This window comes from Pistacia vera, unplaced genomic scaffold, assembly GCF_008641045.1.
Source record: "Pistacia vera cultivar Batoury unplaced genomic scaffold, PisVer_v2 Contig115, whole genome shotgun sequence".
NCBI classification, from domain to species: Eukaryota; Viridiplantae; Streptophyta; class Magnoliopsida; order Sapindales; family Anacardiaceae; genus Pistacia; species Pistacia vera.
In genome coordinates, this window is record NW_022195193.1 from 170,972 (window position 1) to 243,060 (window position 72,089).

The window sequence follows — 72,089 nt, forward strand, 5'->3', positions numbered from 1 at the left end:
GTAATTATACAAATCTCATAATACATGTATCATTTAAGTTTATATAAAAATTACGTATGAATGAATAATCGTAATCCACGTTAAAATATAATTAAGTTTTTTAACCGGTCAACTAATGCCACAGCAAGAATAAAATAACATTTTATAAAACTGAAACTTTGTGGTTATAAATAAAATTTTAGAATTAAGTGATCGAAAATTTTAATTGAAATAGGACGAGAGATAAACTCAAAATAAATTTACAAATCTAATAACATAAATATCATTTATGTTTATACATAAAAAATCAAATCTACATCAAAAAAATATATATATCTATAAGTCTTAACCATTAAGTTAACACATGAGATATTTTTACAAAATTGAAAAGTCATGGTTATATCATTAATAAAGATTTTGTTTGTACATATATTATTGAGGTAATACCATATTTATAACTTAATCTTACAACCTCGACATGACAGTTTACAATTGGTTTCTAATGAATTTTTTCGTTTTATCAATTGCAAGTGATATCACTTCGTGATTCTGAGAAAAAGTTTATGAGATTGATTGTGAGTCAATTTTTATAATATATTATCGATTTCTTTATAGTATTATACGATGATCAATCAATCAATCAACCCCACCATTTTGATGGGTACAAAGATGGATTCATAGAAAAATGATAGTGACTTTGGCACATTGAATAACTCCTTAGTACATAAATTATTATTATTTTCTTTGTATTTTTGATAAACTTTCACTTTACCCAAAATGGTAGGTAAACAACTAATTGCCCCGACCAGTTAACTTTTCATCTCAATTCAGACCCTCCCCCGCAATTTATTAAACTATTCTCACAAACCAACAAACAACTAGCGCACGTGTCCAAAAACCATGACCGTTACTGAACTCACGGTCACCAAGCTGTACATGTCACAGTTTCCCTTGGATGAAACGGAACGAGAAGGGATCTGCCTGTTGTTAATGGACCAGGACAAGGACAACGAGTCATTTAACATAGCGCAAACAGGTCTGTTTGGTGGAGGGGCCTGCAGTGAGGTGAAATCTGATCCTTAGGGATAGATGTCACGTGTACTTCCACGTGCATAATGATGCAAGCTGTTTTTGGTAAAGATGTTCTGGAAAGTGACAGATTAATCTTTGCCTGAGACGTAACCCTCAATCTCAAGTAATCCCTTTCTGGCCCCATAAATATATATTTTTTTTAACAAAATTCAATAATTGTTATATTTTTATTTAATATTAAATATTGTCAACAATAATTTTCTTGGATAGCAGGATAGGTTTAATCTTAAAAAAAAAAAAAAAAATAAAAAAAAAAAAAAAAATAAAAAAAAAAAAAAAATTTAAGTATTACATATAATTTAGTCAAAAAATCAAATTCCTTTTTTAAAAAAAAAAAAATCAAAAAAAATTAAAAAAAATATAAATAAATTATAAAAAAAAATAAAAAAAAAAAAAAATAAATAATTCAAAAAAAAAAAAAAAAAAAAAAAAAAAAAAAAAAAAATTAAAACCAAAAAATAAAAAAAAAAAAAAAAATTTAAAAAACAAATAAACAAACCCTTAAAGTTAAAAGTCAAACTATTAAACACCACGTCAAGTAATTTTAGCTTTTCTAAAGATTTTTTATCCATTATAATTACTTTGCTTTTTGAGGGTTTTTTATCCATTATTTCAATTTGAGAAATGACATAAAAGTTAGAAACATTTATTTTTAATTATGGAATTGCATTAAATAGAAAAATAAAAGTTTAATCCATTAATTTTTTATCACAATAATTGAATAATATCTTAAATTCGTCATTTCAATGTATACACAGTCAAGATCCATCGTTAATTATTTTAATCAAACAAACAAATAAATAAAATATAATAAATATTTAATATTTTAAAGAAGTACGATGTGGTTGATACGTTTCTAGCGAACTCTCTCTTGGGAATACAAAAAAAAAAAATTGATTGATGACATATTAAGCCTCATCCACTTGGTTCCACCTAAACATAGTTGATTAATATTAAAATAAAAAATTATTATTGTTCTTATTTATTTATAATGAAAATGAAAACAATGTTTAAGATATGGTTTCAAACATGGTCTACTATGGGGCTTATTAAATTAATTCATTTTTAATTCAACGTTATCGACAAGGATGCCACGATGGCATTTTAATTAAGATGCCAAATGTGGTCGAGGGAGGGCACTATCAAAAGCAAAAAATGTTTTCCACGTTTACTTGTTTTCAAAAACACATAGTAATACTAAAGAACAGACATATGTTTCACAACACAAAATTTTATAACATGAAGCTTTTTTTTTTTTTTCGATAATTAGGGTGTTTGAATCAGTTTATACTGATCTCTAAGGTCCATTGAACACCTTACAAACTGAAAGGATCAAGTAATTCACAATGTTATTGTAGTAGATAACCCCAAAGTTTAAACCTATAAACTCAAGAAAGAGAGTAAATCTCCTTAACGGCCAAACCAATCAGTTTTTGTGAACGGATTATTTAGGCTAGTTTGTGTTTATCTCAACTAATTCTTTAGGACCCTGAAATGAATAATCGGATAAATCCCCTTAATAACGACCCCTATTAATGTCTGGGAAGACTCGAAGAAACTTATATTAGACCTTTTTATTTTTTATCATCAAACCACCTAGTGGTGATTAATATAAAGTTGTGTTCATAACTAAGAAAATGTTAAAATGTGGATGTTAGAGTGTAGAATTTACCTTTCTTAACACATGAAATTACTAAATTCAAGTTTTTACTTTTACTTTCTATTTTTTTAATATAATTTTGGCATCTAATAAAGAGAAATATTATAGTACATTAATGGAAGATAATGTCATCCTTCGACAAGAATAATAATATCAAATAAAAGATCATAAAATTCTTTAGTATAGATGAAGTTAAAGATCAATTTTCGACCAATATTTAGCATAAAAAAGTTAGACAAATTTGACTCCCAAAAGAATATCTCAGATAAATATCAAATTAAAGTTTTGCGGCAAAAGAACTGAAGATGTGCATGAAAGAATTGAAGGGTGTAGGTTACATTGAATATAATCACAACACTAAACTTTAAAAAAAATCAAAGGGAAAATAATTAGACATAGAAAATTTGGTAAAAATCCTGAATTATAAATAAAATCAGTTCATCTAAATAATTGACTAACCCACCAACTTTCCATTAAAAAAAAAAACCCAGAGGCTGAACATTCAATTCAACCAACAAAGCAAGAAGTTCAATCTCACATGGAACCTATTCCATTTGTTTTGGTTTCCTAAACCAACAGCGACTTGTCTCAACTTTGCAGCTAGGGATGGGCGCAGGCCGAGTCGGGCCAAGGACCACATTCCCCGTCCCCGTCCCGTGAGGATAGAATCACTCTCATCCCCGTCCTGTCCCAACTTGGCTCGATGAACCGGGATTTTCCCCCGAACATAATTAGATATATCTATATTTAATCTTAACATAATTTATTAGATAAATTGATTAATTATTCAATTGCATAGAGGCTTAGGCTAAATTAGCCTTGTTAATTCATTAACTTTTCATAAAATTAATATAACTAAATTAAATCTTAACATAATTTACTAGGTAAGTTGATTATTTATTTAATTGTATGAACTATAAAGGTTTAGTCGATTAGGCTTAATCAACCCTGTTAATTAATTAATTTTTCATAAAATAAATATATCTATATCTAATCTTAACATAATTTATTAGGTAAATTGATTAATTATTCAATTGTATGGAGGCTTAGGCTTAGTTGACCCTGTTAATTAATTAATTTTTCATAAAATTAATATAATTAAATTCAACCTTAACATAATTTACTAGATAAATTGATGAATTAATTCATAAAACATTATCTCTACTACAATTAATAAAATTAGTCCATTTGTGAAAGAGACAAATGCTATTGTCCCAAGTTCCCTGATTAAGTTTAACATCGTATTTAATTGAAACATTAATTAATTACAAGGATAATTGAATTTGTGTAATTTGTAAGTCGTTAAACAATTGTATGTATTCTTATATTGGTTTGGTAAATTGTAATATTCTAATCAAATTTATTTTTGGGTCATGTGTTATTATTTTGTGAAATGTAAAAAGTAATAATACATATATTTAATTATTAAACTGTCTCGTTTAAATTATTTTGTCTATAAATTTAATACAAATATTAGAAAGTATTATAAAAATAAATATCATAAATTTAAATACATTACTTAAAACTATGATTTAAACCCAAACTTTATATATAATCTCGTAAAGAAAAAAAAAATCTCAATAAAAGAAGGCGGGGCTCCATGGGGGTGGGGTTGATAGGTCGGGGATTGCACAATCCCCTCCCTCGACCAGTCCCCGGGGGCAGGGATTTTTTTTAGGACCGTCCCCGACCCTATCCCCAATATTTTAGAGGATTCCCCGCCCCATTCGGGCCGATCCCGTGGGGCTGGGGCAAACGCCCATCCCTATTTGCAGCCACAAACACTTTGGATAATCATAAAATAATTAATTAAGATAATGATGATATATGGAATAATTAAAGAAACAAAGTACATTCTTTGGTGAATATTTTGGGGGCTAAATTGTAAAGCAAGTAGCAGACAGCAAACAACGTAAACATCAAAATCCAACTATGCCTAAAAATTCCTAAATCCTTCTTTGTTTTTTCCTCAAAAGTTTTATATTATTTTTAATGATTAATTTAATTTCTTTTTTCTTTACAACAAATAACAACAATAAACCAAAATTACATGCAAATTATATTAAAAAAAAAAATTGTTGAACATTTTTGCTTTTGAAATTTAAAAAAAAATATATATATGATCAGGTTATTCAAATATTATCCACCTGAAGAAGGAGGATAGTGACTTGAATGCGTCCATGGCGGCACTTGAAAATTCGACCCGCTACTCTGATTTTGATTAGTATTACTCTGGGGTGGCCTTAGAAAACTCTGCTCACCGAAAAGCAGAGGAAATGTTGAGGAGGAAGACGATCCGGAAGATGAAGGTGGCCCGACTAAATAAGACGGAGAAGAAGAAGAAGACAACAATGGCGATTGAACGGAGGAACCCATTTGTGTATTGGACTGAAGGAGTTGTTGCAACAAACTCGGGGGTTGGTTTTGAAAGATTTGAGGGGGTTGGTTTTGCAAGAGTTGAGAGTAGTCATAATAGTCTTGATAATTTTGCGACATGAAAAACGGCGGCATTGGAGGCGGTGTAACGGCGGTTGCTATCGTCGTCATTGCGGCTTGTTGGTGAGGTTGATATGATGTTAAAGAAGTTAAAGACGATCCAGGAGGTGTTTGGCTGGAGGGAAAATTTTGTTGTTGTTGTTGTTGTTGGGGTTGTGGGGGAGTTACGAGTCGAACATTTTCCGGGAAATTGAGTTTGGCGCGGTTGCCTCTGAACCTCAAGGCTGCTTCGTCGTACGCTCTGGCGGCGGCTTCGGCGGTGTCGAAGGTGCCGAGCCAGACTCTTGCGGCTTTGTGCGGGTCTCGAATCTCCGCAGCCCATTTGCCCCATGGTCTCTGCCTCACTCCCCTGTATCTCCTACTTCGTTCCCCGGTCTCTTCGTAGGATACACTACTCTCTGTCGCGGCCGTGCTGGCCGTGGCTGTAGTGGCGGATGGGGGTGGTGCTGCAATGGCGGTTGGTTCTTCTGTTACTGTAAACGAAAACAAAAGTATAGAACATTACTTATGAACAAAGAAATCATAAAAAACAAAAAAAAATTCTTGAAGTTTATTGCTTTAAAGCAAAGTAATGGGGAATTTATTTTTTTATTTTAATGATCATAACAGTGAAGAATTTAAGTTGCATAAATAATGTAATGAATAGGAAAAAGAAAACGAAAGAAGAAACACACATGCAATAATCCATAATTTTAATTTTATATTGACATTATTATTAGTGTAGTTAATGATAATATAAGAAAGCAATACCAAATTAAATCATTGAATTTTTTTTTTCTTTAAAATAATTTTAGAATTAAATGATAAAACAAACCAGATGCACCGGATGAAGATGAATCTCCACGGCCAAACCCTCGATAAACCCTTTGAACGGACTCAGCTAAACTCTCTTCTTCTCTTCCTCTCTTTTGTCCAATCCAAAACCCTGAACCAGAACCCGAACCAGCTGAAGAAGAAGAAGTTAAAGAAGAAGCAGCGGTGACGCTGTGGCCGAAACCACTTGACGTTGTAATTTGACCGCCAGCTCGCTGCCCGGAACCCGAACCCGAACCCGAAACAACTCGAGTAAGCGCCGAAACCATTGCAGACAACTCACCAGCGCGACTGTAACTCAACAAAGATTCACTTTCACTTCCGAACGTTTGCGGATTATTACTCGGTCCACGAAAATGAGATAATTGCGACTCTATTTCTTGACTCTCATCTTGATGATCATCATCATCCCCTCCTCCTCCGCCGCCGCCATGATCGCCAGCCGGATTATTAAACCTGCTATCCTCGTTTGAGCCTCTTCGATTCGCCACCTTGAGACGGCACATGTAAATTGAAATATCTCTTTGTAGGTCAATAATATTAATAAAAAGTGTTGTCAAAACTCAAAATGATGAAAACACTTTTGAGGTGATGCAGAGTTTATATATGTTGATAGAGAATTCTAATTTGAAAAGCCAGCCGTCACGGCAACAGTTTCTCTTTCACTGCTCTGATAAATTATAAATCGTTTTTGATTTCGGTATGTGAATTGTGAAATTGCAAACTCCGTTTTCTGTTTTATAAGAAGTTTTATAAATATTGCGTTTTAAGCCGACTCTGTCTTTCGGCCTGTTCACACCCACGCCAGAAATTCAGATATTAAAGATTGAAATGACTAGAGTTTATCTTTGAATTGAGTTCTCGTGACCGACATGTCATACTTTAGGTTATCTGTAATTGGGCTTCTAATTTTAGATTAATGGGTAATTAAAAAACAATGATAATTACCCATTTAGCCAGTGATTAAATTAATTAATTGAGTGTCCCAAGTGGGATGAATTATGAAAATGTTTTCGAAAAATGATTTTTGGTAAACAGTTCTATCTAGTTGTACAAGTTGTCCAGGCGAAGGAACTAAGAAGTAGTGGGGAAAACTAGAAGAGTTGGGTCACAGTTGTGAAAACGCTTTTACTTTTTTTGAGTTTCAATTTGGAAAACAGACATTTTTGTTTATGTTTTCAGAAAATTAACGAAAACAGAATGTGAAAGATCGAGACGGGGAAAATCCAGTTTTGAAGTATTCTATTTAAGTTTAACTTTAGTTGGAAGTTTCTTCTTCGTCCAAACAGGAACATATATATTTTATTAAAAAGAATTTAATTAAACAGGCATATGGGAACCACCACAACACAAGCCTTAAATTTCTCATACTTTGACTCTGCCTTTCATTGGTCAAACATCACTTACACATGCTTTTATATATATAAGACTGTAGTGTTCAGACCGGTTTACGCATACCTCAACTAATATTTTAGAACCTTGATACTATCGGTCGTGTAAGAATTTTAATGATTACTCATATTTGCAACTGAGAAATAGCTCAAACTTAGGACATCTTTCCCATTGAACTACTCAATTACTTAGAGATTGTTAATTCACATCCATATCAAGTCGGTAAAATTTTATATCTCTAATGTTAATTACCATGTTGATAATTAATTTTTACATGATATGAAGATGTTTTAAAAAACACATAATAATACTAAAGAACCAACATAAATTTTATAAAACAAAATTTTATAACATAAAGCTCTGTTATTTATTATTATTACTATTTTTATGATTGGAGGTATCCAAGGTTAGTTTACACACACCTCAATTAATCTATTGGGATCCTGAAATTATTAGCTAAGTAATAGCTCCTATGACTACCCTTATTAGCAGCTGATGAGGAACTTAAACTTATGACTTCTTAAATAATATATTCAAAAGTCTTTATCGAACCGCTCGATCACCCGATTGTGAAATAATATAATCTATAATCATTGATGACGGGTATTAATTGAAAGGAGAATCAAAATTGGACTACAACTATAGACTATAGTCATACTATTTTCTATTATAATTGAATCAGAATCCAAAATTGTTGTTTCTTCATTTCGGTAAAATATTGATTTAACACTTGCTTACCTTCGTGCATACACAATCACTTTTATCCAATATAAGAAATATGGTCAAAACACGTTTCTGTATAGGAATTGCACTATCAAATTACTAAAAATGAAGTAGAATCATTCAATTCCAATGGACTCGTGCCTAAATAAGTCAATTTATATTGCCTCTTCTAGATGCAAAAATAAAATTATAGAATCATTCAATTCAATTCCGGGGACTGAACTCAGAACCAGAATAGGCATATTCTTTCTTGTTGCTGTGTTATTGTAGCACAATCAAATCTATAATGAACTTGTATAATGTGATTTTAATTATTTTTTTTTTTTTTTGAAAAATAAGATATACAAGAATTTGATGAAATCGCATTTGGGTTAAATAAATTGAGATATTTACAAAAAGAATTTTAAAAATTAGTATATTTATATAATTTTAAGGGGTTCGACTTCGACCTTGACCCCCATTAGATTTAATTAAATAATAATATTCTTCTTATAATTTCAGAGATAACACTATAACAGAAATCCTCTCCCATTAGAATTTTTAATATGATAAGTTAATAATAATTATCTTTTTATCGTCTTTTTAATACCAAAAACTTAAGAGTAGGAAGAATTTTTGTTATTACTATAACATAAAGAGATTTTTTAAGGAAACAGATGAAACCGACTGGGTTTGGGTGAGCGAACTGAAAAGCTTCTAGAAAAGGAGAAAGCTAGGTAATGAGGTTTAAATTCGGTGGAGAGTGGCAGCACTACGTGTCATAAAGATAATGACAAAGAAGAGAGTAAATGTTAAGATGGACTCTGGTCAACTCTCTCTTTATCACACGTGTAACCCAGTATACTGTCCAATTCAACTACGAAGATGAAGATGATGATTAGGGTTAGGGTTAGGTGACTTCGAATTTTGGTGGTCTGAAAATCAATTCCGTAACGCACCTTCCTATTCTAATCTTATGATTTTTGTCGTTTAATTATATCATCATCTTAATTATTGTGATATAATTGTGCCTTAATATATGTTTTATACTACAGTTAAGTAGTATCATCACCCATTAATTAGAAGTTTTAAAAATTTGAAAAAATATATGATTGTTTTATTGTTATTATTATTATCAATTTTTATATCATACGTTTATCTAATAAAATAATGTCACTTATTTTCAAATCATCGTGATATAATTTTAGAGAAATGTTAGTCTTACTCACACAATGATTTGACAAGCACGTGACGCATGTGGAATGGAAAGATAAGTGAGTAAGAGAAGTAAGTAAAAAAAGTGAGTAAGGCTAACATTTTTCATAATTTTATTGTGTGGATAATTTGAAGTTTTTAACGTGTATATCAAGTGTGAGTAATTAGTTGCTATCTACAAGAAACGTGAAATCAAAGTTAATAATCGATCGCCCGATCTTTAGTCTATACATTAGAAATTTTAGAATGCCCTCACCTAAGAATTTTCATATATTTATATTCATCGGACAATCTCACTACACCATAAAGTAAACTGGTATGTTGGATGGTTTTAGTAATTAACATGTGATATTGTTTCATAGACAATCTCACTACATCATAAAGTAAACTGGTAAGATTGAACCATATTGGATATTTTTCATTTAAGAAATAACAATCAAATAATTCTTTTGATTTGTAATGGGTCATAGTACCTTGTTTTTATATACAAATATCATAAACATATGTAATCTATGAATTTATTTGTTTATTCAATTTTTTAAGGAAAACAAAAAAGGCTCTCTTTAAGCTTTGAATAAAAAACTCTGAGAATTTTTGTATAGCTTTAAAAAAACATGTTTGATAATTAAAAAAGAAAAAAAAAAAAAAAAAAAGTCTTTCAGAGACCAAAATATTGTCCCACAGATGAATAATTTGTTGTCTAGTTTTGAACAGAAACCAGCATTTCAATGCATCTCGAAGGTAGGGTTTCTTTAAGCATCTTTAATTTTTTTCTCTCTAAAAGGTATTTAGTGTTCATACGCACATTAAAGTTGTTCAAAGTATTGGAAGATTCACACAACCAAAAGGCAATTAAGACTAATCCCAATTGTTTAAATTGCAACCCTGATTGATTAATAAAAAGGAAAAAAAAAAAAAAGTGAATATATCTTTTATATAAAGAACCAGAATCCGATACAACACAAATAGAACTGGATTAATTATGATTGTATTTCTTTGACTACCCATAGAGTTTAAATAAATTTATATAATTAATTCGATTTTTATTCTTAATTAGTTAAAATACGTGGCACTCTATTTCCAATCATCCATTAATTAAAAATTATTCATACAAAATTAAAATTAAACTACTGATCCTAATACAGATTTCATAGTTTAGATGATCTTATTATGAACATGATTTATTTATTAAATTTTTGTATGATCATATTTAATGAAAAAATCGCAAGAATTATTAAATTAAGCATGTTTTTCATGAGGGATTCCGGATTCATAATTAAATCTTAAGTATTTGTTTATCAAGTTTCTTTCGTCATGCATATATAACAACAACAATAAGTCAACAATAATAATAATAAACCCTTTCTTTTTTTGTTTTTAAAGAAAATAATGAACATGATTTACTTATTTATTTATATTAAACAAATCTTTTGAAATGGTCCCCTTAGCTACTTTATAATTTTATATTATTTTTGGCACGTGAGTCCGTGACTTTTATGTTAGTGAACTAAACAGTACTGTCAAGTGAGAACAGTATTATTTATATTTTCTATATCCTTTGAATAAGATTATGTTTTTGAAAAGTAATCGAAGAATTTTTGAAAAGAGTTGTAGTTGGTGAAGACTTGAACCTCTGCAGTAATGCACAGGTTTAGAATTTAACAATTACACAATTTATTCCCTAATTTTTTTTTTTTTTTTTTATAAAATCATCATATACATTCTTTTCTCTTGTTTTCACCTCTCCCTTCTCCTTTTTATATCTTTTTTCTAAATTATTGAATTAAGAAAGAAAAAATATGTTTCTCTACTTTCTTAATTTATTAATGTTATTTTCCCATATAAATAAAATCAATAATAGTTATATTAAAAACCCAAAACGTAATTTTTTTGTTATAAACTGAAACATTATGAAGTTACAAAGATAATTATTAAATAACAAAAACGTGCAAAACCTCTATTTGTCTATGTGATTCTCTTTGATTATAGTTAATTAATTAGTTTTTAATGGTGATTTGTATAATGCAAATATTAATTTATTGTCTAATGACAATGGTAAACCTTATGGAATAGAATGATGTGATTTGATTATTTTATTAATGATAATACTTTGATCCACATGTAATTAATTATACAATTCTTGAATTGATATAATTTTTTATAAAGAGACATAAAATTGGCACCAACCCAACATGATCTAAGTAGAAAACTTTAAAAAAGTGTGACCATAATGCAATTAATTATTATTATTATATCAATTTAACACTTGATCATCACAATTAAATAGGAAAAAAAATGTAAATCATGTGTGGACTAAGTCAATCGTACCAATATCGTACTATACAAAATAAATGCAGATCGCCTAACAATTTTGACTACTGAAATTGAAATTAAAAAATAGAATTTCTCGATGAAACTAATTAATTAATTAATTTTTTTTTTTTTAAATGATCCATATTTGCTTTTCACGTATGCTAAAAGAATATTAATTAAATTAACGTTGGTTTTTGTGGAAAAGTTTCAGTTTCAGTCACACTCGTTAATAAATATAACTTTGCGTCACCAAAACCATCATATAATATATAGTTTTCATTTATTATAAACCTTTTTGTCGGCTGACAATTTTAGTGAAATTAAGAGAATTTTCTTATTGGTCTGGACAAAGAAGAACATGTCTGCCCATTTTTACGTTTGATTCTCATTAGTTATATAGTTCTTTAGACGCCACTTAAATTAAATCTTTCAAGAAAAGACACTCCAAACTATATTCTATATTAAAAATATTGAATATGAATATTGAATCTAATTCTTATATATTATATAGTAATTTGCGTGGTTTGATATCATATTAATTATATTAATAATGTAACTCCACCAAACCCAATTAATTTGAATGGATTATTATTAATTCTCAATAAAAGCTATATATATAAAAGAAGATAAAAGATAAAAAGAAAGAAGCAAGTGTGGAAATTTGCATGTCGGCAAGAAGAAGTGAAGAACAATACGACCTAATTTAGTACCTGTACTAAACACATTTTTAATTAAAAAGAAAAAACAAAGTAAAAATGATAGTCAAAGAAAGGATTATTAGGTAAGTAATTAATTAAAATAAAATGGGAAATGGGAAAAGGAAAAATGAAAAAGGAATTTGGGTTGGTATAAAATAATTGTCAGAAATTGGCTAGATTCAATGTTCATTTGTTTAAATAAAGAGAAAAACTGTACAATCGCGACTTTTTAGAATTTAGATAGGTCCAATACGTGGCCACCTGCCGATCCCACCACCTATTTTTTCTTTTTTTATTCTTTATTTTCTGAAAAAAAAAGTAGAATATTTTTATAAAGAGACCTCTTAATTGTTTTTTATATTAAATTGGAAAAAAGTTATTAAAATATAGCAAACCTCTCTTTTATATAAAAATAACATCTATTTAATTATAAAAAAATTATAGTCTCAACTTAAACAAAAGAATTTATTTTCACGTAATAATATTTATATGTATATTATAAAAGATATATGTTATGTTACATTAAAAATTTAAAATAAAATAAAATATTTATTTAAAGTTGCTTGAGACAATGATTTTTGTTTCAGAATTGTTACTACATCTTTGAACTTGTGAGTAAGTAATAACTCGTTGGTATAAACAACTTCGTCTTGAAGTCAAAATATTTATAGGTTTTCAAGCAAGTTTAGAACTTCTTAATACGAAACTTTTTTTATTTTCATACCATCATTTTTTAGATCATTTATTTTCTCTTTTATTTAATTACAGTAATAATTTTTTATTTAGTTAAATATTTTGTTAAAATATTATAACTATAGAGAGATTTTACTGTATTAAGATATTTTGTTTAAATTTAGACAAAATTTTACTAATTTTTAAATTTGTTTGTAGAATTTTTTTATTAAATTTCTTATATTTATTCACATTTATGGGTGAATTTATCTATTTTGTCATTAAAAGTTTATAAAGCCACGCGAGCAGAAGATGACTAGTGGGATAACAGATTTTATTTTCATCTTTTGAATCAAACAGTTAAAAATTATTTAAACAGTACAATGATTTTGGAATTCCTAGCATTTATGTTGGAATTTGTTAATCTCTCTTGGATTTGTTCATAAATAAATAAAAACTTTATGAACAAATAAACCCTATTTAAGATTCCTAAACATTGTTTAATTATTTTTTTTTATACAATCTATTGTAAACTTTGAAATTAACATTTTTCTGACTAATATAATAAGTGGGAAATTTACAAAATTAAATTTATAATTATATAATTATTGTCCTTCTAATAATAGTATTGGATGACAATCAAGTATTTTCTTATATTAGATATTTTTTTAATTATTAAAAATATCCAAACTAATTTACATACACGATTAACTAATTTTTAAGTCCTAAAAATACTGAGGGTAAAACATATTTATATGTTTAGAAAATGAAAAAGAGAAATTGAAATAACCAATGAGGTGACATTTGCCCAGGTGGTCTATGGTCCACCTTCTTTGCTGCCCGCCTGGGTTAGATCCGGCTTGGGGGTAGGCCTACTGGCCCTATTCTTTTAAAAAATGAGGTGACGTTTTATAAAGTAATTATCAATTTTTTTTTTTTTCTCAATTTTAGCATATGATAAACAACCTTCTAGATGTACGTACACATTAAAGCTTTATTAATAAAAGCGAAAATTAAAAAAAAAAAAAAAAAAAAAAGGGTTTGTGAAAGTTGAGGTATATTAGACCGTTATATTCTCTTTGGTTGGCTTTTGAACGTTCTTTTAGAAAAATGTGAATATACGGGAAGTACAAATTATAATTCCTTACTACTCACGTTTAAAGATTCTCTATTTTTGATGCATGAATTTTCCAAATTCTATCTACCCATTTTCTTCTATTTTACTAATTAAAAAGTACACAAAAATCAAAGTTTGATACACGTTATTCTATTTCTTTAAAAAAAGACAAAGTAAAGGAAAAATACTCACACACATTAATCCATTCTCAATGAAAGAAAGATTTGTCTACAAAATACATCAAAAATTGATTCAATGAGAAGGTTGAACGGTATAACAATATATGAATAGGTGTAGCATAATTTTTATAAAAAATTGACGGATGTTCGTAGGAGAATTGTATCATAATGGAAAAAACAAAAACAAAATAAAACAATTCAAAGTGAGATTTTTTTAAAGCTAAGCGTGCATTGCGTGCCTTTTATATGATATGATTATCTTTTCTTTATGTAGAAACCGAAGAAAAGTGAAAGAAGAAACTTAACAAGACATAAAATCAATAAGGAGCCTCTCTGCCTCATGTCATGCATGCTTAAGATAATTATAATTATGCATAATTAAGCTCCCACTAAATATTCTTTTGTGCTCTAAGTTCATTGCACATTTCCCCTTTCGGTGTCAATGCCAATCTATTCATATTTTTCATAATCAAAACTCATTTCCATTATAAAGTTTTAAAGATCTATCACAAATGGTTAGACCAATAGTCATAACATGTCAAATATTGTATTGTTGATAAAGACAAGTTTGAGTCAATTTATAATTTTTAACGATCGAAAATAGAAATATAAGTATCATCAGAGATGTTCGAACCAATTTACGTGTACCTCAACTAATCTTTAAAATTTTAAAACTATCGGCTTGATAAAAAAATTTTCTTTTTCAACTTTGGATAAGTTAATAATTACTTATTGAGATAAATTATATCAATTATCTTAAACACTAAACTTCAACCTCATAAGTTTGTTTTATAATGATGAAATAACTTGGACAGTCATGAGTACTTGTCAAATTTCAAATATTGTATTGTTGATGAAGAGAATTTTGAGTGAGTTTATGAGTTTTGAAGATCGAAAAAAAGGAAAGTAAGAGGAACTTTTTTTTCTTTTTTCGCCTTTTAGGGTAAGTTAATAATATCTTTAATCCTATAATGTAAGGACAAAGCACACACCTTAATTAAGAGGTTATTGCAATAAATATCCTCAACACTTAACTTCAACATCATGGATTCATCGTTTTTATACAATGAATTTGGACCAATAATTGTTTTTATCGTTTTTAAAGAAAAATAGTGAAGGAGATTTTCTCGTGCCAAGAGAACAGAAACCGACCAATTGATAAAAATGTACATTGAAAAGTTGGAAATTTGATTTGAAATCTCAGTTTGGATTCATCCCACAAAACAAAAGTAATATTAGATGATAAATACAAGTGCATTTGTCTTCATCCAAGAATGATATGATATTGAAAAATGACAATACTGGTTCTTGTAGATGATTCAAACATGTTCTCAACGATAAGTATTCTAGAAGGGTGTTTTCTTTATTCATATTTTCGGGATATAGTTTACTTGTCCAGTGAGAGTGCTCAAATTCCAATCATAAAAATGAAGTTTTAAACTACTTCTAAATGGTCGAATAGTTTAATAGAGACTTTTAAATATATTGTTTAAGAGATTTTAAATTTAAATTTATTTTCGAGTATTAATAAGTTTAGTCATTGGAGTTCTTATTTGACCAAAAGTTTAAAGATTCTGAAAAATTAGTTAAAATACATGTAAACTGGTTCAGACATCCTCGATTATAAAATAAAAGTAAAAATGAAGTTCATGAAGAAATGAAACAAGCTGTTAATTAGAGAGAAAAGAGCAAGATGAACGGAAATTTGAGAGGGGGTTTTAGAGATTTTGAATGCACACTATTTTGGGTGCAAAAAAGTAAAAAGTGTGACTTGAAAAATTAATGAACAATTGACTATAACCATAGAAAATGAACTTGTAGAATATTGCAATGTTTCAAATCAGAATTTATCACCAGTGAAGTTGAATAACTAAGATTAATGCTATAATTTATGTCAAAGATGCCTATCTGATCATTTGGCCACCACAATAAACCAAAAAGATTTTAGATAATGTTATCTTGCATATAAGTCTATATTTACGAGGTAATACACTAACATATATTTGATAATATAATTAAATTGATCCTTTGATCGTGACAATTTTGAAAATAAAATAAAAAGACAAAAAGAAAATTGTACCCTTTAATAGTATCCATTCTATAAAAAAATCCTCAATTTATACCGGTAATTTGTTGAAATAAATATAGCACGTCCTGTTAGAAAATTTTTCAAATTGTGGGTTAACATTAATTATAATTTTGTTTTAATCAAAACCGAATAAGCAAGTAGTCTAAATGAGATATGGTCATGATGGGTTCTATATGATGTTCCAGAATTGTCCGGTACACATAATTATAATAATTTGGGTTGCTGACTAGTGTGAGTTTGAGCTTATAACGAGCTTTAAGATTTATTGTTCCTTTAATGGGAATGCCCACTAAACCATCATTAAAATTGGTTAAATCTTTTTCTCAAACATAGTATTGAACAACTTAACATATTCGTAAGTAGTCATACAAAATGCGTTATTGAAAAGGAAGACCTGTCTCTCTCTGTTGCTTTTATCATAATTTCAAGTAACAACAATCATGAACAAAATTTTAATTCAGTATTTTATAACTTGTACGTTGATTTTGGGATTCCGAAATTAATTGATTGATTATCGTTTATAATTGATTATGATTTCAATTTCGGAAATTTTTTAACACGTCCTACCAGTTGTTAGATTCCAAAGGGAGTTTGATAATCTGACTGAGTTTTTAACAATTTCAAGAGTACTCAATAGTTTTCGAACATTGTAAAGATATATCGACTGCTTGGAGGTGGATGAAATTAACTCTATTATGTGCTAATCAAAACAAGCTTATACTGAAGTCAAAAGATGTGAACGTGAAAGAGCTTGCTATACTTGACTTCTTCTTCATACAAACAAATAAGAAACTAACAAAAATGCAAGACTTAACAGATCCATATCTCACTCCCAATCCCAATTCAGAATATTAATTTGTCCTGTCTAAACTAACTTTTAAGTATCCTAAAAGACCTTAAAAACATTCCTTTTCATCTACCTGTAAAGCAAAAAACAATTGATTCTGGTACCATCTTTATCATTTTTGACTTTGCTGGCACGACTTCTCCTCACCATATAATTTTTTTCCAAGGCTGATCTTCAACAGGAACCTCAAAATATTCCATGGTCGGCTCTAAATTGCGGCGCAATGCCATCACCATCGCCATCTCAATCAAATCATTCCATCAATAAGTATCAAAATACCAAATCATTGGAGATCAAGAAGCACGTTTTCCCAGATGCAAAAATGAGTAACATTACCAAAAGCTGAAGCTGAATGCACTAATGCAACTTGCTTGGATCCCAAATGAATTGAGCTAAACTTACAAGCATATCCATCATCAATGGATGTTGACTGGACTTTGCAGACAAATTAAACAGACACAGAGAATGTATTTAATTGACCTTTTTTAGGTGGAGGAAAATCTCTCATTTGTCACTCCCCCCAGTTCAAATTAAAGATAAAAAAGGATCTTGTCAAAGTCATAGCACAACAAAATCTTAAAGTCAGCATATTTTGCTATCCTTTGAATCTTGAGAACAACTTATATAAGACAAATTTGACGGTATCGAATGAAGAACAACTTATATGAGACAGTCTCAGCCCGTCATTTAACTGATGTGATGAAATTACCCAATAAAATAAAGATATATATTGTTAATTTTCAAAACCATTTCTTATGGTGGTGGTTATTGATGAATTATAATAGGTAGTTTATTCATGAATCATAGTGATGAATGGACAAAGAAAAAATTTAACAAATATGTAACAACACATTTCATTATGTAATTAGACAATTTCACTTTGTCAACAAAGTGAGGGCTGAGGAGGTGAGATTGTTTCATATAAATATTTCTCTTGATTATGACTCTAGCTAGTGAGCATGCAAAATCATTTAATGGTAATGAATGTGTTAGACCTCCCATACATAAGGTCTATAAATACAAGGGTAGGGGAAGGAATAAGGATAAAGGGACACGTTGAGGTGTGTTTGTTACAAAATGGTGAGGTGTGCAATAAGGGTTGTTAGGATTGATGAGTTTGTTAGGAGGTTGTACACCTGACTGTCATAAGGGTTACAGAATGGAAGAATTAGCTTATAAAAAGGAGAGAATGTGGGAGAGTAGGATATCAAGTAATATTGTTTTCTGGAATTGTTTGGGAGGTCCCCAGCTCCTCGAATTGCTGGGAACTATCAGTCATTTCATTTGTTCTGTTTTATGTTTACTCAATATCTATAAATACAATCTGCTTTTGTCTTTTATCTGTGCCATTGTTTGTCTGTGTATGTGTTGTTGGCTGTGAAACTTTGGATTGCAGGAGGTTTCCAACAGTTTGGTATCAGAGCTAGAACGAAAGACAACACACAAACGGTCTCACACGGGGAATGGTCAAATCGAAGATGGAGGGCAGGATGGAAAATATGGAAAAGGAGATGAAGTCTATGCAAGAAGATATGAGTTCAGTAAAAACAGATATGGGAAGCCTCAAAGAATATTTGACAGAGATGAGGGAACTGATGAGGTTAAGAGAGGAGAGAGATGAGAAACGATACCACGAAAAATCTCACACAAATTCCGAAAATATAGAATCTGGGAATGATAGAGAGCAGGGATAGGAAACAAATAGGGAAAGTGGGAAAAAAGAGAAGAAGGGCCGAAAGCTGGAACTCCCGATTTTCAGTGGAGAAGACCCCTTTGGATGGACTTTTCGTGCTGACCGCTATTTCACTATCAACAAATTTGGGTCGTCGGAGATGGTTGAGGCCGGGACAGTCTGCATGGAGGGTAGGGCATTGAACTGGTACCAGTGGAGGGAAGGGAGAGATCCTTTCAAATCGTGGGATGAGTTCAAGGTTGCTCTAATCGCCAGATTCCGGCCATCCTTCCAACGCTCTGCGCATGAGGCACTGGTGGCACTAAAACAACACTCCACCGTGACTGAATATAGAGAGGATTCTAAATCACACACAGCACCATTGAAGGACTTAGGTGAAGAGATATTGATGGGAGTCTTTATTAATGGGCTCAGAGAGGAAATACGGGCTGAGTTGAGAGTGTTAAGGCCCAGCTCTTTGCAAGAAGTAATTGAATAGGCCCATTGTGTTGAAGAAAAAAACTGGGTCATGAATAAGTGTAGGCCCAAAACATTCAAAGCCCAGGGTGCCAAAGAAAGCTACTCCAGGGTTTCTAGTAGCCCAGAATCAAGTCGGCCCATATGATGGTCCAACCCAGCCAAGGCAATCACCCGACCCGACCCGACCCGACCCGACCCGACCCGACCCGACCCGACCCGACCCGACCCGACCCGACCCGACCCGACCAGTGGCCCAACTCATCAAAACCTCCAGATCGTGTCGTCGCGCACACCCGAAAGGAAAGAGAGCACGCCGGAAAACACAAACGCAAGTTTTCGAGGGGGATCCGGAGGAAACTTTCGACATTTATCTGAAGCCGACATCCAATACAAGAGAGAACGAGGCCTTTGCTTCCGATGTGACGAAAAGTTTGGGCCAAACCACCGATGTTGAAGCAAATCCTTGCAGATTCTGTTGGTGTTGGATGAAGATGAAACCGAGAAGAGTGAAATCCCACCAGAAGTTGACGAAAATCACAGCCAAGAGGGAAACGACTTGGCTCTGTCCATGAACTCTATCGTGGGCATAACTTCCGACAAAACGTTAAAGGTAAAGGGTCAGATTATGGGTTTAGACGTCGTGGTGTTGGTAGACAGTGGCGCGTCACATAATTTCATCTCTCTGGAGTTGGTCGAGAGGCTTGGAATTACAGTGGAAAAAGGGAAAATGTTTGGGGTGATGGTGGGAAACGGAGTCACTGTGAAAGGGCAAGGGGTGTGTAGACAGGTCATGCTGGAGGTACAAGGGATTGAAATCAGACAAGACTTCTTTCCCTTTGAGCTCGGTAGAGCTAATATTGTTCTGGGTATAACTTGGTTGAGTTCCTTAGGGGATGTCTGCGCTAACTGGAAAAAGTTGACGATGAGCTTTGAGCTGAACGGGGGCAGAGTTAATTTACAGGGGGATCCTTCTCTGGTAAAGTCGGGTATCTCATTAAAGTCAATGTTACGGACCATCAACAACAACGGGGGAGGGTTTCTAGTGGAATGTTGCTCGCTGGAAGAAAAATCCATGAACGAAATGCCATCCTTCAAGACCTCAAGCACAACCTGGAAGCTGCACAAGTTCACATGAAAACACAAACAGATCGTCATCGACGAGAAGTTCAGTTTTCACCAGGAGAGTATGTGTATCTTCGCCTACAACCTTACAAATTTAAATCCTTGGCCACATGGCTGAATGAGAAACTGAGTCCTCGATTTTATGGGCCTTTTCGGGTCTTGGAGAAAATCGGCCAAGCAGCATACAAGTTAGAACTGCCCCCTGCAGCCCGTATTCACCCTGTTTTTCACGTGTCCCAGTTGAAGCACAGCTTGCATAGCTCAGTTTCTGTACAACCTCTGCCTTCCTGTCTCACCGATGACCTGGAACTGCAGGTTCAGCCTGCTGAGGTAATGGATGTCAGGCCTCTTATTGATGGCTCCACTGAGGTCCTCATTCGCTGGCACGATTTGCCTATTTTCGATACTACGTGGGAGTCTTTTGAGGTCATCAATAGCCAATTTCCCCAATTTCACCTTGAGGACAAGGTGGCACTTCGAGGGGCGAGTATTGTTAGACCTCCCATACATAAGGTCTATAAATACAAGGGTAGGGGAAGGAATAAGGATAAAGGGACACGTTGAGGTGTGTTTGTTACAAAATGGCGAGGTGTGCAATAAGGGTTGTTAGGATTGATGAGTTTGTTAGGAGGTTGTACACCTGGCTGTCATAAGGGTTACAGAATGAAAAAATTAGCTTATAAAAAGGAGAGAATGTGGGAGAGTAGGATATCAAGTAATATTGTTTTCTGGAATTGTTTGGGAGGTCCCCAGCTCCTCGAATTGCTGGGAACTATCAGTCATTTCATTTGTTCTGTTTCATGTTTACTCAATATCTATAAATACAATCTGCTTTTGTCTTTTATCTGTGCCATTGTTTGTCTGTGTATGTGTTATTGGCTGTGAAACTTTGGATTGCAGGAGGTTTCCAACAGAATGAAGGGAAAATACAACACTTATCGATTTTGCAGACTGACTCCCCATCCTGACCGATGTAGAGTGCAATGCAAGGAGTCCCCATACCAACCACATCGCACTCCACATCAGTCGAGATAGAGAGTCGGTATGCAGAATCGGTAAGTATAATCTCACTCTAAATGAAGACCCTGAAATGGCTTATATTGAGGCCCAATGATTGGAATAAGCTTGAAGTAATCCGGCCCAGGAATTTTATACAGTGAACATATTGATGCACAAAGTCTAAGCATGCAGCAGAAAATAATACAAAAATCATCCAGAAACAACTCATTTCCCTTGTTAAAATATGAAAGCAGGACTAACTTCCACAGGCCAAGAACTCTTCTCAATTCTCCAATGAACGTATCAGTATTTCTCCCATATTGACTTCAACATCATCATCCACCTGGTTGGTTTTTTCCTGTTTCAAAACAAAACAACCAGCATTTCATGCCACTATTATGCAGGTTTTAACTGTTAAGAGCATTATTGGGTATTCTCAGGGCAAAAGGAAAATATTATTTCATGATTTTTGATATGACTTCTCTCATCTGGATCTATTCTCAAGTAGGATTTATTAGTTCGAAACCATGGATGACTAGATGAAACAAAAGCTTATGGAACATTCAAACATGCTTTAATGCAATAATGAGAAGAGTATTATGTACATTGAAAATTGATTTTTTTGGAAATTTTATCGGTCCTGACTCGTAAATTCTATGTTTTGTGGAAATAAAAACAGAAAATTCATATCCGAATGCTTATTGCACATTTTACTAGGAAAAAAACAGGAAACGATTTCATTCATAGACGAAACTGGTACAGTGCAATCATACTTGGGGCGGTGGGGTTCCCTCATTGCAAACAATGGGAGTAGCATGAGTGAAGCAATGCTGAGACATAAAATGGTATGTTTTGAGAGCAGAATCAATGTCGTTTTTGTGGATTTCTATAGCAGTCCTCATCAACATTTGCTGTGGTCTTTCTACAACCTTACCATCAACCTTTAAAAGGAAGAATCTCTCGAGTGTTTTGAAGCCAAAATAATCATAGCTAAAATCTCTGTGATAGATGATCTCACTGTCCAGCCGTGCAGCACTCTGCAGAACCAAACAAAGAGAAGAATTTCTGAACCTCCTTATCGACATAAATCAACTAAGGCTAAAAGAAACTATTTCAGCCACAGATTATAAGCAAGTAGCTCTGCAGACAGATGCTCATTTATACTTTAAATAAGCTCAATGAATCTAAAAATTGACTTGAGTAAACAGTGATAGACACATAATATTCATTGGAAAATTAATGCTATATGTTCTAGAATCAGGTTCTGCTGACTTACCACAAGACAATAATTTCGTATGTTTTCAATGATTTAGAAAGTGAATGAAGCTAGTAAATTATATAATACTTTTCGAGTTTAAAACTAAATAGTTGGATCGAATTAGATGAGCTTTTTGAAGTTTCTATCTCATTTTAATTTGCAAGATCTCAATCCTATTATAAAATTTACTAAAAATAAATGTGTCAAACACCTTGATGATTGTATCATAAACATCATCTGCAACGAGAGGCGCCTTCTGCCCAGACCTCTTATCACAATAGTTATGCATGACTTTGATCCTGCAATTGCCATCCAGGGAAAAACCATAATCAAAACAAACCAAATTAAAGCAAAAATATTCTTAAAAACAATTACATTAAACACACACGTCTCGGAAAAAGACTTCTTCGTATTCTTATGCAGACTGGAAACAGCAATCCTCCCAGCCAACTGTATCACATCATCAAAAATGAAACAAATCAAAACCCAGAAACCAAACTCAATACCAAAAAAATAACCAAATTTGAAAATTCGGACCCAAATAACCAAATTTAACATTGATCTCACTGTTATAAACTCAAAAGATCATGCGTATTTCTTAGTATATGCTTTAAAACATTACTAGATCTCAAGTGGTCAAATACTTAATTGGGTTTTCTGAGTCAAATTTCAAGAATAATGAACAAGCAAAGAAATCATAAACTTCACAAAACAAGAAGCCAAAACTAACAAAAATCACGAACCAAAGCATAATCAGAGTGGTTGGCAGTCATTGCAGCAGCAGTCTCACCAGCTAACTGGTCAAGTTCGGTAGTGGTGACACCATTGCGGAGACCGGCACAGACTTTCTGGGCCACAAGCACTGTGTCACAGTGCTCTTCACGCAGCCCGTAGCTCAGTTTCTTTAACCGAGCCGCGATCTTGGCGAAATGCACCGGTTCTTCGCGCCCATTTCTCTTTATAACATACATATTTTGCATGTAAGTATTGACAAAGAACTAAACAAGAACTGCAGTGAAGCTCGGTGTAAGTTCTCTCTGTTGGGATTTTCATGGAGGGATTCATTTATATAGATGAACAATTAATGATTGGAGAAGAGTGTTGAAGAAGAAAGAGCCAACGGTTTGAATTTGAATGAGAAGCTTATAACATTGATGTATTGTTATTATTTTTGTTTTACTTGGAAGATTCCCGCCAACGCGTAAAAAGAATAAACCGTGGGCCTCCTTGGGGTGGGATGGGCAGAAACGGGCCGGGCTTTTGAGCTTTGGGCCCTAAGTCTTGACCAGGAAGAATAAATTTCGTAATTTAAAATTTTCGTATAATTTATAGTTTTTCATTTATTACATCTTAAGTGACGTAATAAATAGCCACATTTAACCTAGCTTACAATAAATCGAAAATACCATAAGTTTAAAGTTTGTTTAAATGTATGCACTTAATATATTGATTTCATGTTTGGAGTTGTGAACCTATAGATCGAGATCTTATTCAACGAAAAATACACAAAAAATATATAAAGGAATTTAATATATACATTAATTTTTTTCATATTTATTAATTTAACTTTATAAAGTTAATACAGTTTAATTGAATCTAATAACTTAAAATTATTTTGTGATATAAGAAAATACAAATTTGACGTCATTAATTGAAAAATATTCGTGATTTACACTTTATATGATATCAGATTAAATTAAAATATGTAAAATTAGCCATTTTAAAGAAAATTGGGATAATATATCTAGTGCGGGATATCCTATCAGGCGAATAGAATATAGATAAGTAAGCAGCCAAACAAGCAGCGTAATTACAGAAGAAAAAGTATACCAAGAGAAGACGACTTGGAGATTTTATGTGACCTGAAATCTCTGGATTTCTCCCTAAATCTCTGCAAATTTCGGACTAAAAATGACAGAAGATAAGGAATCGACGTCGAGTTCACTGAGTCAAGGCCTAACTCCTCACGACCCGGACGATGCTCCCAAGTCTCCTCCACACTCCCCCAATTCCTCTACTCGCAAGGTAACTAATTTCTTTAATTTAAATTTGAATTTTAAATTTAATTTAAATCTCATTTCAATTTCGCGCCCTCTCACTTTAGTAAAGGCTGTCGTCTTTCTTTTGGCTTAAAATTGGCTAAGCGTTGATTGATAGTCGAGATCGACTTAAGATTAATTAATTGATAAGTTAATTATGCTCTAGTGTTGAAAATTGATGTAATTATTGTGGTTTTATGTTTAATTCGTTAGGTTATTTGATCACATAGTAATATGGAGGTATTGACATTGACGTTGACGATGATTCTAAGCTTAGGAAATAATGTGGGTTAAGTTTTGGCACGGTTCGATCCAGTTTAAACATTGCTACGACAAATTTAATTTGAAGGAATGTTTATAGCTTATGAGAGACCTGTAGTTTTAATCAATGGATGTTTGGCAATTGAATCAACGTCTTGAGAGTTAAAGTATTTTGAATATTAAAAAAAAAAAAAGTGAAAAAAACTGTCCAATTTGGAACTTTGAGCTCAGTGAGTCAGCACAATGTTATAGACTCACGAAGTTTTATAAATTGGACAAAACTGTGAAATTCAAGATGAAGCATTGGAAGACCAAGGGAGTTGGGTGAACTTTGAGTAGTTTAGGAAGCCAACTTGTAAGGGTGTGTTTCTGTATCGCTTTTGAAAGATAGATGTAGATCTGGTTGCTTTGTAAGAGTCTTGCAACTTGGTTGACTAGTGTCCCTTTGTTTCGCAATGCCACAATTGTTGTTTTTTCTGTCTGTATGGACCCTATCACGCTTGAATTTATACTTGTGAATTGGTGCATTCAGAGATATGGGTTAGTTGTTTGTCGGTGCAAGCAATATAGTTCTTGCAAATGTAAATAGGATGCTCTTCCTGCTAGTAAAAGAAAAAGAAAAAATAAACAGGGTCTAGTTCAGTAACTTGTCAAAATTATTATTTGTTTAGGTAGTACGCAAAAGAACTGTTTTCATGTCTCGCCTAATTGACATTTCCATTTCTTCAGGCTTGCTATGCTGTTCTACAAAGTTGGGTCTCAAAGAAGTTCATGACTGGATGGTAATAAGCTTAGAAAGAGACCTTTAGATTTTTTTTTGGTTTTTTGTTTAGTTATATATATATACTCTGTGGTGTTTCACTGTTACATAGTTTTAATGGTGAAATTGCAGTGTGGTTCTCTTTCCAGTTGCCGTCACATTTTTACTCACATGGTGGTTCATTGAGTTTGTTGATGGTTTCTTCAATCCAATATATGCAAGGCTTGGCATAGACATATTTGGTAAGACTTAAAAGCATCAACTGGATGTTCTTCGTATTCTAATGTTTGGGTCTAGATTTTACCTCTCAACATTAAGTTGTGGGTGAGGAAATCATGATATTGACATGGTTTTCCCTCTTCAAAACTGAGAACTCAAGATGTAACAACCGATTGCTTTGTTGATGTTAGGAAAAAATCAGTGATGAACTTTCTGTGTATGTGACATAGCAGACAGAAGCTAAATTTACTAACTGAGTGCCCTTTTTGCTTATATATTAGCAGGTAAGAGCTGCTTGAGCTTTCCAGTGCTATGAAAAATGAGTGATAAAACTATACAAGGAAAATATAGATCTAAATTCTGATGGATTCTAGCTATTTGGGCCAATTTGTGATTGATATAATATTATAAAGAGCATCTTTGAATCACAACTCGTAATTTTGGTCGCTTACCCTTAAGTGTTTGTATATGCTTTGCTGATTTTTCAGCTTATAATCTGTATTGTGGTATGCAGGCCTTGGGTTTCTTACATCTATACTTTTCTTATTCTTCATTGGTGTATTTGCTTCATCTTGGTTGGGTTCCACTGTGTTCGTGATTGGGGAATGGTTTATAAAGCGGATGCCATTTATGAAGCACATATATTCAGCCTCTAAACAAATTAGCTCTGCCATTTCTCCAGGTAATAGTTGCTAGTACTGTTTTCATACGAAGTTTACATTAATTAAATTGTTAAGTACCATCAATGAGGTGGGTTTTATGATGCCCTTTCCATTACAAATCATTTGAAATGAGTAGATTCTACTTTTGATTGATGTTTCAAATAGGGATGAATAAGTTATTTGGTTTGTTTTCTTTCTTTCTTTGTTTTTTGGGCTTTTTATTCCTTGCTATATTTTTATGTTAGAAGAAGTTTCCTAAAGGATTCCGAGGAAGGCATACTTTGCAACTGGCCAGCCAGAAAGCATATGACTTTACCTAGTTTACATTCAGCATTGCTTCAAAATGTTTCCTGAACTCTAAGCATAAAAAATTATAAATGCAGTAATTATAATTTAGGGCAAATCACATGCCAAAACATTTCTTTCTCCTCTTCCCCACCCCTCATGGTGTCTGAGAACAGATAAGGTGGTGACAGTGGACAGATAAGGTTAAGCTGAGATGATAGGAAGAGTTGACACTATGGATCTGGTTCACTGAAGCTGTAGCTGAATGGAAGCAATATCCTTCTTGTCTCCTTTGACATCCATATAAACATATAGGATGCGTTTGGTTCATTATTCTGATACTATAGAATAATATTTTGAAAAAAGTAAATTGGGTGGTTATTACGTGGTAGCATTTGAAAATTAACAAAAATACCCCCCTAGGTTTGTTAATTTACTAAACACCCCTATAATAAAACATTGAAAATTAACAAAAACACACCCACTCACCCATTAAATACCGGCAGCCGTATTGACGCACGACCGGCTGGATCAGGCTGATTGTGCACCGATATGGCATTTTTCGGCCAGATCCACGCTAGATCTGGCTGGAAAAGGCCAGATCTACGGCTAGATCTGGCCATTGACGGCCAGATCTGGTTGTGTTTGGTCGTGACGGTCAGATCTTTGGCCGTAGATCTGGCATTTTTCGGCCAGATTCACAATGGATTTGGCCGGAAAAGGCTATATCGGCGCACTATCGGTTAGATCCAGTCAGTAATACGCCATTATATGAGATTCCGACCAGCTTCTGGCGGTGGTGACCGGAATCTGGCAAATGTGAGTTGGTGGGGTGTTTTTGTCAATTTCTAAATTTTTTTTTAGGGTGGTTAGTTAAATTAATAAACCTAGGGGGTTTAAAAATAATTGAATAAAATAGAATAATATTTTCAAAATAAGGAAACAAATGTGTATTTTGGATAGGATATGGGGAAAATTGTGAAACAAATGCAGCCATACATTTTATATTTTTCTAGTCCTTTTGAAAACATGCAATGATTTTGTTGACTGGGCCTATTAACGGATCATGATTTCAAATATCTTGCTGAATTACATTACTGTTTTAAATTCACATGTGAAGGTACAGGGGGTGTGTTTGTTTGATTTCTCCCTTGTGAGGAAAGCTCAGTTATGATATGATTTATGTGAGAATGTATAATTTTTTTTTTATTTTTTTTGTGTGTGTCTGTGCTTGGCTTTTGATTTGTGTGATATATGTGTGACATTGAAGGATATCAGCAATTTAATAATTTTACAAGTCAATAATGAATCTCTCTTTTTTTTTTCTTACAGACCAGAATACCACTGCCTTTAAAGAGGTTGCAATTATTCGTCATCCTCGCATTGGCGAGTATGCATTTGGTTTTATAACATCATCTCTTGTTCTTCAGGTAACTATTATATCTAAAGAAGCTGATTATTTCCATGGTAATTTACTTCCAGAACCAGCCTAAGTGGATCCAAAAACTTTCTTGTTAATGTTAATTGTTGGTATGCTTAGAATTTGATTCAAAGTTCTTTCCTGCTGCTTCTTTATTTAAATAATATATATCAGAAGGGAACTAATGTAATTTCTTTCAGCTAATTACCTGTTGAAAAATTCATTGGTTTCACCATGGTATATCAGGAAGATCACTAAATTCTCTTGAAATTTGGAAAAAAAAAAAAAAAATTTGAAATTGAAGTAAATATGAGTAGTACTTTCTGCTCAGCAGTGCTTTTGTAGATTAAATTGTTAAAGATATTGTGCATTTTCTGGTTTCACCATAGAAGATGATGTTTTTATTAGTGCCAATGGTCATTACTTGATTCTATTAAAGATTCTCACGGATGATGTTATTTGTCTGTTTATTCCAGAGGGATGATGGAGATGAAGAGTTATGCAGTGTTTATGTCCCAACAAACCATTTATACATTGGTGACATATTTCTGGTCAACTCTGAGGAGATCATAAGACCAAATTTATCTGTTCGAGAAGGAATAGGTCTGTTTCTTCCTTAGACTTAAAACATGAATATTTGTTTTTTGATTCTTTAGAATTGAAGTTTTGCATCTTGTTTCAAGGCAAACTTTTAGGTTTCTTTAACTTTGTGAATTGCTTCAATCATTATAATCTGGATTTTCTTTTGTTAGTGAGAGTATAACATGAAAAATACAGTTAGAAATGTTTGTGATTTGAAGTTGCAAACCATGTTATATATTCTTATCGTCTCATTGACCTCTTTTGTATGCAGAGATCATCGTCTCTGTGGGCATGACAATGCCACAGGTAATTTCTCCTCTAGAAAGGATTCCTCATCCTCAAAGCAATAGAATTCCTCTGAACCGGATAATATGAAGGTAGAGTAGACAGGTGATTGTGCTACTTCTTCAAAAATTCTAAGTTTTCGAATCAAAAGATTTCCGCTGTCATATGGATGGTTACCTATCAACACATCAAATAATATTGATGTTTTGCCTTTGGACCAGGTTTACATGATATACAAATTCTATTTCTCACAGAAGACATTTTTATATGTGGAAAAACAAAGCCATCTCTCTTCATGTAACATCATCACAATTTTACTCTTTTATTATTTTTCACATTTAGACCCAACATGTGCATATATTGTTCAAGTTGTATAATTACAATTTCCAAGCTGTGTAAAGATATAAATTGTCAGATACACATATTTACTTGAAATGTAGTACCATTCTGTATCCTGTTTTCTGTATCTGAAGGCAGTATCTCTCTCTGTATTTTGCCCATAGTGTTAGCTTGAAGTTTTGGCTGCTGCCCCCAGGGACTTTGACAATAATAATCATTCTGTGATCCCATTATCAACTTGTAAATTTCATGTCATTTACCTGCATCTTTAGCTCATTAACGTAAAATTTCCCGGTTTGGAATTAAATGTCTTTTTTGGCACTCAATTGTGAATGAATTACATCTGATATATGTTATTCTCAAAGTATATTCATTATTCAGGTCGGTGAATTTCATTATAAATCAATAAAAACAACTTTTCAAACAGGCACCGAACTACATTCTGTTGAATGATTTGTATGCTAATGCCCCATGTAATACATTAAATTCATTACTTATACCTAATTAAACAGGATTTTTCCATTACTTTGGTTTTAACTCCTTGTTTATAGTCTAAAGCTGAAACCCATCAGCAATGAAGCACAGTTGCTGTAAACAAACAAGAATTAGTTCAAAAATGCAAATCAGAGAAACAATAAATAAATTATCATCCGAACAATTAAAATAGCCTATACATGATACATCACATATGTAATGGCAAATGCTGTATTTGGTTATATTTTTTATTCATTTCTCGTTTTTTTCTGTAGAAAATTAGAAATACATTAAGTTACCGCCTCTTCCTTTGAGCTGTAGGGGGTAATTTCTCTGATGGACTAGAAGGAAGTTTCTGACCTGTCTCTCGTTCAATTCGGCTCTTAAGCTCCCTCAGTATCCGAATTTGTCCCAATTTTTCAGGGGATAATTTGTCCCAGTAGATACCTACAAGTGAAAATGGTTCATTTTATGTCATATTTGTTGTGATCTGATCTCTTCACCACATAACAAGCTAGCTTTTGTTTATGACCCAAAAGATGAACTCATTTCTGTCAAATTATGATAATAATAATAATAATAAAAGACCAAATCCCCTAATAATTCTTCCAAAACCATAAATGGCTCAAGATTATCCAAAAATCTCTCTAGTAAATCTAAGAGAACATTAACGAAATTGGAAGGTTAAAGGAAAAGGAAATAAATAGATTTTTTCTAATTTCCTTATAGTATAATGTATGAACAAGATGGCTTGTCCACTAGAACTAGGGACCTTTCAGAAGATTGATTCATATTTAAGGGCAATTATATGAAAAAACTAATTTTGTATTTGTATTCAATTGTTAACAGCATCAAGGTAATACACACGAAACTGTCTTACTCTTGAAAAGAAATTATGACAATGCTGTAACGCACAAAAAAAAACAATAATAATAAAAAATAAAATAAAATAAAAGGCTTTACAAACCTTGAGGCTTTGGGATGGTTGTGTTTGTGAAAATGACTTGAGTGGGAGTGCATATGATGTCCACAGGAACATCATGGATCAATAATTTCTCGACCGGAATATCATCTACCAATTGACAGTCATGCACTACAAGAGCAGTTTTCAGATTTCATTTAGTGCAGATTGACAAAATGGAAAACTAAATTTCATTATAAAAACATGCAATTGAACATTTTAAATCGCTCTAACATGCATATAAAGTACCACAATATTGTTCATTGGTCATGAAATGGAGAGGAAAGAAAACATAGGCATTCAAAGCATGAACACAAACTGCAACTACCAGAGGTGACAACAGGTGTTGAATCATCGATGGCTCCCATATACCGCAGCATCCCATATTCAAGTTCTGCAAATCCCTGAAACGCAGATCCTTTTCTAAGAAAGAAAAACGGGAAATCCAATTTACTTGTCAGAATCTACAATTTTATGACACAGTTTTACCTCAATGAAACTCTACATCTAATCAGTTCAATTTTCATAGTGACAGAAGCTTGGGGTTATATAATTTAAAATCTTCTCTAAGCAGTCAAAAACTTCAACTGTTCAACATACATATGCCATACACATTTAGACCGAATTCCACTACATTTTAAACAACTAAAGTAAATCAAAGACATCCAATGTATAAGTCTGAAAATATAATTTGTGAAAGGTCTTGGAAACCATCATTTATGGTTGACAAAGATGATTAGTCATAGCAAATAACAAATCATGAGACAATAAGGTAGAGATCAATTTTGACACCCCCATCTTAATCACATTGCTTATTTAGCAGTTAGCATCTAACCTAAAAAGGCATAAAGTTCCATTTTATTTGGTATACACTGCTCTCTCCTTTTTGCAGTATCACTGCTGAAGACCCTTACACTATAAAGAAAAGAATTCATATCATATTTTACATCATTTAGTACTTGCCTTCTCTATCAAGATTGTAACCTAACGAAACTTGTAATTCAATAAGATATAACATGTGTTGTTACCTCTCCCTTTCCAAGTCGAGCCCCTGTCTTCGGGTCAACAGCAACAGAACCAATGACAATAAGATCAACCTTAATCTTTTCATCCAATCCAATCGGTCTTCCATACTTGGCAACCCCTACAGAGGTGCACGCCTCATTGATTGTACTAGGACTTAACATGCTTGACTCAAGTACAGAGAAAAATCCAGTCCTCAAACGCGGCTGTGGAGTCAACAACTTTTTCCCACCTGTTCATGGATGATCTCTCAATGATATTAAGCAAACACCAATTTAAACGTAAACAATCTTATATATCTTAAGAGTTCATTCAGTATCATTTTACAATGCTGTTTTTAATAATGGTATTTTAGAATCCAATAACGCATTAGATAGTGCACTACTACAAAATATAAAGCCCTTTTCGTTTGTGAACTCATTTCCTATTTTTCATTTTTTTTGGTCATAAACATATATATAAACTTGAAAATTAAACATTTCTATATATCCAAGAGATTTAGCTCACCTTATCAAAACATTCTCATGCTAACCTAGAGGATTACAAATACTCCAGGCATTACTGTAGAAAGTTATTAAAAAAATTCTCATATAAATTGAATGATCATATTTTTAGAAATTAATAGAAAACAAAAATCATATAATTGAATACCATATTTGCTCAATAAAAATCAATCTTTTATTACACATTTATTATTAAATTTTGGATTCAATCAAGGAGATATTACTTTGATAACTAACCAGAAAGTGTAAGAAACCTGACTTGCTTCTGAGGCGAATCCGGGTTAACCTTCACACAACCGGCGACCTGAAACTCCTCCAACCCACCCAACTGCCAGAACCCGAATCAGAAACCTCCCAAAAATTAAACTTAAAGATTAAATAAAATAAAAGCTTAAAATAATAGGTTCTATTTTTTATACATTTTTGGCGGCAACGGCAGCGCCAACGAAATTGGGGATCCGATGGTGAACGGGGCGGGGGTTCTGGGAGAAATTTCGGGTCTCCATTAAATCCCAAACCCTCTTTCGGATTACCCATTTCCATGCTTTCGGGTCATCCTCTGTACCCATTTCCACCTCTCGTTTGGAGGTCTCAGCCATGGATTGTCGCGCCTTGGCGTCAAGGCTCAGCCGCTCGGCTTCATAAGCAGACTCGTCGAAGACGACACCGTTTTGGCCTTTGGTTTGATTTTCCAGTTTGAAATTGAATGACTTGGTTCGGGGAATTGAGGAGAGAAAATTGGATTTAAAATTTTTGGTGGTTAAATAACAATAATTGGATTCCAGCGTAAATGGAGCTGAAAATCGGATCACGATTGAATCCATTAAGAAGAATTCGGGTTATTTTCGGTTCCTGAGGTGTATTTGATGATCATATAATATGTGCTTGGACTTTGAGAAACGAAGAAAGATGATAAGGATTCAACGGCTCTGATTTGTGGTGTAATTTTAGTAGTATGTTATGACGTATTGATTAATTATGAGTTAATTGAATCCTTTGATTTTCTGAAAAAGCAAAAATCTCTTTTAATTAAATATCACTCCCTCCGTTTCAATACGCAATAAAACCTTTTTGTAATAATAATGGTAAAACAAATTAATTTTATTATTATAAAAAAATTATTATTTAATAAAAATATAATTATAAAAATTATTATTTTAACTTAATTATACTCAATAAACTTAGTTATACTCAATGTAAATAATATAGAGGTACGGTATGTACTATATTAATAATTAATTAATAGAGCATGTCAAATCCAATGTATCGACATTACTAATAGAGATAGACAGTTGCAAAAAACTATTACATGTATCTATATAGTGTTAGGAATATGCAAAGTCATCTTAAAGTCGGAAATTTTGCATTCTTTTTATCATTTTTCTCTCGATATAAATTCTATAAATACATTATACCATAACACAATACGTGCAATCTTCAACCAATTCAAGTGATACATTTCCTTCTTCCTCTAGCAAATCAATCATGCCACCACCCAAAGTTAATACATGAACTCAATTGACCGAAAATACTCATGTTGAGTTGTGCAAAATGAAAGAATCAAACCCCAACTGAAAGCAAAAAGATCTTGTGAAATAGTTAGAAGATACTCATGGTCTTAAGGTATCACAATCCTGAGGATGATATTACGGAAATACAAAAATTTTTGTGTGAAAAAACTCTAAACATGCTTGAGAGCCTAGAAATATTTTGACTTCAACAGAAGGTGTTCATGCTAGCAAGTTATTACGTACCCGTAAGTTCAAAGATGTGGAACAAACTCTAAGGCATAAATCATTGTCTCAAACAACTTTAAATAAATATTTTATTTCATCTTAAACATTTAATGTAATATAGCATTTATTTTTTGCAATATACAAATAATTATTACTATATAGAGACAAATTCCTTATGATGAGACCTAGAAAAATTATAACTTATTATAATACAAATTTTATTTTTATTTATAACTAGCTCAAGTATAGACCAAATTTTTTTATGATTATATAAAGTTTATTCTTATATAGAGTATCACTATAAAGATGTTCTACTATATATGTCGTTTTAGACTTATTACTTTTTTTTAAAATCAATGTCATTTGACAAAAAAGTTGAGCGATCCTCTCTCTCTTTCTTGTTTTATGGCCCATGTCTCCTCTCTTTTTCTTTTTCTCTAGCCCTCGTCTCCTCTCTCTCTCTCTTTCTGTTTCTTGGTGTGCTCTTTATTTTTAACAAATTCAAAATCTCTCTTGTCTCAATTTTGAATTTGTCTCCACGGCTTAAACTAACATCGCTCTTAGCTCGTTTTAGAGAACAAAAAACACAGCCCATGTTAGCCTCATCTACATCTCTCTGTTTATATATTGTGTTTTTGTTCATTCTTTCAAACGTCATTACCTCTTCACATTTCTCTCTAGTTTCAGATAATCGGCATCAAAATGTTCAGCTTTAGCTCGCAAAGCTTTCATAGGACAAATATGGTGACCTTATTTAACTTTTATGAAATTAATTAGCTCGCAGAGTTCTTTAAGGTTCAAACTTTAAATTAATATGGCATAATGCGAGAAGGAGTTATACGGCGTAATGAGACATTGAGAGGAGTAAAACCAAAAATGTTCCCACTAGACTTTGAGAGGGAAGAGTAACTTTAAATTGGGTAGCGTTTGGTTCAGAGTGATATAAGATTAATCCTGTAATCTTTGTTTAATTTTTAAGATTCCCTCATTTGGTTGTCAAGTAATAAAATGTTACGTAATCTTTTATTGCAAATAGTATTTACTGTTGGTAATATTGAGGGTAATCAGATTACCTTCCCAAGGAGTGTTATTATAAGATTACCGAGGTAATCTTAATTTTAACCCTATTTTGCCCTTAATAATTTATCATTTCAGACATATTTGCCCTCATATGTCTATCAAATAACAATTACCCAGACCCCCTACATTTGAGAATTTAGCTAAAACACCCCCGCTAAAAAAAAGTTTAAAAGTTAACAAAATACCTCTAACCATCAAAGACTACCGCCGACCGCTAGCCACCACCGCTGGCCGCCGGCAAAATTTGTCATATTGGCACAAGACCGGCAGGATCTTGCCGATCGTGTACTGATAAAGACGTTTTCGGCCATGGATTTGTGATCCATGGCCGGAAACGACCAGATCTGGCCGGAAACGACCAAAGATGTGGTCGTGAAATGGTCGCCGTTTCACGGCCACATCTTTGGCCATGAAATGGCCATATTAACGGCCAGATCTAGTGGTGAAACGACCATATTCACGGCCAGATCTGGCCTGATTAGGCCTTATCGGCGTACGACCAGCCAGATTCGGTTGGTCGTGTGCCATTATGGCGGCTTCCGGTGGTGGTGGTGGTGGCTGTGGCGGTGGCTTGGGGTGAGTGGGGGTGATTTTATTATAAATTAAAGTTGTATATGGTTGGGGTATTTTAGTAAAATTTCAAATATAGGGGGCTTAAAAGAAATAATTTAAAAAATAATAATAAAAATAATATTATATTATTATTTAAAAATGAAGGCAATTTAGTAATCTACATAACATACCCACTCATTTATCCTATCAATCAAACATATTATTATAACATACCTATCAATTTATTCTAACCCACCAAACACATTTCTTTAAAGATTCCTTAGTAATATATCTTTCCAGTAATACAATATTTCTCAATAATATAACATTTCCTAAACCAAACGCACCCTTGATAATTTGTCAATTCTTCAATCATTGAAGAGTAAATAAGAGCCAGCAAAGTAGGAGAAAGAAAATTTGAGCCAACTTTTGTTAATGTAAAAGAGTGCTAACAAATTATTGATGAGGATTTGTTTACATTAAAAAATTACTTTCTTATAAGAGAGAAGAATGTCATGGTTAGTTCACTACAAATTATGTAATTTGCTAAAATGATCAATATTTTGAAACGAAGGGAGTAATTTGTAAGTAATTGTTTACTAACCAATCATCAATAAGAGGAGGATTTTTGTAATTTTATCAAACTTATGGGGTGTTTGTTTGAGCTTATGAAAATTAGCAAGTGCTTATAAGCTAAAATTAGCTTATAAGCATTTGAAATTTTAAGCAATTACGTGTTTGGTTAAAGTACTTATAAGTGACTGATAAGTAGTTGACGTGTTTGGTAAAATGTAACTTATAAGTATATTTTATTATAAAATGACTAAAAATGGTACTACATTAAACAAGGGTATACTATGAAATTTTAAAATTAAACAAGGAAAGGATAATGTGGTAATATACTTGATCAAATTAGCTTATAAGTAGAGTGCTTATAAAGAAAAGAGAAAAAAAGTACCTCCCCCCAACTAATTTTTTTTTCTTTTTTTTTTGCTTTAAGCTCAACTTATAAGCTCAAAAAAGTTATAAACAAACAAGTCAGTTTAATTTTAGAGTTTATAAACTAGTTTGACCAGCTTATAAGCTTAAATAAATACCCTAAACTAGCTTATAAGCTCAAACAAACACTCTCATAGAGGGGTTAAATAACTCTTATTTAATATCAAACCTTAGTAAATTGAAGAAGAAGTGAAGCTACTACTACAGTGAACCATTTGTCCTATATGGACTAGCTAGATTAGAATTAGAAGACGACCTTGCTGATTATAAAGCTAAATGTGTAGTCACAACTCACAACTCACAAAACCACGATCTTACTTGAACAGATCTGTTTTATAGGCACGTACCTCTGTGTCCGTGATCAGAGCGTGATTAACATTAACAGTACCCTTCACCTTCCGGTGATCGGTGCAGTAGAAGACAGTAACTGGCTGGAATGGTCACACGGTTGTCTGACAGACTTCTCCAATTCTTTTAAATTTTTTTTTTTTTTTTTTTTTTTTTAACTTCTAATCTTTACAAGCCCAAATCACATTAAATCAGAAAATTTTCTTGAGTCCTCAAACTTTAGATTATCCTAAGGTTTAAAAATTAACCAATTCCAGAAACTGGCTAATGCCCTTTGGAATTTTTAGTCCAGAAGAGTCGATTCTACGAGTCATGAATCACCTGTGGGTGAAGCAAATGAATTAATCATAATTTCACATCAACTTTAGAGGCTATTTATCAAAAGAAAAATCTCATCTCTTTGTAAAACCAAATGCAAACCCATATTTCTTAGAATTACCAGCAATGGTCCTTCATCCATTGACACAGAATTAAAGAAGAAACTCAGACCCCTGATGAACATAGAGAGAGAGAGAGAGAGAGAGAGAGAGAGAGAGAGAGAGAGAGAGAGAGAGATCGGAGGTGCGAGGAGAGGAAGAGAGGGAGGTAAGGAGGAGAGGAAGAATGCAAACAGGAAACGTTTAATTCTTTAAGATCATGAATCAGTTGGGGAAATGAAATTTGCGTAACAAAATCGACTCGATCAGCTTGATTTACAAGATATATACAACAAGAATAATACATAAAGAGATCCCTAACCCAGAAAAGGTAATACATTTCTCTCTCTTCCTACTCTTCAAACTGACCATATATCTGCAAAAAATCTACCCCCAATTAAACAAACCTACCATAAATTAAGTGGTACATGCACTAAATATGAAATCAAAGTTGATAAGAAAAGGAAAATAGGAAACTGGGTTCACCACTGTAAAATAAGTTAATCCACCGTTACTACAGGAAATGAGACAACTAAGAAGACAGTCACCTACATAAAAATGTCCTTGTTTTTATATGAATCCTTAATCCTTGTAGTGTTCAGAGATCTTAACCCTGTTACTGTGAGTTTTCTCTTATCGACTGTAACTGGGAGAAGGAGATTCGGATAATAGACCCACCAAGTGAGCTGGCATGCTTGCACACAAGGGCTTCAGTGGCCTGCTCCTCAGTTTCAAACATGACGAGTGCCTGCTTCTTCCCATTCATCTCAAAGAGCTTGGTATTCACAATGGTTCCATGTTCCTCTAGGTGGCTCACAATCTCCTCTTCAGTGACATCTTGTGGTAGAGTGGAAAGGTGGATCATCTTTGTCGGCGAGCAGCAATAACGGTAGTTCTTTGCAGCATTACGGTTAAAGCGGTTGAGATTCGAGTTTATGTACTCATGTGTGTCAGCACCTTGTGTTATGTTTGGATGCTTAGAGAAGTTGACCTCCAATCGCTTTCCAAACAGTATGGCTCCCTGTATCATATTAAAATAGTTCACATATGGTAAAAAGGCAAAGTTTAGCAGGAGCAATAAAGACAATCAAAGTTCAAAATTAACTCCCTTTAGAAAATAGATAAATTTATCAACATCAGCTGTCTTAAAAATTCGGCAGGTTAGAGAAACTCTTTTAACTAAATATCCAAAAGTAGAGTGTACGCCCTCAGTTGAGAGAGGAACACCAACCTTCTCATCCGAATAACCGAGTCCATATCATTGCAATATCATGAGACATGGCTCAGGTTGATTTTGGACAAGGCTCAAGTTTCCAACCGAAAACACTAATCTATAAGAAGAAGCGACACATCCTCCTTATAAAGCTCAAGATCTCCTCTCAATCATCTGATCTGGGAATTCTAGGACTTTATAATCGCCCTTGAACAACAACTTCAACGTAATGAGAACACCGACTTTCTTGTCGAGATAATTAACTCCATCACAATGAGATGTTTTTGAAACTAGGGTTTTATAAGGACGATGAGTCACTCTACCTAATAAATAAATCTTTTGGGTTGGATATCCATGTCTTTTACACATGTTTTATAACATCAATTGATATGAACAAAAGAACCTCTCATCCTTGCTAACTTTCAGGTCTAGATTTTTCAGAAGCAAATGGCTGATGTAAATAGAACGTACTCTGTTTTGGACAATTTTCTTTCCATCTTTTATAATTTAATTTTATATTTCTATATATAGGTCAAAAGGAGTACCGCTTGCCCATTTTCAACTCAAAGTCACACATACTGAGCAAGCAACTAACTATAACCCCTCGTTGAAAGAATAATTAAGACAAGGCACAAAAATTTCGTTTATAAGGCAACAGATTGATGGATCAAGCGGCAGCAACCTCTAAAAGTCAACCAGAGCCACAAAAGAAAGGACTTTAAAGCCTAGATAGCTCACTGAAACTTAAATACGGACCATGATTTTTAACCCAACAGCCCCTGTAGTCTGTAAGTTTTCACCCACGGCCAAATAGTTAATAATATTATTGCAAGTCAAAGAATCATTCCAAGAGTTGATTTAAGGGAAAGTCTTGAGTGCAACAGATGCACATGCATCCCACCAATCAGGGAGTCTCACACCAGCCCATGTCATGCACATGCTCCCTCACTGGTTGGATACATGCTCCTTCATTGGTTGGATACATGCACATCCATTTCACCAAAGATTTTCTCCAGTAAAAGATTCTTATTTCCAAAATAAGCATTGTCATCTCTATTACCCAAAGGTCTCAGATTTGAAGTTTAAATTTTAAAAGTCGATCAAAGGTCTTAAATAATTTAGTTTTAACAAGAGCCACTGGTATTTATATACAAGTGCAATGTTTTTTAGGAGTCAATTAAGTTGGATTAGAGCTCCACCTATAGGTTCGTATGATGTTCATTTGGTGCATGAATGAATCAACAAAATTTTCCAAAAACAAAAAACAAGAAAAAAGCATTGTCTTTTGGTTGGTTTAACCCAAACTGACCAGGTATGATGCCTTAGGTTCCTAATTTTTCTTTTGTATACTTAATTGTTAACAGTTGTAAAAACAGCTCACAAAAACTTTGTTACTAGATCATATTTTGGCCAAAACAATACCCAAATCCTCAATTCTACCACGTGGTTCCCAGCTCCCACCCCCTTATCCTTGAGCCTCAAATGGAACAAAACGAGCCAAAAAGAACGAAAAGTGTATTTTTATTTTTTTTTTAAATTTCCAATGAGAAACTTCAAATATCAAAGAAACATAATCAAATGAGATTATTGCACGAACAAACCTTCAGAAAGTGCACCGCCAATTCAGCCTGGAAGCCATCGCCCATCTGAACAAGTGCATGATCTGGTTTATTACGGAGAAGTTTAATTCTTATGATGTTTCCGTAGAGGGAGAACAGGTTGAAAAGCTTATCCTCATCTATCCTCTGAAATGGAGAATAATATTCAAGAATGAATGCTAGGAATCTTAAAACTTCATATATTCTAAGGAAAAGAAAAAGGCAAAGAATAAGATCAGAGATAACGCACATCGGGATTTAGGTTGGACACTAAAACTGTACACCTCTCATTTGTCCCAGTTACTCCAGGAGGTAAACCTCCGCCAAAGGCAGCTGCAATTGCAGCCGCATTGGCCATCTAGATTTCAGGAAAAGAACAACAAAATCATTAAATCATGGCTGGGAAATCTAAAGAAACATAAATCAACATAATAGCTTTTCAAGATAACTACAATACACACATATGACAATTTAGTGCGATTGAAGAGCAGGAAATGTCATCTTGATGAGAGCCAACCCATCAGTAACATACCATACCATGGAGATTCAAATAACATAACCAGTTTAACAAAAAAGACATTTAATCATTGTCTATACAATCAATACCATACCCATCAACAACTTTTAGGTTAAATAAAATAAATTAACAATGTTGCAATGAGGAAATATGGATGCGTTTGGCATCCACAGCCCTCCATCAGTGTCACAAAGTTTAGCCCTGGTCAAAATTTCTTCAAAACCATTATTAAACTGACGCTCATTTCGATTTCAGTTTCAACTCACACACTGTAGGATTTAAAAGCTGGCAACGCAGAAAAATGCTAAAAGTTGGCAGTAATTAACACAATAAAACAAAATCATATAATCATATTAAAAAAATTCTAGGGAAAAAAAGCTAATAGGGTCAGCCCATAGACATCCAAAATAATCCCACACAGTATATATAGATGCTAATATCCACCAGCTCAGAAAGAGATGCCTCATATAGTACTTATACCATGAACTGAGTAGTACCAACCTGTGGAAATGGAACTGGAAAACAGAAAAACCAAAAATATCAATCAGTTCATGAATAAAACATACATACAATCGGTAAGCAAAAAGTAGAATTTCCATATGCAACCACCAAATTAAGCAACTGCCCTGGCTCCCGGGGCATACATACCTGCTGCATCGCCATACCCAGACTGTTACACCAAAAACAGATATAAGTTAGCATACAAAGGTAAACAATAGCAACAAGAATATCTTAACTATCATGCTTAAGTACAGAATAATAACAAGAGATCAAGAAATATACTTGTGAGGATCTGCCTTTCTGTTCTGAAGGAAGATTTGGATTTGTGAAGTCCCTAATCAACGGGAAAAAAAAAAATATAATACTCAGAGAACTGAAAAGATAATTTCGAACAGATAAAAGAGAATAAATTAAGAACCCAAGAGTACTATCCAACCTTGACCGATCATTATTGTAGTTCACTTGTAACTCATCAAGGCTGTATCACAAAAAGGAAATGACAAATTGATCACAAATGTCAAAAATATATATATATGTAAAATAGAACTATATGCTTGTGCAGAAGTTATGCCAATCACAAACACAGACAATGACATAATCACAGCAAAATTTCCAGAATGTTATAAACCTACTTTGAGAACTGAATGTCTAGCTGACAGCAACCATCATAAATATTGCGACCCTATAGAGAAGTCAAATGTTAACTCTTTTCAGAAAGCAAGCCACCAAAGAGCCCATAAACAAACTTGTATTTCAGAGTTGCTTAAGAAGCAAGAGACAGAATAGCACCTGAAGAGAAGTTCTAGCTAAAACAGCACTTTGGCGTAACTGATACTGGATTAGAGCTTGAAAACCTACACACAGTTTGAAAATAGGATGAAAAGAAGGAAAAAAAAAAAAAGTCAAAACACCAGACACAAAGCTCTAATGGAGCAACCATTGCTCTTTCTTAATTACAAGACATAAGAAATGTCCACGGAAACACTCCAACTATAATAAAAAACAATAGAGTTTACAACTTCAAAGCTATTGTTAGAATACTGATCATCAAAACAGTGAAAAAGAAATATTATCCATTGAGCAAATGCTCATGAGTTGAAGTGGGATCTAACTTTCGAAAAAATACAGAAAGAGAGAAAGAAAACTTGAAGAAGCTGACCAGCTGACTTCTGGAACGTGACGATCTTCTCCACAAATCCATGAGGAGAAAAAACTTGATGCAGCACTTCCACAGTAATAGGATAAAGCATGTGATGAATTGTAACTAAGAGAATTCGGTTCGGCTATGCATCCAGAGAGTGCCCAACAGCAAACCAGCAAAGAGACAGAAGAGAGAGAAGAGAATAAATAGAGAAATATAGACAGAGAGAAGGGAATATATAGAGAAGTAAAGGTAAAGAAAAGAACCAAAAGAAACAATCATCAACAATGCAACATTCAGATAATGCTTAAAACAAAGAAATCTGAAATCATGACAAGAGAAAATTAATGGTGAAAGAGCAAGAATGTATATAAAGATATTGATTTCGTTGGTTATTTGCATTCAGTGATCTAAAGTAACTTCTCTACCACACTTCTACTTTGCACATTGGAATACATACACCTCTATGGTTTAATATACAAATATGCAATGCATCAAACTCTGCATTAGAAAACATAAGAATGCAAATTGGCTCTCTGACATGACACTAAAAATGGTGGACCAGCATGGCTTTACAGCACGTTGTAATACATAAGAACAGTTTTCTCTGTGATGTGGGTTATACAAAAATACAGTTCCTCTGTATCTCACAATTGAAGTGATATTTTTAGTAACAAGAACTTAATACTGGTCCCCAGCAGAAAAGACAATATCGGTATTTTTTATATGGATTGCCATGACTCATACCCTCTAGGCCTTACACTAACTCTCAAACCAAAATATTGAACTAATATTATCTTGCCATCAATATGCACAATTATCTCGTTATTTTTCTATGGATTGCCATGACTCAGTCCCCTCAAGGGCCTTACACTAACCATCTCTGAAACCAAGATATTGAACTTATATTATCTTGGCCATCAATATGCACAAATATCTCGTTACTGTCCATAGTATTATCAAAGTAAACATTCCATTTAATGTACTAATTTAGATTAGTTCCTGCTCCAGGTTATGTCAACATCTAAGGTGATATCAACAGTAGACTGATTACAACCAAATCAAAACATTATGAAGATAAGAAAAATTAAATAAAGACATGATAAGAACATCAACCCTAGTTCTCTAGTGCCCTGAATGATAAAATGATCATTGTCACAAAAACAAGACACCAACTGTTCCATTCAAGCTCATTTTTCTTTTCCCTTGAACATAACTATATGCATGTAATTTGATTTCAACATATCAGGCTCAGTTACAAACCTCATCCCCTCGTCCTTGAGTATTTTGATCCATCGTCGTTAACTCCTGATGTGACGAGAACTGAACATAAACATTCCTTCCCCTGGGATGACACAATTCAACTTTTAAACAAAGAGGGGCAAAAATTGTATTTTTAATAGCTTCAAAACACCCAGGTAATATTTACAAACACAAAATAGAATATCCTCAAAGCAGGGTTTTCAAAGGAAATATTGGCAATATTTTGGTACCTTATGGATGGTTGGACGTTTGCGTAATACTGGAGAGCAGCTATGGCTGAAGGAACATCTTGCATTTGGAGGAGAGCCTAAACTCAAGGCAGACAAAGTATAAAAATCAAATCTTAAGATTTGGCTGGCTGCAGTCAGTAGTGAGCAGCTGCCTTGACCATATGTTCAAGAAATAACAAACCTGATTCTTTGCACGAAGCATCACAAGCTTAGTAATGACTCCAAATGGCTGGAACAGCTGAAGTAAATCATTCTGATAAACCCAGAGCAAGTCTATTAGATGATGTATAAGTAAAGAAGAAGAAGATGCAACCACAAGATACAAACGAAACACGAGAAATTTATCTCATCCCAAGTTTCATCACCCTTACATTCAATGCACTAGGCACTTAATTACAAAATAACATTTCTCTTCCCACTAAAACTAATTACTCTAACGTAAATAACAGGAAATTGAGAAAGAACATACTTCAGAAATCTCATGGCCCACATTGCGAACGTGAACAACTTTTGAAGGTTCAGCCATTGAAACTGTAAATCACCCTGTAACAAGTCCACCCACAGTAAACATTTCAGCTTCTAGCGCAGCATTGCTTTTCAACATGCAGTTATCAAATTTTAAACACTACCAATACGCATTAAGCACCTACTTAACAACCCAAACGTAATTAAACCCACATTAAAAGAATTAAACTTTCCACTAAACGCCTCCCGCAACCTAAATTCACATAACTCACAATCACATTAAATCAACAACACGACGTCGTTCTATCTAGTAAGTTACTTATAAAAAACGACAGTACGAGTCACAAGACCACGTAGATTGATTCAGATAACGAAACGCCCTAACCTAACACTTCGAATCTAAACAATATAACAAGTAAACAAAACGTTGTCGTAGCATCGCCCTGACTTTTATTATTGTCTTCAAACAAACAGAGAGAAAAATCATGAAATCGAAGAGAGAAAAAGAGAATAAAAAGAATAAAAAGAACTTGCCTGAGAGAAAGAGACAGAGAGAGGAAAGAGAGAGAGAGAGAAGGTGACTCAGCAGTTAAAGTGTAGATCAATTGCTTCGCATGTTGTGTGAGTTGTGATGTGTCGAGAAGAAGAAGAAGAAAGAAGAGAGAGCCTGAAATGGTGGGAGTGATTGCGTTGCCCTATCTGTTTCTATCTCTCGCCCTAAAAGGACCGACTTTTTTACGAGTTATGTTATGTGGCGGGGCCCATCTCGGCGGACCCATTTTATCATCATTTTTTTTTTGTTTTTTTTTTTGTTTTTGGGTGTTACGTACTGACACTGTAACTTGCTGTGTTGGTTTAAAGCTGTGGATTGGTACCGTTTTAATTTGCAGTTGCTGATCCAATGGCTTTTAAAGGTCTGGTAATGTTGCCGGATCGCTTAAGCAGCCTTTCCCTTTGTGATTCAAATTTTTGGTGTAGCCATGGGGGAGTGGAACTCTATATGATTTGGAAAGAATGATATTATACACGTAATCAAATCATCTGAAACAATGACACGTCATATAAAAAAATATGTAAATTTTAATTCCTTTTTCAAGTTAGTATGTATTTCTATAAAACCATCTCCAACCTATTGCACTAAATTAGTGCAAGTTTTGATATAAAATATTATTGCATCTCCAATCTATTACATCAAAAATAAGGAATATTTTTTAGAATATTCTCTTTTTTTTTATTGTAATAATCAACAATTAATCTATTTCACTCATTATTTTTGTATATATTAATTAAATATTAGAAATGATATTTTTATTAAATAATAATTACTTTGAAAATTATACTAATTTAATAAAATTAAGCATTTATTTAATCAAATAAACATTAAATTTAATATAGAAAAACATTACATAATATAAAATGATACCAAAAAAAAAAAACAATAACAACACAAATTTTCATAATTTAATTTTCTGAATTAGTATATTCTTCCCACAAATGATCAATTAATGTATTTCGAAGAGCATGGTGAACCTCTGTATCCTTACAGGATCTCAAAATAACTCTAGTTTTTTTCAATATTTTGATGATCTTACAGGATCCGGAACTAATCTACCAGAATAGTAAATTGTTATTTTAGTTTGTGTTGTATTTTCTTTTAATTTTAGTGTTATTAAATTAGTGTTAATTTTTATTTTGAGTTATTGTAATTTAATATTTACATTGAATAAAGTTTTGTTTTTAATTTTTCATCATTTTTTGAATTATATCATTATTATAAATTTTTTATTATAAATATTAATATAAATAATAATCAAATTAAATTAAATATAAATAATCAAATTTGGTGTGATTTTTGGTATAAAATTTAATAATTAAATTAATTTAACAAAATTTAAAAAAAAAAAACAAAAAAATTTGATGGTGCTACCGTCTCCACACCAATTTGGCGCAGCAATTAGCGCTCAGTTGGAGCAAACACCAAAATGGCAGGGGTTGGAGATGCCCTAAGTTCTTGAAAACTGTAAGTTTGGATTTTCACAAAATACGGGGGGGCTTTTGTAATATTGAAATAAATTGGAATTTTTTTTTAATTTCAGTTGGAATTACACGTGATACGAGAGATAAGTGAAACTTTTTTATAATTTAGAATGGGGGATTATTTCTATTTTTTATAATAAGGTGTCTATGTGTCGTGATATGATGGCTCGTGAAATTGTTATAGATTATCTTATAAGGTTTGTAGTTTTATCTTCGTATTGATTCGACGATAGTGTTTATGCTTTTGGAATATCCATGGTTGTTGACATCAATCTTTTTATTATTTCCATCAACAGCAATTAAGTTAGAATGGAGTTACTCAAATCTTAGACCGAGTAAAAGACAAATATGGGTCCAAGAATGGTAATCTAATGAGCATTAAAACATTAGCAAAAGGGTCATTAAGAGTGTTTGCTAGTGTGTCCCTTATAATACTCAAAGTTAGCACAAAATCTCATTTAGCTACTTGGATTTTAGGGAATAAATGTGTTCATACTCTAGAGCAGTGGCAGACCCAGGGTTTTTGCCCAGGGGGGCCCCCTCGCTCTGCCATTGCTTGCCAATCAACTAGTGAAAACATAAGAAAATAACATCTAATTCACAAGGAAACACAAGAAAATTGTTACATGGAAAAACCTCTTTAATGTGAAGAGATAAAAACACCACGAGAATCTAACGATCCACTTAAATCCAATATAATCAAAAGAGTTTGTTAATGCATATTTTTGACAAACATACAAATGTAGCAAGTGCACTAGTCGCAAAAAGTAATAAAGTGATAAGTAGAGTATCGTTCCCACGAGGATAGTATTACAAAGTACCTATTTCTCTAGTTTAAATCCTAATTGAAGCAACAATAAATTGGATTGATAGAAAATTAACGAACTAAATACAATTTAAGAAAATATAAATGAATTATAATGAAATTAAAGGAAAACCCAATAACTTAACTAATTAAACAAAATGCCAAAAAAAATGCTAGGGTGTTGATTTCACATAGATACGCTAACCTAAATCATAGAATCTATTACCTAAGTTCTAATTACTTGATTGAAAATCGAATTCCCTAAGTTATAAAACATACCTTCTTAGGCTATATTTTCCTACTTATCCCTATTAAGCTTCCGCACCCAACAAAATGAAAGTTAATAGTTCAAAGTTTTTTAAGCTTTATAGAATTCTATCTAGATTTCATAAATCGGTAAACCTATCTCTAGCATTTGCTTAATCTACGGTATTTATCCCAAGAGGCACAATCACAAATCACTTCTTAGTCTCATTGTGAACAACACACATTTGAATGGTGATCAAGCATCCAAAAGTCATTAAGCAAAGAGATAAACACTCAATCATAAAATTAAAACTCAAAGTAAATCAATTCATATAAATTTGAATCATTGTATCAAGGTTACATCAAACCCTAGCTAAACAACTCAATTCATACTCAAAAACAAAATAAAATAAAATAAACAAACTGAATCAAGAATTATCATTGAAAAACAAGCAAAAGATGGAGAAATTCTGTAATTTGAAACCCAAATCTTTAATAATCTTCTCCTTCCAAGAGCTACCTTCCAAATGACGAACCAAGACCCTTTTTCTTTCATTTTCGTGCTAATTTATATCTCTTTCACTTAAGGACCAAGCCCTAGCAAGTCAAAACGCGTTGTTTTATTTTTCACATCTGACACAGTTTCGCCGCGACGAAGCTTTTTCCTTACCGCGGCGAAAATCTTTTGAGCCAAATTTGAGCATGAAAGAGTCTGAATCTGAAAAAGTGTTAAACATATGAATAGTAGCCCTTTAAATTATATTTCTACTCGTTTAAGAATCAGAACAATCCGAGGTCTACAGCTCAAGTCATGACAGAAATATTGAAGCACATCCAAAGACCCTTTTCTTTAGTTTCCAACATTCTGTTCACGACTTCAAGCCAAGTTTTCACCTTTGTCCAATCAGAATTAGGAAAAACCCAAAACACGAAAGTTGTAGCTCTGTTTCTTAGCTTTCCAAAGCTTCTAAAATCAGGTCATTCTGAGTTTCCAAGCTCAAGTTACGTAATTTACGCTCAAAATTGTCATTTATTCTCAAAATCTTCATTTAGGCTTGCAAAGACAAATTAATAGAATTAGGTAACAATTATGACCCAAATTGTATGAGAAATATCCTAAATCCTATCAAAATTTAATGCAAAATCATAAGAAAAAATATGATTATCATTTACAACAACCACAAATCTACCAAAAATATTCTAGACAAATTTAGAACTCAATCACAACTCTAATAAAAATAAAATACACAAAGGTTTACAAAAGATTAATTACAATCACTCCAAATCCAGATCCGCATGTAAAAGGGAAGTTGGAAATTGGGGAAGAAAAACTTGAATATGACAAAACCTAACTTTTTAATTTTTTAACTTTTAACTTTTCTTTTTTACCTTTTAATAAAACTTTTCAATTTATTTTTTAAAGTTGAAGGCAGGCCTGGGCCTACCCTCAAGGGCCTGGGTCCGCCCCTGGAGAATGAGAAAATGTTTATGCCTTGTGAATATTCACTTAACAAACTTATTAAAATTATGGTTATCTTTTATAACATCATATGAAAAGTATACGTATCGTTATTGAGTTGTGACATTCAATGCTCTTTTTTCCAATTATGATAGGACAACTATTTTATTATTTTTGAACTCACAAATTGTTATTTATGTTAAAATTTAACAGTCTTTTGGAATTAGTGTAAGACTCTTGAGCGTCTATTGTAACGGTTTAGGTTGTAACGGTTTAGGTTGATAATCCCCATAACAATAGTAATAATTGTTTGATTTGGAATTTCATTAAATGGTGATGACTTCCCTTCTTGTTGATCTAGTAACGGCGGTGGCACGAATTATTCTAGAAACGCACTCACAGTTTCTTAATGATAATGATTGTGAATATTTACTTGTTATGCCTACTAACTTAAAGTTACTATTGGGATATGTGCACTATTTCTATTTATATCTGCATAACATCAAAGGAAGATACATGTATTGTTATTGAATTGTAACATTTAGTGTTTTTTTTTTTTTTTTTTTAACTGAGGTAAGATCACTACTTTGCCCTTTCAAAGCCCACAAATTGTCATTTATATTAAAATCCTTTTGAAATTTAGTGTAAGGTTCTCTAACTAGGAGCACTTGTCATGAGGGTTTAGATTGGTAATCCTCATAACAATAGTAATAATTATTAGATTTAGAGATCCATTAAATGGCAATGACTTCCTATCTTGTTAATCTAGTGAAGACGGTGGCACAACTTATTCTATAAATGTACCCACAATTTACTCACATAACGTCAATAAAAGATACACATTTGGTAATCTAATGAGCATTAAAACATTAACAAAGGGCCACTAAGAGTGTTTGCTAGTGTGTCCCTTCTAACACTCAGAGTTAAAACAAAATCTCATTTTGCTATTTGGATTTTAGGGAATAAATGTGTTCATACTCTAGAGAATGAGAAAATATTCATGCTTTGTGAATATTCACTTAACAAACTTATTAAAATTAGGAGGCGTTTGGTTGGGGGTTATGTGGGATTACTGGGGTAATGTCATCTTATATTATTTGATTACCATGTTTGGTTGTCAAGTAGACCTAGCAAAATGGGTCTGGACCTGCGGGTCGACCCTAAACCCAGGTAAAATATATAGGGTGTGGGTCTTTAATATTAGACCCGTTTTTCTTCTACCCATACCCGGCCCAACCCGTTTTCCAATGGGTTAAACGGGTACACCCGCGGGCACCCGTTTGTTTTTACCCTTTTCATTTTGCAGGGATACCCTAAATTCTAAATTGGGGTTTGGCCATGTTTTGCCCCAAATCACAAAATCCCTAACTCTCTCAAACTCATTGTCGCCGCTTCTCCTCTCAAACTCATCGTCGCCATTTCTCCTATCTTCGTTTCGCTTCTCCTCTATCACAGTCGTCCCTTCTCTGTTAATTTCTCGTGCCTTTTTTGTGACCCAGATTCGCCGTCGTCGTTTTGCCCCAGTTTCCTCTTCTTTGGCTCTGTTCTTTTACCTTAAGACATCTTCGATAGTTGTGTATAATCTGAGGTGTATTTTTGTAAGTCTCTTGTATTATATCTGTGAAGAGAGAGGCGAAACTCAGAAGTTGATATTCGTGGTAGTGATCAGTGATGAGGCAGGGGCAGTGATCAGTGATAACTGATGAGGCAGGGGCAGCAGGTGGCATGTGGGACATAGGGAGTGGAAGTGGGTGGAGTGGAGGTGATTAAAGTCAAAGTTAGGTTTTGGTTGGGATGAAGACTGAAGAGTGGAGAATCTGCGGTAGAAGTTTCAAAAACTAAACAGTAAAAAAGGATACTCAGATCTGTTCAATTTTGCTTGTTTGCAGAGTCAATTCATTCTCAAATTATTGCTTTTCTTCTGTAAATTTTTTCTTTTTTCAGATTTTTTTATGTGGGTTTATTTGGTTGATGAGGAATGAAAGGAAATCAATAAAGTTTTTTCATCTTTTTCTTTGTTAGGTTCTGGGTTTCTGTTTGGTTGGTGAGAAAACTTGGGAGAAAATGTGGGTTTCTTTTTTCTGTTTGGTTGGTGACAAATTTTGCTCAAAAATGAAGATCTTAGGAAGATTTGGGGGTGTAACTGCAAAAATCTAAAACTGGTGTGACCAGTACGAGCACCGTGGGTCCACCCATACCCGTATAGGGTAGGGTGTGGGTCCAAAATATTGGGCCCGTTTTGAGCCTGTACCCGTGAGACTCGGCCTGTACCCGTGAGACTCGACCTGTACCCGGCCCACCCGCCCGTTTTGCCAGGTCTATTATCAAGTAATATAAGATACCGATAATCTTCAAATACCAATAGTGGTTACTATTAATAAATGGCAATATCGGAGGTAATTTGATTACCTCTATTTTCTTAGGTATTCTGAGATTACCAGGGTTATCTTTTTTTGTTACAATTTTATCCTTTATTAATAAAAATTTTGGACAATAATACCCCTACTTTAAAACAAATTTACATTAATATCCTATTTCAATTTTATCCTTGTTTAATTAAAATTTTGGACAATAATGCCCTTATATTTAAAATAATTTACAGACCACCACCGCCACCCAGCCACCACTGCCGACAACGAGCCAACCACCATGGGCCACCGCCGGAAAATCACCGGAGTCCCCAAAAAAGAACAAGATTCAGTGGGAGACTCTGGGAGGCTTCGATATGGCCGTTTTCGGCCATATAGATGGCCGAAAACGACCATATCGGACCAGATTGATGGAACTAGCCGTTAACGGCCAAATCCCTGGCCATTAACGGCCAGGTCTGGGCGAGATCTAGCCGTTCTGGTCATCAACGGCCAGATCTATTTTGGCCTAATATGGCTGTTTTCGGCCATCAATATGGCCAGAAACTACCATATCGGAGCCTCTTGGTCACAGTGAGGTACTCACGGGGACTTTCAGAGACTTCTGGCGGTGGTTTGCGGTGGCAGCAGGAGGTGGGGGTGATTTCATCAAAGTTTTATATAAGCGGGGGTGTTTTAGCTAAATCTGAAATATTGGGGGTTAAAAAAAAGAATTCAAAAATTAATAATAAAAATAATATTATATTAATATTTAAAAGGGGGACAATTTAGTAATTTAAATAACATACCCACCAATTTATTCCTCATAACCAAACGTATTAATATAACATACCCATTAACTCACCAAATACATTTTTTTAAAGATTCCAAGTAATCTTCCAAGGTAATCTATCTTTCCAGTAATCCAACATTCCCAGTAATCTAACATTCCTGAACCAAACGCCCCCTTAGGGTTATCTTTGATAACATTATATGAAAGATACACGTATCATTATTGAGTTGTGACATTTAATGCTTTTTTTTTTTCAATTATGATAGGACCACTATTTTGTCATTTTCGAACTCACAAAATGTTATTTATGTTAAAACTTAAAAGTCTTTTGGAATTTAGTGTAAGACTCTTCAACTAAGAGTGTCTATCATAAGAGTTTAGATTGCAATAATAATCAGTGGCAGACCCAGGATTTTTGTCCAGGGGAGGCCCCCTCGCTCCGCCACTGTTTGCCAATCAACTGGTGAAAACATAAGAAAATAACATCAAATTAACAAGGAAACACAAGAAAATTGTTACGTGAAAAAACCTTTTCAATGTGAAGAGATAAAAAAACCACGAGAATCTAACGATCCACTTAAATCCAATATAATCAAAAGAGTTTACTGATGCGTATTTTTAACAAACATACAAGTGTAGCAAGTGTACTAGTCGCAAAAAGTAATAAAGTGATAAGTAGAGTATCGTTCCCACGAGGATAGTATTATTAAGCACCGATTTCTCTAGTTTAAGTCGTAATTGAAGCAACAATAAATTCGATTGACGAAAAATTAACGAACTAAATACAATTTAAGAAAATATAAATGAATGATAATGAAATTAAAGTAAAACCCAACAACTTAACTAATTAAAAAAAAAATGCTAAAAAAAATGCTAGGGTATTGATTTCACCTAGATACGCTAACACAAATCATAGATTTTATTACGTAAGTTCTAATTCCTTGATTGAAAATGGAATTCCCTAAGTTGTAAAATATACCTTCTCCAGTTATATTTTCCTACTTATCCCTATTAAGCTTCCGCACCCAACAAAATGAAGATTAATAGTTCAAAGTCATTTAAGCTTTATGAAATTCTATCTAGATTTCATAAATCGCTAAACCTATCTTTAGCGTTTACTTAATCTACGGTATTTATCCTAAGAGGCACAATCACAAATCACTTATCAGTCTCATTGTGAACAACACAGATTTAAATGGTGATCAAGCATCCAAAAGTCATTAAACAAAGAGATAAACACTCAATCATGAAATTAAAACTCAAGTAAATCAATTCATATAAATTTGAATCATTGTATCAAAATTACATCAAATCCTAGCTAAACAACTCGGTTCATACTCAAAAACAAAGTAAAATAACAAAAACAAACTGAATCAAGATTCATCATTGAAAAACAAGCAAAAGATGGAGAAATCTTCTCTAATTTGAAGCCCAAATCTTCAATAATCTTCTCCTTCCAAGAGCTGCCTTCCAAATAACAAACCAATACCCTTTTTCTTTCATTTTCGTGCTAATTTATACCTCTTTCGGTTAAGGACCACGCCCTAGCAAACCAAAACGCGTCGTTTTATTTTTCACATCTGACGCAGTTTCGTCGCGGCAAAGCTTTTTCCTTGCTACAGTGAGAATATTTTGGGCCAAATTTGAGCATGAAAGAGTCTGTATATGGAAAAGTCTTAAACATATGAATTGTATCCCTTTAAATTATCTTTCTACTCATTCAAGAATCAGCACAATCCAAGGTCTACAGCTCAAGTTATGACAGAAATGCTAAAGCATGTCCAAAGACGTTTTTCTTCCGTTTCCAACATACTATTCACGATTTCAAGCCAAGTTTTCACCCTTGTCCAGTCAGAATTAAGAAAAACCCAAAACATGAAAGTTGTAGCTCTACTTCTTAGCTTTCCAAAGCTTCTAAAATCAAGTCATTCTAAGTTTCCAAGCTCAAGTTACGCAATTAACGGCTCAAAACTATTATTTATGCTCAAAATCATCTTTTAGGCCTGCAAAGATAAATTAATAGAATTAGGTAGTAATTATGGCCCAAATTGTATAAGAAGTATCCTAAATCCTATCGAAATTCAATGCAAAATCATAGGAAAAAATAGGATTATCATTTACAACAACCACAAATCTACCAAAAATATTCTACACAAATTTAGAACTCAATCACAACTCTAACAAAAGTAAAATACATAAAGGTTTACAAAAATATGTAATACAATCACTCCAAATCCAAAGCGCATGTAAATGGGAAGTTGGGGATTGGAGAAGAAAAACTTGAATATAAAAAAGACAGAACCTAACTTTTTAATTTTTACCTTTTAAGAAAACTTTTCAAATTTTTTTTTAAAGTTGAGGGCAGGCCTGGGCCTACCCTCAAGGGGCCTGGGTCCGCCCCTGATAATAATATACTTACAAATAAATCTTACAAAGATTTTCATACAAAGTGAGATGACAAAAAATGAATGGAAAAGTAAAACAAAAAATCAAACTCATTAAATTCACTCTTCCATTCATTTTTTGCCACATCACTTTGTATGAAGATCTATGTAAAATTTCTTTGTAAGTGTAGTATTACTCTTTAGATTGATAATCCTCATAACAATAGTAATAATTGTTTGATTTGAAATTTCATTAAATGGTGATGACTTCCTTTCTTGTTGATCTAGTAATGACGGTGGCATGAATTATTCTAAAAACTCACTCATAGTTTCTTAATGATGATGATTGTGAATAGTTACTTGTCATACCTACTAAATTAAAGTTACATTTAGGATATGTGCAATATTTTTATTTATATCTATATAACGTCAAAGGAAGATACACGTATTGTTATTGAATTGTAACATTCAGTGTTTTTTTTTTAACGAAGGTATGACTACTACTTTGCCCTTTTAGAGTCCGCAAATTGTCATTTATATTAAAATCCTTTTGAAATTTAGTGTAAGGTTCTCCAACTAGGAGCACCTGTCACGAGGGTTTAGATTGGTAATCCTCATAACAATAGTAATAATTATTAGATTTAGAGATTCATTAAATGGCAATGACTTCTTGTCTTGTTAATCTAGTGAAGACGGTGGCATAGCTTATTCTATAAATGTTACCCACAATTTCTTGACAATGACAACTTTGAATATTCATTCACTTGACAGACCTATTGAAATTAAAGCTAACTTTGGGACAGGTGCATTGTTTCTATTTACTCACATAACGTCAATAAAAGATACACGTTTGGTAATCTAATGAGCATTAAAACATTAACAAATGGTCACTAAGAGTGTATGCTAGTGTGTCCCTTCTAACACTCAAAGTTAAAACAAAATCTCATTTTGCTATTTGGATTTTAGGAAATAAATGTGTTCATACTTTAGAGAATGAGAAAATATTCATGCCTTGTGAATATTCACTTAACAAACTTATTAAAATTAGGGTTATCTTTGATAACATCATATAAAAGGTACACGTATCATTGTTGAGTTGTGACATTTAATGTTATATTTGTTAACAACAAACACCTGTCACGAGGGTTTGATTGGTAATCCCCATAACAATAGTAATAATTATTAGATTTGGAGATTCATTAAATGACAATAACTTCTTATCTTGTTGATCTAGTGAAGACGGTGGCAACGACTTAACTGAAATTAAAGCTACCTTTGGGACATGTGCATTATTTCTATTTATATCCGCATAACATCAATAAAAGATACATGTATGGTAATCTAATGAGTATTAAAACATTAACAAAGGGTCACTGAGAGTGTTTGCTAGTGTGTCCCTTCTAACACTCAAAGTTAACACAAAATCTCATTTTGCTATTTGGATTTTAGGGAGTAAATGTGTTCATACTCTAGAGAATGAGAAAATGTTTATGCCTTGTGAATATTCACTTAACAAACTTATTAAAATTAGGGTTATCTTTGATAATATCATATGAAAGGTACACGTATCGTTATTGAGTTGTGACATTTAATGTTATTTTTTTTCAATTTTGATAGGACCACTATTTTGTCATTTTCAAACTCACGAATTGTTATTTATGTTAAAACTTAAAAGCCTTTTGGAATTTAGTGTAAGACTCTTTAGCTAAGAGCATCTATCATGAGGGTTTAGGTTGATAATCCCTATAACAATAGTAATAATTGTTTGATTTGGAAATTTATTAAATGGCGATGACTTTCTTTCTTGTTGATCTAGTAATAACGATGGCACGAATTATTATAGAAAAGCACTCACAGTTTCTTAATGATGATGATTGTGAATATTCACTTGTCATACCTACTAAATTAAAGTTACCCTTGGGATATGTGCACTATTTCTATTTCTATTTATATTCACATAACGTTAACGAAAGATACATGTATTGTTATTAAATTGTAACATTCAATGCTATTTTTTTTTTTTTTTTATAACTAAGGTAAGACGACTACTTTGCCCTTGTGGTAAAGGCAGATCCAGCCTCTTTAAGGGTAGGTAGGCTTACTCTTAGATTTTCAAAAAAAAAAAAAATAGTAATATATAGACTCACAAAAAATTGTTATTAGTATATATACCCAGGTCCACAAAAAACTTGTTATTAATATACATATTTCAAGCCCACGTCATATTAAAAGTTTAAAACTTTCTCCACTCTTTTTCTCCACGGCTCTAGCTATCTGCTTTTTATGATTTTATCCCCAAAATTCTTTACTTTCTCATTCTCTCTTAAAACTTTTGAAGACTGAAATTGTTGAAGCTTTCACTACTCAAGGTGTCACAATTAACTTAGTTTTCTGTTTTATCAGTTTTAGGTATGTGTATTGCTCATTTCAATTTAGTTTATTTTAGGGTTGAATCATGCTTGTTTTTTGGAGGTTGTTGATTCTAATTTGAGGGAAAAATGCATAGACCTTGTGAGTTTATTTTGTGTTTTGTGTCTAAGAGTGAACCTGATTTCCTAAATTAAAACTTTAACTATATTTTAAAAGACATTATTCTTCACCCTTCAACCACCACTTTCCTACATTTCAAACATTACCGATCACCATAATTTGACAGAGGACTACACTTGGGCCTGTTCTCGGAAAGTTTGGGACTGAGAAACAAGGACTGAAGAGTCACCTGGGGAAGGTACAGTAGTAGGGGAGGAAACCCGAAGTAATCTGGCAAACACTTCGTCAAGGGAAGGCACGGTGGATCCAGAAAGAATTTGATCTCGAACAAGTGTAAGATCTGGACCGCGAGCTGCAAGTGTCAGGACCATAAAGAACTTGTCCCGTCGAGCCAAATCTTCTGCCGCAGATTTACCATCTGGTAACAACAGATTGAATTCTGTCTTAAGGGAAGCCATCTTACCAAGGAAATCCGACATATTCATATCCTGTTGTTTGAGATGAACTAGGTTGGACACAATAGATTATAAACGTTGAATGTCATTTGTATAGAGAAGTTTAGCCTGACTCCAAATATCAACACAGGAGCGGTAAGATTTATAAATAGGGTGAAGGGGAGGATCAATAGTTTGCCATAACATACTACACAGCATAGCATCAATTTTAGTCCAGGAAGACTTATCTGACGTAATATCGGCAGCTTTAGTGGTAAAGTGATCCTCAAGACCTTGACCCATACACCATAATTAGACAGAGGCAGCACATGATGAATAATTAGCAGTCCAAATTAATCGCTCAGTGGTGATGGGAGGGAGAGATACAAAAGAAAAACCACTTGGATTCGAAGGAGAGGCTGTTTTTGAAGAATCCATGAAGTCTTGAAACTGATAGAAACACAGAAACTTACGCTTGCTAGAAAAACTGAACAGAGGAGGGGCTACTGGAAAAACGATCGGCTCGTGAGGGCACGTGCAGCGGCGGCCGACGACGAAACCACTCGGGTTAAAATGACGAGGAGAAGACGATCAGTCCGGTGTGATTGGACCAGATTCTGATCGTTGCCGGAGAACAGTCGCCGGAGAACAGTTGCCGAAAAAAAATCTGAGAAAGAGAGAAATTTTTTGAAATTTCAGATGCCAAGCTCTGATACCATGTGGAGAAATATTTTTCTTGTATTTCATAATGAGATGTACAATGAATTTATAGCAAAAACAAAAAACTAATCTAGGAAGTAAATTGTTACATTCCTATTATAATTCTATTTCCTATATTACAATGAGAATAATTCTATTTCCTATATTACAAAGAGAATAATTATATTTCCTATTTTACATTTCAACACTGTTCAACTGCTCAAAATCATTTAATTTGAGTTACTATCTATGTTTATACCAAGAAAATTCCCCCATTTCTTTTATTAATTCATATTAGAAGTCAACACAACTTTGACTTGATTTAAGTTTTGGTTGACTTTATAGAAAGTATTGTGTTATTGTATTCTTTTCTCTTAGGTTCTTGATATTGTATTATTTTTTTCTTAAAGTTTGATAATTTTTTAAAGTTTTCACTAACTGTTCGACAAACAATGGTGGAGCGGCGGAGGCCCCCAGGGCAAAAATCCTGGATCCGTCACTGTCTTTTGGAGCCCACAAATTGTCATTTATATTAAAAGCCTTTTGAAAAAAAATTAATGTAAGGTTCTTCAACTAGGAGCACATTTCACGAGGGTTTAGATTGGTAATTCCCATAACAATAGTAAGAATTATTATATTTGGAGATTCATTAAATGACAATGACTTCCTGTCTTGTTGATCTAGTGAAGACAGTGGCATGACTTATTCTATAAATACACCCACTATTTCTTGATGATAATAGCTTTGAATATTCATTCATTTGACAGACCAACTGAAATTGAAGCTACCTTTGAGACATGTGCATTATTTCTATTTATATCTACATAATGTCAATAAAAGATACACGTATGATACTCTAATGAGCATTAAAATATTAATAAAGAATCATTAAGAGTGTTTGCTAGTGTGTCCCTTCTATTACTCAAAGTTAACACAAAATCTCATTTTGCTATTTGGACTTTAGGGAATAAATGTGTTCATACTCTAAAGAATGAGAAAATGCTTATGCATTGTGAATATTCACTTAACAAACTTATTAAAATTAGTGTTATCTTTGATAACATTATATAAAAGGTACACGTATCGTTATTGAGTTGTGACATTTAATATTATTTTTTTCAATTATGATAGACCACTATTTTATCATTTTCGAACTCACAAATTGTTATTTATGCTAAAACTTAAAAGCCTTTAGGAATTTAGTGTAAGATTCTTCAGCTAAAAGCGTCTATCATAAGGGTTTAAGTTGATAATCCCCATAACAATAGTAATAATTGTTTAATTTGGAAATTCGTTAACTGGTGATGACCTCCTTTTTTGTTTATCTAGTAACGACGATGACACGAATTATTATAGAAATGTACTCACAGTTTCTTCTTAATGATGATGATTGTGAATATTCACTTGTCATACCTACTAAATTAAAGTTACCCTTGGGATATGTGCACTATTTCTATTTATATCTGCATAACTTCAATGAAATATACATGTATTGTTATTGAATTGTAACATTAAGTGCAATTTTTTTTTTTTTTTTTTTTAATAAGGTAAGACCACTACTTTGCCCTTTTGGAACCCGCAAATTATCATTTATATTAAAAGCTTTTTGAAATTTAGTGTAAATTTCTCCAACTAGGAGCACCTGTCACGAGGGTTTAAGTTGGTAATCCCCATAACAATAGTGATAATTATTAGATTTGGAGATTCATTAAATGACAATGACTTCCTGTCTTGTTGATCCGGTGAAAACGGTGGCACGACTTATTCTAGAAATGTACCTATAGTTTCTTGATGATGATAGCTTTGAATATTCATTCACTTGACAAATAACTGAAATTAAACCTACCTTCGGGGCATGTGCATTTTTTCTATTTATATCCGCATAATGTTAATAAAAGATATACGTATGGTTAGACCTAGCAAAACAGGTCAATACCCACGGGTACCCGTTTTTAAAATGGGTACTAATAGGTATTTTATGACCCATTTACATTCGACCCTTACTCGACACTATCCATTTTAAAAACAGTTGGGCTGGGTATACCCACAAGTACATGTATTTTGAAGAAAAAAAATTAGAACATTTTTTTTTTCATTTGTAATGTAATTGACTAAGTCTTGTAGCCTGTAGGGTTTTTTTTCCTTCAAGTTTCAAAATAGTAAAATACAAAAGTCAAAAAAAAAAAAAAAAACACTCAAAGTGAAAGAGTCGCTGCTAAAACCACTCACCAGTCACAAGACTCACACTGGACACCATATGTCGATATCGCCTGTCACACTACCACCACGCACTAGGCCACGCCAAAGACACAACTACCGCTCTCTCATCAGTCATCTCTGTCACTCAAATAGTCACTAACATTAGTCACAACTCAAAGAGTCGCTAACACCCAACGTACAACCACCACACGACTCCACTGGCAGATTCCACTATCTACAACATAGCAACATGTTTGATTTTACTTTAAAATGAGTGAATATTTGTTATCAACTTTCATACTTTCATTTCAACTTCAGATTCTTCACTTCATCTGATCTCACCATGCTTGTTTGCTGGATTTGAATACATTTCTAAGTGTATATGGGATGAAGTTCTTATATGAAGCTGCTTGAGTTTGTGTTATTGCTTTGTAATTTGGGTAAGAATTTCCTTAGTTTTGTGAAGATGTAGTTGTATAATTATTGCTCTCTAATTGTTCGATTAAATGCCACATATAGAGAATGTTATATAATTCCATTCGCCAGACTTTTCAGGCCCATTCATTGATGTTGCCCTTTAGAACATTTGTGGTTTTGGTTTCACCAGTATTGTTTATGGGTTTGGTGAATTGAATTGACTATGAAGTATTTGATCATGGGGGTGAAACTACAAAAAATGAAAAGTGTATAAATTGTGGGGGTGTAACTACAAAAATTGAAAACTGGATTGAGAAAATGTTAGAGTATGTGCCATAGAGCCAATCTAATATTGTAAATTGACTCTTTGTAATCATGTTTTATTATCAATAAAGGCATTTATCTATATAATGTGATCTAATTATATTTTTATAGGATGGTAAAACCGTGAAGAGGGTATCAAGTGTTTCAAATCTTGATAGCGAGAACCCTATGATCACATATGATGGTCATTCTAGAATTGTTCGTAGCCCTAGTATTATTTTTACAAAGGACACAGATAATACGGTAAGACTATCATAATGTTGCACGACCCTGTCTTCAGGCAGTGACTGATCTCACTTATCAAGGTTGTTTGCCAACAACCTGATGCAACACATGGGTGGTTGTCATAAGCGAGTTCACTGGACATACCCACTAAAGGATTCTACATAGATGTGAACCCCAGTGTCTGTGGAATAAATCATCTAACAGATGGTGAGGCGTGTGATCCTTAGACTTGAGATCACTAGAGCACCTTGTGCACCAATTGGTGTGTTGTCACACTAGTCCAACGTAGTTCTATTCAAAACTATCAAAAAGATAGTGATTGACTACATCGAAAAGTGTATTGAGACTATGGTGGATCGATAGAGGATTTATCACTCTTAGGTATCGGAGAAATTATCTCACTGAGTGATTCTGTAGACAGCAACAACATTAAATCTATAGCCACAATGGGAAGTTGTAGCTTAATCCAATCTATTATGGTCATTGGTCTAATAACCGAATACCGAGATATCAAAGATATCTGAGGTTGACATTACTTTTGTGTGTCAGTCTTGATGAGATAATAGATGATGAAATGATTGAATTGCACGGTAACCATATTGTTGATAACTAGCGATTTCGCTGAATCCGGATTTATCAGGTGGCCATAATGCTTGGCTAGAGGTCAATCTTGATCTGTGTCTAGTGAGACGGTTGATTGATTGTCAATCGCGATGTTATTCATTGTCGATATGATGAGAAGCCTTCGAATCACACACATAGAAGACAGATTAAGAATAAGATTCATGAAATGGGCATTTTTGTCATTTATGATGAAATGTTATTTTTGTCTTTTAAAATGAAAATGCATTTTGGTAATCTCACAATGCAATTAAATTTGCTGAGGTTATTGCCTACACTTAATTTCATATGGAAATTGAATTATTTATGCCCTAAGCTCGAAGTCAAGGCTTCTGTGCTGCTCGATCTTTCTTGACGAAGAGAATGGCCTACTTAGGTCTCAGGATGAGATTCTGAAAGAGTGGCCGCAATATCAGAAGAAATTCTTCCTTGATCCCTTTGACCTGAGACTGCTACTTGTACTTCCTTTACTACTCTTTGTGTCTCCTCGATTGCTTCTTACACCTCAAAAGTTTTTGCTTGTGTTTCCTTTTTCAGTCAATCAGAAAAGGAAGATTGAGTAGTGACTTTGGATATAACACTTGGTGGGCATTGAGGAGTAGTAAGGAATTATAAAGAGTGAAATTTAGTATAATGAATATATTGATAATGTGAAATTCAAATTTGATTTTAAATTTGAATTGAAATGTCATGTTTGGTCACAAGGGGAATCTATTTCAATTAGGAATAAGTTGTTAGCTATTCCAAATTGGAATAGATGGCTATTCCAAATTGGAATAGGGTTTTAGTGTGCACTATTTAAGTGCAACTAAAATTAAATGAATGGATGAAGAGAAATTCATGAGTTGCAAAATTGAAACCCTAGCCTCCTCTCTCTCTCTCTCTCTCAACACCGTGAGTGTCCATTTGTGAGAAGAAAATTTTTTCTGTCAAAGAAAAATTCTGCTGAATTTATTCTTATAGTTGAGTGAATTTCCTAGCCTAAAAATTCCTTAACGACGTTTGTGCCGTCTTCGTGTGAATACTAGGAGTTCATTCCTAACTTAGAGTGGGAGCGTTTCACATCAATCGGAGAAGCCTCCAAACACTGATATAACATTAAACTTTAATTTAAGTATTTACTTGTATTAAATTGATGTATATCCGTAATTGGATTATTGGTTTTTATGGTTTTTGTGATCGAGAAATTTTATTTTCCGCTACGTATTCGATCCAAAAACCAACAGAAAATATGGGTACCCACAGGTTGACCCATACCCATATAGGGTAGGGCATGTGTTCAATATTTTGGACCCATTTAGAACCAATCCATTTTTATTCCTACCCGTTTTACCTGGCTCGTACCCACTCGACCCACCCGTTTTGCCAGGTCTACGTATGGTTATTGAATTGTGACATTCATTTTTTTTTTTTAGGGGTAGGACTTAGGAGCACTACTTTGTCATTTTCAAGCCCACAAATTATCATTTATATTAACTGCCTTTTAAAATTTAGTGTAAGGTTCTCCAACTAGGAGCACCTGTCATGAGGGTTTAGGTTGGTAATCCCATGACAATGGTAATAATTATTTGATTTGGAGATTCATTAAATGACAATAATTTCCTTTGTTGTTGATCTAATAAAGACATGACTTATTCTAGAAACGCACCCATGGTTTCTTGATGATGATAACTTTGAATATTCATTTGCTTGACAGACCTATTGAAATTAAAGATGCCCTTGGGATATGTGCATTGTTTATATGTATATTTGTACAACATCAATAAAAGATACACGTATTGTTATTAAATTGTGACATTCTTGTGTTTTTTTTTTTTTTTAAAATTAGAGTAGGACCATTATGTTGTCCTTTTTGAGCCCATAAACTATTATTTTAAATGAAAAGCCTTTTGGAATTTATTGTAAGGCTCTCTGGCTAAGAGTACCTGTCATAAGGTTTTAAGTTGATGATCCTCATAACAATAATAGTAATTGTTTGATTTGGAGATTCATTAAATGGTGATGGCTTCTTTCTTGTTGATCTGGTGACGACGATAGCAATAATTATTTTAGAAACACACACATAGTTTCTTGATGATGATAATTGTGAATATTCACTTGATAGACCTACTAAAATTAGACTTTCTCTTAAGATATGTGCATTGTTTTTATTTATATCCGCGTGTCATATAAAAGGTATATGTATCGTTATTGAGTTGACCTTCAGTACTATTTTTTCAAGTAGGATAGGACCATTATTTTGTCATTTTCGGGCTCACATATTGCCATCTCTATTCAAGGCCTTTTGAAATTTAGTGTAAAGGTCCCTAGCTAGGAGCACCTATCATGAGGGTTTAGGTTGGGAAAACCCCACAATAACAGTAATAATTTTTTGATTTAGAGATTCATGAATGGTGATGACTTCTTTTTCTTGTTGATCTAGTGTCGTCGACGACTCAAATTATTCTAGAAATGCACACATAGTTTTATTGATGACTAAACAATATGATTTAAACTTCTCCCTTTGTGGTTGGATGACAAACCCTTTAGCCATTAAGGTTAGTTATACCTAGGAGTCTGGTGTTTGAGTCGCAAGAAAAATACCTATTATATTTGTGTAATTACCTTGGTCTATTAGGCTTGTAGGGTCTATGACCCTAAGGATTAGATAAACTCTAATAAAGGCCTAGATATCTCAGTTACCCCAAAAAAAAAAAAAAAAAAAAAGGCAGGGCAAAGAAAATATCTAGGGTTGGGCTAATCAAAGTCAATGCCCGACCCGAGCTAATAATTTAGGGCCCATAAGAAAGATGAATTATGGTGTGGTGTGGGCACATTCAGTTGGGCCAGGCCGATCCGGGTACTATCTGGGTCCAATTCATGCAGCCTTCTACCGCTGCATAACACGTGTCAATTATTGTAGACTAATCAAAATCACGCGTGTCAAAATTCAAAAATAGAAATCCTTTAGGCGCGGTTAGCAAGCCGCTTAGGCATTTCTTTTTTATTAGTTTGTATATGGTGGGCCCGACAAAATTGAAAAGTACAACGGATCTGCTTCCGCCACGTCATCATCACAAATGCAAATCTCACTTCTTCACGCGGTCTCCCAGCCGATACTCAAACAACTACTTTTTAATTTAACTTCCAAAACTTTTATTTTAGGTTATTTACAAGAACACCCCTATTTTTGGAAAATATCTACAACCCACAAGGTTTTTAGAAATAAAAATACTACCGAAAGAATGTTAATCAAGGCAAAAATAGAGAAGGGAAAATAATATGTTATTTGATATGAATTTTTTTTTTATCTATACCTACCATAAACACCATTGTTAGTGTGATTATTGATACAGTTAAAAAACCAATAATACTATGCTTTATCAATTAATACACTTGAATTTTTATTGTTAAATAACTTTTATTGTTGAATTTGTAATGTAGATTCAGATAACTTCTTAAATCAACTAGGATATAATGACTAAATGTGCACCATCACTTTCATTGTGTGTATATAGAAATAATAATACAGAAATATAATAGAAAATGCCTTTGTCTACTTGTATAAAATATTAAAGTATTTAGGTGTTGAAATCGGAAACCTTTGGGTTTTTTTTGGATTTATTTAAACTCTAGGGAGGTTGTGAAATATTCCATTATTTTCGAATTTTGTTATCCAAACCAGTGAGAAATTAACTAGGGCCCTCTACTGGCAAACAAACTCAACGAAACGAGCATCGAAATCCGAAACAAAGGTGAGAGCTAAAACGGTGCAGCCTCCACAAAACCCTAACCCTAATTTCTCTGTGTTTGTTTATTTGTTTAAGTTGCTTTCAGATCTCTTGCATAACTCTGTTTCCGTCTTCTGGTTTTGCAAACGAAAAGAATGGATCGGTACCAGAGAGTGGAGAAGCCGAAAGCCGAAACACCGATTAACGAGAATGAGATTCGCATTACAACGCAAGGACGGATGAGGAACTACATTACTTACGCCACCACTCTCCTTCAGGTCCTCTCTCTGTTTTATCTTTGTTTTGTAAGCTGTCGATAAGAATGGAAGCTGATAATGTAAACGGCACTGTTTGTTTTGCTTAAAAAGGCGTTTTTAATTTTTTTTTTATGTATTGTATGTTTAGTAATTACCATGTTTGTTTTCTACTGATTGTTGCGTGTTTGTGAGTGTTGCTGTTTTGTCTTAAGAGGAAAGGGGTAAGGGGAAAAGAGAGTGGAGAATTTCTTTGAGAGGTGTAATTTCGAGCAGTGAGATAAAATGCATTTTTTTTTTTTTTTTTGGGAATGCTTTTAAATTATGCTGAACTATCGACTTTCAAGTTAGTTTGAAGGACCATTTTATTGTTTGTCATTATTTTCTCTTCTATGTATTAGTCATTGCCTTTCGATAATTTGTTTTGCTTGGCGTCTCTTATGTCTTACTATACTATTGACGTTCAGTTTTTCTTTTCCATTTTGACTGCTAACATGATGATACATTTGTTTCGTAGAAGAATTTGCCTGATGAATGTATTTTTCTTCCAAAGGGCTTGCTCTCTTGGTGTGGATAGTTGTATTTTAACATTCATTTCATTTAGCATTTGTATTACAATAAAGACATTGAATTTATTTTTTGCTTTGTTTTGCTGCATTAAGGCATACTCTTTAGAGTTTCTTAGTCATGACCACAGTTTCATACTTGACTGTCTTGTCTATCATGCCATTTCACTTCCGTTTCTTTGTTTTTAACAGGAGAAAGGATCTGATGAAATTGCTCTTAAAGCCATGGGGAGAGCCATAAACAAGACTGTGATGATTGCTGAATTGATTAAGGTTGTACAAGTATTGTAATTGTTCTGGCTCTCTCTACACCCTTTTCTGGTTTAGTTTGTAATTATCTTATTTTATATTTATTCTGTAAGAAAATATTATAACCATATTAAAAGGAATATATCTTAGTTTCTCATCATTACTTTGAGATTTTGTATTTTCCTGTTGATTCCATATTCCTGTCATTTCAGCATCATAATTAGTTTTCCATTTCAGAGAAGGATTGTGGGTCTGCATCAGAACACCGCCATTGGTTCTACGGATATAACGGATATGTGGGAGCCACTAGAAGAGGGTCTTCTTCCGTAAGAGTTTTAGCTCTCTATTTTATGCATGATCAGTTTATAGTGTATGGAGTTGTCTTGATGGTTATTTTGCTTACATATTTCTTGCTAGTGCAGCCTGGAAACTACTCGCCATGTATCAGTGGTAACAATTACTTTGTCCAAGAAGGAGCTGGATACATCCTCTACCGGGTATGTTGTAACCAGCTGCAGCCACCCTTTGGTCCCCTCCCCTCTGTTGGACATCATCAATTACTAAATGACCATCTTTGTTCAAGTTATTCAGCCGTTTGGATAATATTTATGCTTATAATTTGCTGGTTTTTTCTAAAGTTATTATCCTTCTGCAGGTATCAACTGCCTATTCCAGCAGAGCAGGTCAAACCATGGGTTGAACATGATGATGATGGAGGTAAAAGCATCAATTTTTGGTATTTGATTTAACCCTTTTAAAACTTTTTGGTTAATATGAAATTTTAAGCCTTGTAAACTTATTGATGCATAAAATGTTCTTACTTGTTTCTATCTATCTATGATGTAACATAGAGGGCTCTCCAAACATGGCGGGTAAAGGACGTGGCGGTCAAGGAAGGGGTAGAGGTAGAGACAAAATTCATTGCTACAGCATTTTAGTTACTTATTTTATTGTGCTGGGAGGGTGGATGGGCTTTTTTTTCTTTTAATTTCTGAGCTTGAATTTGATGACTATGTTGGTAAACTTTGGCTACCAGTGCTTTTATTTTCTGAAGAAAATTATACTTTGTAGACCCTTGTGCCTAATTTGGTGATTAGGTTTCTGGCTGATGACAGATTGCGTCGGGTCTCCCTGTTCTGATGGGTTATATATCCCCTGGCCCGATTTTCTTTGACTATACTATAGTCAGGATTTTACACTGGCCATATCTTCTGCTTACATTTCATATCATGTAAACCATGACTTTTTGATGAAATGTTAATGTAAGCCTTGGTGCCATTGAATATTATTTTATACTATATTATAATACCTCTTGTAAATGTGCGTATCTATTTTGTTTCTTGAGATGGATGGAAAGTGGAAAGTACTTCTGAAATCTTAGCATGTGAATCACATATTGGGTCTATTGATAATGAATAGAGCTGATAAATAGGGAAAACTCTGGATTCCTACCTTGGAAATGGAAATAGTTATTCTGAATTTGTTGGCACATCATTTCTTTATGGCTACAATATTCCTGTGTGGCATCAGTTCATTTTGCAATTTACTAGCTTGTTAATTTGGTAGGATGGAGGGGGAATAATTTACAATAATTTATCTTGTTTGTATATAGTTAATAATAGTAATGGAGTATTGGAATCCAATGGAGATGGTGGCTGGGATGGTGGCCGGTATGCTGGAAGGGGTAGAGGTCGTGGAAGAAGCCGCAATTTCCGTGGCCGTGGAAGAGGTTATGGTGGTGGGAATATGCGACAAGGATCAGGTGGTTATTATAATGACTATGGGGGAGGTTTCGCTCCTGCTCAAGGCCGTGGTAAGTTTTATAATATGTCATTGGCAAATTTATTTCCAGGATATGCGTTAATCTATAAAGAAAGTTTCAGTTGATTTATAAAAATTGATTGAGGATGTCAAATCATGAACCAGAAATTAGTAAATATTGAATAATTCTTTTGGGCCTTTTGGTGCTTATGATTGTTGTATCATTGAGTCTGTGATGTTGTAGCTGTGACTGAGTTTTATGTTGGTATGATTGAAAATTTGATTGTATCTAAATTTCAATAATTAAACTCTTGTATACTCTGTTTCTTTGGTCTGATATTAAAATATTTGCAACCTTCAGGGCGAGGGCGTGGACGAGGCAGGGCCAGAGGCCGTGGACGTGGTCAGGGTTTCAGATCTGATGGGCCAATCCCAGCAGCTGCTTGAGTTCCGGACTTTGAGGTATAGATTTCGGTCTAGGTTGCAGAAAGTTGTGGATGCCTGCTCTGCTGATTGTCTTATTTTTCTAGGAGGGACAAAAGGTAAAGAAAAAAAAATGGCTTCTGCTAGTGAGTTTTTAGGATAATTAGTAACCAGTAAGCTATCTCATTGTATGTGGTAGCGGTGTTTTTGTAGTTTGAAGATAGGGATAAGTTTTACTTGTGTTGCTGACAAAGAAACTTGAAAGTTGTACACTTTTCCATTTAGGAAATAATAGAGCAGTACATTCTTTTATTTTTATTCCAAGACCTTTGTTCATTTCTGTGTCAAGCATTAATAGATTACTTATAAAATAGTTTGGAATATTGCCTTCTATGATTACTTATTGTTAACTAATAAATTGAAACCACCTAACTTCGCTGCTAAACACCTTCTCTTTTCTTTTAATAGTCCGTTAGTGATATTCTGTTTTAATTACAGTTTGTCAAATTCGATCTTTTTGGCTTTATCAATATGCTATCCTAGGTTTCTTTGAAAGTATTCTAAATATAGATTCGATGTTTTTTTTTGTGAATTCGAGAAGTATTTTTATGGATTCTAAAGGCTCCGATGGTTTACTATTCTCATGCTTTTTATGATAGTATTTAAAAAAAAAATAAAGTTGAGTTGAGCTATCTTTACGAGAAAAATAATTATTAATGTTTTAAGTTGAATAAAATAGAATTGGATTTTAAAAATATTGAAACAAATGCATTTTTGGGTTTTTAGGATAAGATAGTGAAATAAAATAAGGTAAAAATAGGGATCCAAAGGGGCCCTCACTATTATTACCTTATCCTATTTCACTATTTTATTTTAAAAATCCAAAAATGCATTTATTTTAATATTCCCAAACTTCAATTATATTTTATTCAACACTTAAAACATTAATAATTATCATTCTCATAAAGATAATCTAATTTTATTTTTTCTAAAATAATATTATAAAAAGCATAGAATAGTGAACCAAAAGACCTAAACCACCTAAAATAAAATCAGGAATAAGTGGGGAAGATTTTACTTTGTCACTTCCTTTCTTGTCAACCTTTGGTAGTATGAATAGAATAATCAAAATATATCTAAGAGTGTAAACAGAGCAAAAGTTCTTGAATGGGGATCTTGTAAGTTGTGAACACTAAATTTAAAGATAAAAATATCAGGGGTTATTTGTTTGTTTTCTTTTATTTAATCCAAACTTTTGAAATAATATATAGAGGAAGTCTCTCAAGCACAAAGTATGTTGAAAGAAAAGTGCCCGACAAAAAACAAGTGGGTCGTTTGCTAGTACGATAAAAATGAAAAGAGTAAACAACATTTTCCCACCCAAGGTTTGGCAATCTACATTTTCACCCCTGGTTTCATAAATTGCAGATTCTCTCACCCTTAAATTCTGACCCTTAAAGTAACAAATAACTATTTAATCTAACAGTTAAAAGGGTAAAATTGTCATTTTAAAAATAAAAATTTCAAAATAACCATTGACTTCTCAAATTCACTCCACCGACGATTTCAAGCCATTCTGGCCTGTTTCTGGTGTAGTCGACCTCTCTTGACATTACCATTACAATCCCCTCAATCTTCACATCAAAACCCCTAACCTCCTTGCCTGATTGAACCCTCCAATCGTCAACTGCCACTCTTAGTTTTAGTCGGCGTTTTATCCAAATTCCAGCAGGTTCTGGCATTGGAAACCATCCCCAACACCACCAATAGCATCACTGGCTTCCCCCCATCAAAACCCCCAACACCGCCAACCGTAATGGACTGCCAATTGTCGTCGCCTCTCCCGTAGATTTTCACGTTTTGTTGCACCTTTCTAGCCAAATTCTAGCATCTCGCCGAGGTGCAATCGGGTGAAAAAGTTAGGGGTTTTGGTGAGGAGGATAAGGAGATGCTGATGGTGGTGTCGAGGAGGTCCAATGGTGTCAAAATCAGGCCGGATTCTTGGCTTGGTCGAGATCTTTTAGGGGTTATTTGAGAGAAATTTGAGATATAAGGGTTATTTTATGAGAAAAGTAACGGCGTTAATTTAAGGATGAGAATCTGCAATTTATGAAACCAAGGGTGGGAGACTGTAGATTCACCAAACCTTGGATGGGAAAATGACGTTTACTCGAATGAAAAAAACTATGCAGGCAAGCCTGATTAAGTCAGTATATTTGTCGCCGCTGCCATTGTTCAAGGCAATTAATTAGTGACATTAAAACCCTATTAAATTCTTTGAGACTATAAAAAAATAAGATTATCAAAATCCCTCTTGATGGCAAGTTATTTAATATTTAATAATGTTTGAAAATTATTGGTACATAAGATAAACTCTTTCAACAAATTACCAATTTCGTCTTTCCACTGTTAATTTTTATACAACTTATGAGTGAAACTTTTTAGAATCAGTACATTCACTAAACCTACTTGGAAAATGTATTTAATCAATAATTTACAGCATCAATTGATCATGTAGATCAATACGTATGTTATGATCTCTAAATAAACATCAAAATGTATAACAATATGAACTACATATAAACATTCGATCAAATTCATAAAGTGATGAAGAACTTATACTTCAAAAGTTCAGGGAAATAACAAGATTAAAATGTTTGGATTACCTGATTCTTCTCATTGTCACACTCAATACACATAAAATGCTAAATTTTAACAAAATTTTCCCAAGAAAATCTTCTCTAAAATGACAAGAAACCTCCAACTTCTTTTACAGGCAATTCAATCTCTACTTTGGCTTCTGACTTTTCATCTACATATCGCAACTTCCCCTGGCCACAATAAACAAAAGGAAAGAATGAGCAATTGTATTTTTTCCCTTGAATTTTGAAAGTGAAAACTTCCTCCAACACTCCACTCTTTGTATTATAAGAAATGACACTTCCTGGAAGCTGCAGGAACATTTTCTGTGAAGCTTC

At 33.3% G+C, this 72,089-nt stretch overlaps 5 protein-coding genes across 10 annotated transcripts; 2 read left to right on the plus strand and 3 right to left on the minus strand.

Annotated features, from left to right (window-relative positions):
• Positions 1-4,767: 4,767 nt before the first annotated feature.
• LOC116146599 (ethylene-responsive transcription factor ABR1-like) lies at positions 4,768-6,818 on the minus strand. Its single transcript, XM_031432017.1, has 2 exons — positions 6,042-6,818; positions 4,768-5,700 (listed from the first exon to the last, which is right to left on the minus strand). Exons 1-2 carry the CDS (start codon positions 6,544-6,546, stop codon positions 4,871-4,873), a joined length of 1,335 nt encoding a protein of 444 aa, XP_031287877.1. The 5' UTR covers positions 6,547-6,818; the 3' UTR covers positions 4,768-4,870.
• Positions 6,819-24,595: 17,777 nt separating this feature from the next.
• On the plus strand, positions 24,596-29,760 carry LOC116146606 (protein LIKE COV 2). 2 transcript variants are annotated; one of them, XM_031432026.1, is made up of 8 exons: positions 24,596-24,820; positions 25,825-25,877; positions 25,988-26,097; positions 26,589-26,756; positions 28,354-28,451; positions 28,918-29,044; positions 29,295-29,400; positions 29,530-29,760. In XM_031432026.1, the coding sequence occupies exons 1-7, from the start codon at positions 24,707-24,709 to the stop codon at positions 29,396-29,398; spliced, it is 774 nt and encodes a 257-aa protein (XP_031287886.1). In that variant the 5' UTR covers positions 24,596-24,706; the 3' UTR covers positions 29,399-29,400; positions 29,530-29,760. The 2 variants fall into 2 exon arrangements, with proteins under 2 accessions (XP_031287886.1, XP_031287883.1); XM_031432023.1 differs by having other exon boundaries at positions 24,597-24,820; positions 29,295-29,413.
• A 492-nt stretch (positions 29,761-30,252) lies between these two features.
• Positions 30,253-33,521, minus strand: LOC116146531 (5-formyltetrahydrofolate cyclo-ligase-like protein COG0212). Of its 2 annotated transcripts, none has more exons than XM_031431945.1 (6): positions 33,028-33,521; positions 32,846-32,936; positions 32,111-32,337; positions 31,332-31,500; positions 31,089-31,214; positions 30,253-30,568 (listed from the first exon to the last, which is right to left on the minus strand). In XM_031431945.1, exons 1-6 carry the CDS (start codon positions 33,430-33,432, stop codon positions 30,417-30,419), a joined length of 1,170 nt encoding a protein of 389 aa, XP_031287805.1. In that variant the 5' UTR covers positions 33,433-33,521; the 3' UTR covers positions 30,253-30,416. The 2 variants fall into 2 exon arrangements, with proteins under 2 accessions (XP_031287805.1, XP_031287813.1); XM_031431953.1 differs by having other exon boundaries at positions 31,411-31,486; positions 33,028-33,515.
• Positions 33,522-38,027: 4,506 nt separating this feature from the next.
• LOC116146495 (polypyrimidine tract-binding protein homolog 3) lies at positions 38,028-45,386 on the minus strand. 2 transcript variants are annotated; one of them, XM_031431921.1, is made up of 15 exons: positions 45,202-45,386; positions 44,672-44,745; positions 44,384-44,455; positions 44,203-44,279; positions 43,973-44,054; positions 42,728-42,851; positions 42,358-42,422; positions 42,201-42,250; positions 42,005-42,046; positions 41,851-41,902; positions 41,716-41,737; positions 41,569-41,582; positions 40,801-40,908; positions 40,554-40,697; positions 38,028-38,760 (listed from the first exon to the last, which is right to left on the minus strand). In XM_031431921.1, exons 2-15 carry the CDS (start codon positions 44,726-44,728, stop codon positions 38,356-38,358), a joined length of 1,314 nt encoding a protein of 437 aa, XP_031287781.1. In that variant the 5' UTR covers positions 44,729-44,745; positions 45,202-45,386; the 3' UTR covers positions 38,028-38,355. The 2 variants fall into 2 exon arrangements, with proteins under 2 accessions (XP_031287781.1, XP_031287773.1); XM_031431913.1 differs by having other exon boundaries at positions 41,548-41,582.
• Positions 45,387-65,812: 20,426 nt separating this feature from the next.
• On the plus strand, positions 65,813-69,435 carry LOC116146568 (ribonuclease P protein subunit p25-like protein). 3 transcript variants are annotated; one of them, XM_031431993.1, is made up of 9 exons: positions 65,813-65,882; positions 66,013-66,136; positions 66,871-66,951; positions 67,165-67,253; positions 67,350-67,424; positions 67,583-67,644; positions 67,779-67,832; positions 68,540-68,740; positions 69,050-69,435. In XM_031431993.1, exons 2-9 carry the CDS (start codon positions 66,014-66,016, stop codon positions 69,133-69,135), a joined length of 771 nt encoding a protein of 256 aa, XP_031287853.1. In that variant the 5' UTR covers positions 65,813-65,882; position 66,013; the 3' UTR covers positions 69,136-69,435. The 3 variants fall into 3 exon arrangements, with proteins under 3 accessions (XP_031287853.1, XP_031287858.1, XP_031287856.1); XM_031431996.1 differs by having other exon boundaries at positions 65,866-65,897; XM_031431998.1 differs by lacking the exon at positions 67,779-67,832.
• The last annotated feature ends 2,654 nt before the right edge of the window (positions 69,436-72,089 follow it).

Coding starts and splice junctions, on each gene's coding strand:
- LOC116146599 (XM_031432017.1), bottom strand. CDS start 6,546: ATGTGCCGTCTCAAGGTGGCGAATCGAAGAGGCTCAAACGAGGATAGC. Junction 5,701..6,041: donor ATCTTCATCCGGTGCATCTG/GTTTGTTTTATC, acceptor TTTCGTTTACAG/TAACAGAAGAACCAACCGCC.
- LOC116146606 (XM_031432026.1), top strand. CDS start 24,707: ATGACAGAAGATAAGGAATCGACGTCGAGTTCACTGAGTCAAGGCCTA. Junction 24,821..25,824: donor CCAATTCCTCTACTCGCAAG/GTAACTAATTTC, acceptor CCATTTCTTCAG/GCTTGCTATGCTGTTCTACA. Junction 29,045..29,294: donor ATCTGTTCGAGAAGGAATAG/GTCTGTTTCTTC, acceptor TTTTGTATGCAG/AGATCATCGTCTCTGTGGGC.
- LOC116146531 (XM_031431945.1), bottom strand. CDS start 33,432: ATGGATTCAATCGTGATCCGATTTTCAGCTCCATTTACGCTGGAATCC. Junction 31,501..32,110: donor CTCGACTTGGAAAGGGAGAG/GTAACAACACAT, acceptor TTCTTAGAAAAG/GATCTGCGTTTCAGGGATTT. Junction 31,215..31,331: donor GACCAATGAACAATATTGTG/GTACTTTATATG, acceptor CTGCTCTTGTAG/TGCATGACTGTCAATTGGTA.
- LOC116146495 (XM_031431913.1), bottom strand. CDS start 44,728: ATGGCTGAACCTTCAAAAGTTGTTCACGTTCGCAATGTGGGCCATGAG. Junction 42,852..43,972: donor CTCAAGGACGAGGGGATGAG/GTTTGTAACTGA, acceptor CTGGATGCATAG/CCGAACCGAATTCTCTTAGT. Junction 40,909..41,547: donor TTGGTACTACTCAGTTCATG/GTATAAGTACTA, acceptor CCTGAAATCTAG/ATGGCCAATGCGGCTGCAAT.
- LOC116146568 (XM_031431993.1), top strand. CDS start 66,014: ATGGATCGGTACCAGAGAGTGGAGAAGCCGAAAGCCGAAACACCGATT. Junction 66,137..66,870: donor ACGCCACCACTCTCCTTCAG/GTCCTCTCTCTG, acceptor TGTTTTTAACAG/GAGAAAGGATCTGATGAAAT. Junction 67,254..67,349: donor CTAGAAGAGGGTCTTCTTCC/GTAAGAGTTTTA, acceptor TTGCTAGTGCAG/CCTGGAAACTACTCGCCATG.